Source organism: Hakea prostrata, chromosome 9 (genome assembly GCF_041222555.1).
Source record: "Hakea prostrata isolate BN-2017 chromosome 9, UWA_Hpros_2, whole genome shotgun sequence".
Classification (NCBI taxonomy): Eukaryota; Viridiplantae; Streptophyta; class Magnoliopsida; order Proteales; family Proteaceae; genus Hakea; species Hakea prostrata.
Window position 1 is genome coordinate 55,711,615 of NC_142608.1, and position 72,089 is coordinate 55,783,703.

At 40.1% G+C, this 72,089-nt stretch overlaps 1 protein-coding gene across 1 annotated transcript; it reads right to left on the reverse strand.

The window, feature by feature from the left end:
• Positions 1–10,039: 10,039 nt before the first annotated feature.
• On the reverse strand, positions 10,040–35,590 carry LOC149005624 (WPP domain-associated protein-like). The gene is made up of 6 exons (XM_089168463.1): positions 35,321–35,590; positions 32,606–34,964; positions 29,187–29,313; positions 27,068–27,169; positions 24,044–24,122; positions 10,040–11,581 (listed from the first exon to the last, which is right to left on the reverse strand). The coding sequence occupies exons 2-5, from the start codon at positions 34,858–34,860 to the stop codon at positions 24,060–24,062; spliced, it is 2,547 nt and encodes an 848-aa protein (XP_089024589.1). The 5' UTR covers positions 34,861–34,964; positions 35,321–35,590; the 3' UTR covers positions 10,040–11,581; positions 24,044–24,059.
• Between the last annotated feature and the right edge of the window lie 36,499 nt (positions 35,591–72,089).

The window sequence follows — 72,089 nt, forward strand, 5'->3', positions numbered from 1 at the left end:
TCTCCTATCTCGGCTCTCCTCTTCGCCTCTCCCTCTGGCTCCAACAACACCAACTCACCACCACCACCTAATTTGCTGCACCGACCCAAAATCCAACAGCGAAAAAATGAAAATAGAGAGCTTGAGAATGATCTTAGTTACCGTCACATGATGAATGAACACCTTAGGAGAGAGAAACATATGTAGAGCTACTCAGCTCTGTGTTCCATGCTTCCTCCTCAAACAAAAGTTTGTGATCCATCGCCTTTTTTCTCTGTGGGTTTTCTTGGAAATGTATTTTCTTTAATGGGTTTTTCACTTTTCAATTCTTATTATTGTTGTACTCCATCCGCAGCGACATCTAGGGGTGCAAGTTTGGCCCTGGTGGCCCTGACGCTCGCCCTGAGCCCGAATAGGACTTGGGCTAAAGATTTGGCCCTAAGGGCCGGTTAGGGCCAAAATATTATGGCCCTGAACTAGGGCCAAGGGCGGACCTGGGATTACTCTCTTGCCCGCCCAGCCCATCCCGGCTTGTCCATCATTTTGGCCCTGATTTTGACCTTAATTTTGGCCCTGATTTTAACCCTGATCTTTGCCCTAATTCTAACCTTGATCTTGGCCCTAATTCTGACCTTGATATTGCATTGATTCTGACCCTGATCTTGGTCCTAATTCTAGTCCTGATTTGGCCATAATCTTGGCCATGATCTAGGCCCATGATTTTAGCCCTGATTTGAGTATGGACCCTCAACCCATATGGAGAGGAATTAATTCTAATCTACATGGGTGAATACTTGACACGTGTCAAATTTTTAAAACATGATCATGTTTTGTAAAAAATTAATAAAAATAAATTATATCCTCATTACCAATGTAGTAAGCATCTATCTAATTTTGGCCCGATCCTAACCCTAATTTTGGCTCTAATCTTAATGGTAATTTGACCCTAATCATGTTCTAAATTTTTATCATAATCTTCATATTAACATTGATATAACTATAATTCTCAACTTGACCTTTAGTCATTCTGATCATATTAGACTATGAGTTTACTTTTTATATTATTTGTAAGATAATTTTTGTTTTTCGAACTGAGTCATTTTTAGTTCCCAAAAATCATTGGATTTTTTTTCTTTTTTGGGACTAAGGCGAGATAGTATATTATAAATATTAAAAGCTAGTATATAGAGAAATAATATCTAACAAATCTACACCCCAACTTCTCATCATGAATATTGAAGAAAAGAAAAGAACAAAACTTATTAAGGATAGATAGCTATGTTTTTAACTAAAATATCATTTTCTTTAACTACAAGAAAAATATCAATACAAAATTATCGTTGATTTACTTGTTAACAAAGTTTTGAATATGATTTTTTTTTTTTTTTTTTTTGGTTGAATAAGGATATCAATGGGAGAGGTTTTCAATTTCCAATCACCAAAGTAATGGGAGACGTTTTCAATTTCCATCACCAAAACAATGGGAGACTTTTAGAGCTCAATATAGAATTATGGAGTACGAATTTATTTATGTATAAAACAACACTATCAACTTATTGACTATTTTATCATTTTGTATGAACTTGAATCAATTTATATTTCTATGAATTTTATTTTTAATGTACTTGTGATACTTCTTTTTTTTTTATTATTTTTTTTTTATTTTTTTTTTATGAATTTACATTTGATATTTTAGGTCCAAGGCTATGACCAATTAAGGCTAGGGCCAAGATAGGGTCAATCAGGGCTAGGGCCAGGGCCAATTAGGGTCAAGGCTTGGCCAATGATGGTTAGGGTTAGGGACAGGGCCAATGAGGGTCAGGCCCTAGCCAATTAGGGCCAACCCATCCAGACCCGGCCCAATTAGGGTAAATTAGGGCAGGAATGGGCTTGGCTTGGCCCTTTAGAGCTTAGGGCCTAGGACAATAATCTTTGGCCCTGAACTAGGGTCAAAGCGGGAATGGGCTCAGATTATAACATATAGGGCTGGGCTTGGGATTGCAAAAGCCTAGCCCAATTGCAGCCTAAGCGACATCTTGATACAACGTATTTGGCGGAGAGAGAAGAGGAAATAGTGAAGGTTTTTAAAGAGAGGGAGATAAAATAGAACAGAAAACACTAGAAAGGATTAGACGAAATTAATGAGTGAATTCTAGATATTTCATTCATATCTATTGATGGCGTCTGACAACCCTTTTGTAGTAGTCCCCTAGATGGTTACAAAAGTAATATGCAATATTCAAAAAGGAATACACCACATTGAATAATGATTTCGCATATTAAAAGTAAGCTTCCATAAACGTCGGACGTTTTCCTCTACAAGCTGAACGTCTTGGTTCCAGTTTTCCAGCCCCGTCAGTAGACTCGTCCTGTGTGACCCACTGAGTCGTATCAGTACCGGCCGTTGGGGATAGAACCTTGTCCTCAAGGTTCAAAGCAGGGTATCGACTACATAGATCGTGAAAGTCTTCCAAGTAGCATCTTCCGGCAATAAACATTGCCAATGAACAAGAACTTGGGGGTGGGAATCGCCGCAGCGACGAATAGGGTTTGGTGGAGAATGGTGAGGGGAATAGGGTCTGGTGGTGTAACTGTTGTTGAAGAAGAGGGAGTAGAGGGCACGTCACCACTAAATGGCTTGAGGAGGGAAACATGGAATACATTTTGTATCAAGGCCTCTGAAGGAAGAAGTAGGTGGTAGGCAACCTTGCCAATATGCTCCAAGATACGAAGGGACCAAAATAGCATTTAGCGAGTTTATGATTGGGGCGAGCAGCCACCGATGTTTTGCAGTAAGGCCAGATTTTGACCCACACCCAATCTCCAACATTGTATTCTCGATCAATGCGCCATTGGTTAGCCTAAGATTTTAGGCATGCTTGGGCATGATAGAGATGGCGGCGCAGAGCAAAGAGGGCTTCACCGCGGGAAGTCAAAGCTTGGTCGACAGCATCTGCAAAAGTTGATCCAGGGATGTAATGAATCAACGTTGGTGGTGGTCTGCCATAGATGAGCTGGAAAGGGTTGCTTCTAGCAAAGGAATGAAAGGCAGTGTTATAGCAATATTCAGCCCATGGAAGTGTAGTGACCCAGCAAGATGGCATGTCATCCGTGAAGCTTCATAGGTAAGTTTCAAGGAAACGATTAAGGACCTCTATTTGCTCGTTAGTTTGGGGGTGGTAGGCGGTGCTCATGGCGAGCGTAGTGCCTTGATGCTGAAGCAATTCCAGCCTGAACATACTGAGAAAGACGAGGTCGCGGTCACTAACAATTGTCTTTGGAAGACCATGGAGTCGAACAATGTCGTGGAGGAATGTCGTAGCCACACGCAACGCTATGAAATTGGGTGCCAAAGCAGTAAAATGGGCGTATTTGCTGAGGTGAACCACAACCACCAAGATTGCGGACTTGCCGGAGCTAAGAGGGAGGCCAATAATAAAATCCATAGAGAGATCTTCCCATACCTGCATGGGCACCAGTAATGGTTGGAGAAGGCAGATGGGTTTGGACTGTAGTGATTTAATCTGCTGACATGTAGAGCAAGCAGCAACAAACTTTTGGACATCCCTGTGTAAACCTTTCCATTACACATTTGCATAAATTCTTTTGCGGGTGTGAAACCAACTGGAATGCCCCCCTCGTAGAGTATTGTGGTACTCATATAAAACTCGTTGTTGAAGAGACTTTGGGATAACCAATTGGTGGTGGTAGTAGAAGATGCATTCACGAAATGTATAATCCGCGGGAGTTGCGTCATCAGACTGAATGGCGGCAATGATAGGTTGGAGTTATAGCAACATTGTTGTTGACTCGCATAACTCCAGAAAAAAAATCCCAACTGGTTTGTGTCAGAACCATTTGTTTCATCTCCACCAAATCAGTGAGGCCCATTTGGGAAGACCTTGTGGATTTTTTGGTTTGGTTGTATGGGCCGATTAAAATGACTTAGGCTCATGGGCTGGAGAAAGGGCATCAGTGGCCATGTTTTACTTTCCAGGCTTATAGCGAATTTCAAAAATGTATCCCACCAACTTAGTTAACCATTTGGCATGATCAAGTGTTTGAATGGTTTGGGGTGTGAGTTTGCAAGGCTTCGCTAATCAGTTAGGATGAAATTTGCGACCTAATAGGTACTAACGCCAACGACCCACCATTTGAGTGATGGCATACATTTCCCACACATATGTGCAACTGAGCTACATTGTGGGTGTCTTTCTTATTGAAGTAGGCAATTGGATGTCCTCCTTGGGTAAAGACTGCCCCAACACCAAAGCCTGATGCATCCTTTTCAAGCGTAAACAGTTCAATAAAATTTGGTAGAGCCAAAATAGGGTCTTGAGTAAGGGTGCGCTGCAATTGTTGGAAGGCCTCTTGAGCTTCCTGAATCCATGCAAAGGCTCCCCTTTTTAGGAGAGAAGTAAGGGGAATGGCCAAGTGCACACAATTCTTGATGAAATGACGGTAATATCCAGTTAGGCCCAAGAATCCTCGTAGTGCCTTTAATGTTGTCGGTATGGGCCACAGGAGAACTGCCACTACTTTTGTCTGATCCACCACCAGCCCATGAGAGGAAACCACATGGCCCAAATACTCTATGCTTTGTTGCGCAAATGCACACTTAGATAATTTTGCAAATAAGTGATGTGCAACATCTCAAATGTTGTAAATGGGCCTGCCACAATGGGCTGTAAACTAAGAAATCATCAAAAAACACTAGAACAAACCGTCGAAGGTAGGGCTTGAAAATGGAGTTCCTCATAGACTGGAACGCGATGGTGCATTGGTGAGCCCAAAAGGCATCACCAAAAACTTATAGTGTTCGTCATGGGGTGCGGAAAGCTATCTTAGGAACATCTTTGACCTGCACATGAATTTGATGATAACCGGATCTGAGATCCATCTTAGAAAATATTTGTGCACCATATAACTCATCAAACAACTCGTCCACTACAGGTATGGGAACCGGTCTTTAATTGTAAAATCCAGCTTTTACCTAACCTTGACCCGACCCGGTCATTGTTATGTTTGTAGGTCCAAAGACCCGAAGTGGTGGTAGGAGGGACTTATGGGCCCTACTGGTTGATGACGTAATGTCGGGATTCCAGTTTATGGACATTGATGATGCTGCTCCTTCCTTGAGCACATTACCAGTGTTAAGTTAGAATCTGCGCACTGATGAAGAGCGAGACAGTTGAAATAGCAAACGGACTCCTGTGCATAATCCGAAGGTACTCCCTGAAACTAGACCTCTTGAGTGAACTGTAGGAGAAAACCCCATGCAATTTGACCTTGTATAGCCCTCCAAGTCCGCACCTAAAGTTGCTGAACTATTCTGTAAAATTTCTGCAGAGTTTGTTTTGGTCGATACTATTGGTCGATACCATCGACCAAAGGTATCGACCAACAAGTCTGCTGAGCCCAAATTTAAAGATTCTTAGAATATTCTTTTCTATTTATTTATTCCTCGAGACTGGAGCCCTATTCTCGCGTCTTTAACATCTGGGAACATGAGAGAGCCTCCCAAGAACTCCTCCTTGGTAGTGGTGAAGCATCTTCTTCATCAATCATTGCCAACCACTTATTCCTACCTTCTTGTTCCACTTTAAAGGTATGACTCTCTCTCCTAATCACTTTCTCACTCATCTTTTCTCTATTTTACTGTTGGGACCATGGTCAAGGTGCTGCAACCTTGCCTAAACACCTTGCCATGAACCTTCTAAACCCCATACAATGATGTTTTCACCGATAGGACTATGATTGATTCACCTCATGATCATTGACTACACATTTCCATGATTTATTGCTTACCAACTTGCTTTATTTACCAAAACTGAGATGAAGCTCATGATTTACTTAATCTATACCTTGCATATGTGCTCCATGTTACTTCTAAACGATTCCCTACCTAATCCCCCATGTTTTCCCCTAATTTGCATTGAGTTATAGCCAATGCTATGATCTACAACTCTTAACCTTAATATGTCAATTTGGGGATTTCCAAATGGACCATTGGATTATGAAAGTTTCTTGATAATTAGTGTCCCCATGTTGTGCTTAGACTATCCTCCAAGTTTCATGTCAATCCGAGACCCGGAAGACCAAATCGGGCAAGAATCCGAAAAGCCGCCCATGTCGTCCCGGAATTGATTTGGTCGATACTATTGGTCGATACTATCGACCAAATGTATCGACCAATAGAGTTCTTTTCAAGCAACTTTTGCCCGATTCGATTCGTTTGATCTCCGATTGTTCCGATCTCTTCTCTAACCTTTCATATATGCTTGTTTAGGACTTTAAGACTATTTGGGGCCTTGCTTGTGATCTTGGACCATTCTCTTCTCCGATTCAAGGTAAGGATAGTTATCGATGTAATTACCTATGATATGGAAATCTTGACTTGGTATTCCTAACCTAGTAAATATAGTTTCTATTTCATATTCTTATCATGTTAGACTTGCTACATATGTCTTTTAACAGTAGCTTTGTGTTTACATTATATTACTTCAATGTTTTATCATGTTTATCAATTTCAATATATGATGACTTATGTCAATGTCATGAATTGAATGTTTATTATGACGTTGTATCTTGTGAACTGATATGATGAACTTGGGCATGTGATTGCTTAAGTATAACTTGGGATTGAGGGGTACCCTATTGGTGCTTCTGTCCTTGGACATCGGAGGGAATAGTATGGGATGTTCTCCGAAGGTGTCCATTGACGCTTTCCGGGTTATTGAATGACATGCATAGGATTTGTCTAGATGTATGGCTAGGATGTCCCTATCATATCGGACCCGATTCGGAAGGGCATTGAGACCGAACAACCCGTGGTAGTAGTGTGAATTTGTGGGCGCTCAAGACGGTATCCACTCCGTGAGAGGACATAAATTGCATTACGGTTACCCGAAAGGGGCCATTTATTGGTAGGGTTACAAATGGCTAGACTTGGGCTCACGGGCACTCAAGACCGGTGAAATGATCCGTGAGAGGGACGTGAGAGCTTCCTGTTTACCATTTGTGGATGACCAATAGGGTTGATGAGTCCGGTGAGTAATATCCGTGACTCTAGTGTGAAGGATACCGGAAAGGATCCCGAGAGGGGAGGAATGGAAGTATCTGGAACCGGCATGATATGATTAAGTAGATGACTTGCATTGGGCTAGGCTATACCCCGACATGCGCCAATACTTAGACCAAACGGTGATGTGAGAGAGCGGTGACCGAAACCCCCAACCATGGATTTGTCCGAGAGGGATGCGGGACCCAATTCCCCCGGTGATGAGTGACTAAGACTACCTAAAGAAGTATGGTGCTATGACTTAAAGCATGTCTACCATAGATGACCAGCATACTTAGAATAAAGTCATATTGCATTATATGCCTCATATCATCTGCATCATTTTATGATTATCTTGTGGTTTATGTGTGGTGGGATAACTTCCTTGCTTGAGTTCTTTTGAACTCATTCCTTTTCTCGTTGCAATATTTTGTTAGGCTATTCTACAGGTGATTACTCCGATGGCACCCTCCCCGAGGCGGACCCAGATACCTCATACTACCATCCGGAGGTCTGGCTACGTTGAAGACTTCGGTGACCATACCGAAGAAGATTACCGGGCGTACCTGTGGTTAGCCCCGGAGTTGTATGGGAGCAGTCATGTTGGGTCTCCATGGTCCTCAACTTTGAAGAAGATATATTTATTATGGAGGAGACTTATGAGTAGTTATCCCTTCTTTTGTGACAGTTTACTTAGAAGAATTGTAATAACTTTAACTTACCTTTATAACTTGAGACATGTACTTAACTAAATTTTGACCTCACTTCCGTTTGGTGAAGGAGTGGATTCCGCCCACTGCCTTCTTAATTTATCTGATTTGATATTTATTTCCGCACTCTGATTATGTCTGACACCTTATTTCTGAATTCCATGATCATTCATTGTTAGTTTATGATTATTATCTGTTCATGATTGTATTATCGTCGATGTGGATTATGTGGTCCCTGAACTATGGATCTTCGGGGCTGTGGATCACATCCCGGGTATGCCAGATAGGGTACCGGCTGGGTGGATGTGACATTAATGGTGATAGCATTAAGGACACGGTAGTCCACACAGAAATGCCAAGTGACATCTCTCTTCTTTACCAAAAGCACTGGGGAGGAGAAGGGACTCGTACTAGGCCAAATAATGCCGGTAGAGAGCATCTGATTTACTTGGGTTTCAATCTCATTTTTTTGAAAATAGGGATATCTATAAGGTCTTGCATTCACTGGTTCGGAAAATGAATCAAGTGATCCTACACTTGAACCAGGGGTAGGCCCTTTGGCTTCTTAAAAATGGCTTCTAACTTTGCGAATAGTAGGGGAAGTTCTGGTGTAATTTGGGTAGACATGGCTTGTTCTGTTGACATTAATTCTAACTGGAACAAGACCCATCCAGACCCATTGGCTATTACCATGTGAAGGCCTTGGTATTTAATAGGTTCAGGCCCATTTGATCCAATCCCCTCCAATGTTATTGTGCAAGGCCCATGATGGAATTGGATTGTTCGTTTGGCATAATCAAACATAATTGGGCCTAAGGTAGCCATCCACTAGACTCCCAAGATGAGATCCACTAAAAGGAGGACATAGGTGTCAATTGTCATAGAAAATTCTTGAATTTGCACAGTTAAATTACATACCAGTCCTTCACATGCCAAAATTACATACCAATCCTTCACATACCAACCTATTTCCGTTGCCCACCATGATCGGAATATTTGATACAAGTTCCACTTGTATATTCAAATGTGGTAGCAAGTGGTTTTGAAGGAAATTGTGGGTGATTCCTCCGTCAAGCAGTTTTGAGCAAGCTGACTGGCTATCCTCCCTGTGAACTGAATAGTTGTCGATGAAGAAATACCAATGAGGGAGTGGTAAGACGGTTCGGTAGTTTCCCCATTGGTAACTGACTCTGCTTCAAAGGCTCCCCTGAAACCACCTGAGTCTCATTGTCAACTCCTTCATATTCAAAGAGAAACAACTGTTTAGTCTTACAACGGTGACCTGGAGAGAATAATTCATCACAGTTGTAACATAAGCCTTTCTCCGTACGTTGCTGCATTTCTGCAACTATTAACCTCTTAACAGGAATGGTGACCGGTGGTGTTGGTACCATTTTGAAGTTTCAGATCCAACGGTGTTAAGGGGTGTGGATGAGAGGTCTCGATGGTAATGGCATGAGGCGAACAAAAGGTCGTTTAGCCTCACCTAATTTCTGTTCCTGAATTCGGGCCAGCATCATAGCATCCATCAACTCCGCCGGTCGAAAGGTTTTTACCTCCTGGTGGATATATTCCTGAAATTAAAAAACTAACCAGAAATTCCGTTGGCAAGCCTTCTACTCGATTTGATAGAGCCTTGAATTGTGCTTGGTAATGCTCCACTGTTGTAGTCTGAGTTAGCTTCGCCAAAGCCTCTCTCAAATCATCATATCCTGTTGGACCAAATCACATTTCCAAAGCTCGTGTAATGGCAGTCCAGGTTGGAAAGAGCTTGGATTTGTTTACCCACAGAAGCCATTGTAATGCTAGACCTTCCATGTGGATCGATGCTAGCGTAAATCGTTGGTCGTCAGGAGTTGCTTGAAACTCAAAGAATTTCTCCACTCTGAAGATCCATCCGGTAGGATTTGCACCATCAAACTTGGGAAATTTTTGAGAAATAGGGGTTTTGAGATCATGTAGATCCAAGGACTTATTTTGTAAATTTATAAAAATATAAAAAGTTAAACCTTGAATGTAAAAATTAAAAAGTTTTATTTCCAAATACACATCGCCATTTGATTTTCAACTATTGGATCATTTTTTGATGACATGGCATAATCAGTACTGCTGGCAGCAGCCAGATAAAGCTGCTGCAAATAAAAATCCAGGGGCCCTATGTTAAAGCAGATCATCCTTAACCCAAGAGAAAAGAAGAAATTGCAAAGTTCAAAACTGAAAGATAGGAGTGGGGTGGCCGCCAGCAAGGGAAGGTGGGGCAGCTCGCCAGCTAGGGGAGGGGCGAGGTGGTTTCTAACTAGGTGTAGGTAGAAGATTGGTGAAGGGCCCACCTAAGGACTGGGTATTGGAAAATAATAAATGGGAGTAATAATGTAATTTTATGCCTAGAGGACATTTGGGTAATTTGAATTTTAAATTTTAAATAATTTAAATAAGAATAAGGACATTTAGGGTAACTTTACTAGTAATTTAACGCAAAAACTTAACTGTGGGTAACTTATAATTTTTCAAGTAGGTGCCATATAATTTACAACATAATAGCATATGGTCACTAGTTTCACCCCAATAATAATTGGTGCAATATAAAAAACTCAACAATTTTTTATCTTCAATTGCACAACATGAAATTCAAAGAAAATGCTATTTGTTCTATACATTTCCAGCTGGTCATGGAACCAGAAATAAAACAAGTTAACACCACGGATAAAGGAGATTTTGAGCACAGCACCAATCACATAGGGAATTTTCAATGAGCCAAAGCAAAGGTTTTTCATTCTAGATTATGCTCACATGTAAGGAACAACGTGAAATTAAGGTCCATGGCATGTCTTTTGGGTGATGAATTCATCGCAATAAGAGACTGTCCATGGCAGACAAATATAGAACATTTAGAGGTAAAACAAGGCAGATGAGGAACTGCAATACCTTGAGCCAACTGAGGTGAGGTATAGGTAACCCAAAGGATATTATACTGATTTAAAGGTGTGTTTTCAGAGTTCAACAGTGATCCACAAACTTGCAATCATGTGCAGGATTAGATAACCACACTATGGTGACCTCCAGATAAAAAAGATCTATACAGTGAAGCATAAGCAGTCCCAGGGGGCAAGCAGTAGGAGAAAAAAGGATTCTAGTCAGCGCACATCCAACCTCGAGTTTCCCTAGAGAACCTTCTGTAGTGTTTCAAGCAATTGGTGAAACCTCTATAATAATTAGTGATCAAGTTTGTTATAAAGCATGTAATAGGTCAAGACCCTTACCTGATTTCCAAGAGTGGAGGTAATCCCACAGCAATTTGGTTCTTCAAGTGAACCGCCAAGCCAAAAAAAGTATGATGAGAGAGCTTATCCAGTATATGGTGAAGGAATAATATGACACTACAACTAACAAAATGTACATTTTGGGCAAACTTACAAGGAATTTACAATTAACTAACATGTATGTGCTGCTTACAGATCTTTTGGGAGGCAAAACATCCATCTAAACCAATTTCCTTGGCTTAACAAAAAGAAACACGTAACTATATACTTGCACCAATAATATGCCACCAAGTGCATCTGAACAAGCTCATCCAGTTCATACCTCAGCTGGACTGTCAACTTAACTCAGTTCTGATCACCAGATCTCTGTCCGTCTCCTTTTTCTGGGTTCAAGTTACCCAACTAGTGTGAGAACTTCCAAAACTTGGACCAAGAGTGGAGAGTTGACATCATATAACAAAAAATTGTTGACTCCAGATATGGCTTTCTGTTCGTGTTCATGTTTTCAATATTCAACACTTTACATCTCTGCCATGATGAAAGCACAAAGATCCATACCACATTCTCCAACTCTGTTACACCATAAAAAAATAGAATAAACAGGAAGGCAAAGAAAAAGGGAGCCTAGTTGCATCACTCACTCCATGCAGAGCTGGGTGTTGTACTGGTCCCATCAAGCAAAATACACTGACATGCCTGAACCAGGGGTTATTTCTTGTATAATGAGACGATAATTGCAAAATGACTGCACACATACAAGACGTGAAAAATAATTATTACCCAACATGAGTACATAAATTACTTACGTTTCATCCAATATTTAGTAACAATACCTATGGTATGTGTTACTGCAAAATCCTGCTCGACTGTTCGAACAAGCTAACCTCCAAGAACATGCTCGACCAAGTTGGTCGAGTAACTTCTTTGATGAACAAGTTAGTGAAAAGCAAGGCTTATGAATAAGAAAGTAAGTTGTAGATCTCGACACTAGGAGAAATAACTCGAGAATGCTTACCTAATTATGGTGAAGGAGTAGATATTTATAGCTTAAGAAGTTACCTTAACCATGTGGTAACAGAGTCCAATTTAAGTTCTAGAATTGCTCCACAGTTATCACTTGCGCTTAGGTTGTTGAGTCTGAATAAGACTCTACCTAATACAGGTTCCTTGACTCGTTGGAGTCCCTAGTAATGAAATCTATGTACTCCGTATTCGTCCATGAATCTCTCCGAAGACGGAAGTTTGTTGGTCCCTATTGGAGCTCTTTGCTTATCATGTTGGTTATCTCGATTTGTCCATAATCCAACCAAGACTTGGTGTTGCCGTACTGAGCCTGGCCGGTCCTTACTTGTGCAGTTCAACGGAATTTGCCTGCATCACAAGTCCCCTAGTCACTTGGTTTGAGCATCATGAGTGGTCGGGCCCAAGGACTAATCGTTTTCGAACAATTCTGAATTGGTCGAGCTAATCAGGGTCTTAGCCTTTGCTTGTCTAGTCCCTTGTAAACTTTAATTATGAATGACCATTGACAGGTGAAAGGCTACGCACGTCTTCCCATCGCCTTTCGTTGATCACTACGTGGCCACATATCTGTGACATGACGTAAGGCAGTTTGAATTTTAAAGGTCTTTTAATCTCAACCATTCAAACGGCGTGTCTCTGCTCCTTAGGTTCGAAATCTTATCGAAGTCCAATTGTCCCAATTTTTGCACCATCAGATGGGGTTCTTTTCTTTATCGTTAGATGCCAATCTTTTCAAGATTGCACTTGATAAGATCTGGTTCATTAAATAAACCAGTTTTTGAGCCGTTGGATTGGGATCTCCTTGGCAGATATAAAGACGCTTAGCCTCATTGGATTAAATCCATCATTCACCCTTAGATGGGAATCTTTAAAAACGTATTAAATGACCTAATCTTGTCCCCTTTTTCACTTCACCTTCTTCGTGCATTGAAGAGACCTTGCAGCAGAGGCGATTCTAGTTTCTCTCAGTCTTCTACAAGTTATCTTCAAGCCCTCTTCGTTCGTTTAAAGACCAAAAGACAGTAAGTACCTTCTTTTCCTCCTTTTATTTGCTTCCTCCTTTATCACTGGAATATGTTTTGTGATGGTTTCGTATGTTAGCTTGTCTTCCTTTTCTTTTCTTTTCTTTTCTTTTCTTTTCTTTTCTTTTCTTTTCGTGCTCTCAATTTATTTTTTAAAAAAAAAAAATTTTAAACTTCTTGACCCCTCAAACATCCCCTATAGATAGAGAGATGGGGGTGAAATTGTAGCCTCAAGGCCTCCTAGGTCCTCTAGACAAGTAGAGTACTTTGATTCAGCTACTGCTAGTGCTAGAGTGTGTGGGCAAAGTGTGCCCTAGATCACTGTAGTGAGGATGCTCGAAATGTCGAGCACTCCTCTTTTGTTCATGATCGATGCTTTAGTGACTATGTTTCTGGAGAATCCGACCAACACCAAAGCTCTCGACCACATGTAGTCGGTGATGAAATGAAATCCCTAAGTCTTTGAGCACGTTTTAAGACAGTGGATTGACAGTCTTTCACCCACGGAACTTAAAGCCGAACGAAGAAAACCGTGTACATCCAACCATATAGATTTCGACCAAAGTACCTCTAGTATAAAATGTTATCCTTCAAAAATGACTGAGGAAGATCTAGATCTTCTTTGGACCCATTATGCTATCCCCAATGAATACCTTCTTCATATTCCTTCCAAACACGAGCGTGCACACAAACTACGCCAGCCTGAATTTGCTACTTACGAAGATGCTCTCAAGAGTGGATTCAGACTTCTCGTACACCCTGTTTTTGAGCAAATTCTAAACCATTTTGGAATGTGTTCAGGGATGTTAGCGCCAAATAGTTGGAGAAACATCATCTGCTTCTGAGGTTTTTGTCAACAGAGTGAGGTCAGTATCACCCTTACCGTTAACTTATTCCTTCACTTTTTTATGGCCAAGAAACAAGAACATGATTCTTGGTTCTATGTTTCCAAGCGTACCTCCTCTTACTCGAGTTGGGATGGTAATTTGGTTGGGGAAGGGACCCCTCCAACCAACAGCAAACGGTGGAGGCCTAGATAAATTTCTGTTCAATTTCCTTCCCATCCTACATTCTTGATCGCGTGATCTAGAGGCTTTGGCCCTTTGAAAGGGTTGAATAACTTTCTAGACTTGAGTGAGTCCTAGCATGTAGCCAAGGACCGAATCCTGCAAATCCCCACTGAAGATCAGAATTTTCGAGCAGTAAATGGATACTGTCCAGAATACCTGAGCATCCTTCATTTTTTGGGTTTTCTTACTGGTCAGCTTCTATTTTTCTCTAATAATAATAGCAGGTAGATTGTTTTTCTTTCATTGTGAATTTTTTTTCTAACCTTTCTTGTCCAATCATTGTGATGTAGTGTTGCTCGAAGAAGAAGATTTTGAAGCTATAACCATTCAGCGGGATTTCTAGAAGGTGAAGCTCCGCATCCGACTAAGCCTGATAAAGGTTGGGGGCCCCGTGCTTCTTCTTCAAGGGGGAGGCAACCCCCCCCCCCCAAACAAGTTAAGAGAAAGAGAGCCTCGTCTGACCTCCCACCCCTGCATAGTAAGAAGGCAAGAAGTTCGAGCCGTCTAAGAAAAGATCCTAAAGGAGAACAATTAGTTCAGGAGCTCCCTAGTGATGCTGGTATGGACACAGAAGTTCCGGCCACTTCTTCTATTCCGACCGAACCTTCTAGCTCTGGTCCTTCTGATGGAGACATTCTTTGACCGGATTGGTCGCTTAATTCAGCATCCTCAATTTTTACCGGCCAAGAGGGGGCAACAATGACTGGTTGGCTGGTGTCCTCCTTCCTGCTAATTAGACTTACCATTGTAGGATGAGCCGTCTTCAAGCCCATACTATTACCATGAGGTATGCTCGAATCCTTTATGCTTAATTTGGTCCTGAATTTTTATTTTCTAATGATCGGCTTCTTTGTTGTAGAATGGCCTATCCCCCTCATCTAGTCGTTGGGGGAGACTATTTATGCTGTTCTGGAAGATCATTTCTCGATACGTGGCTTGGAGTAGCGCTTGAAGGGGCAAGATGACGAGCTAGCTATCCTATGTTAGAACAATGAAGCATGGATGGCTCTAGAACCTGAACTGCTTGGAGAGATTGCAGCCCTAAAAGACCAAAATGAAGCTGCCGAGCAAGCCAAAGGCTTTCCAGATTCAGTTGGAGGAAGTCCAAGGTTTCTTGGTCAGAAAGGAGCAGGTGATTCCGACAAAGAGAAGGAGTTCTTTGGTTTACTTGAGAAACTTCAAATGTCCAACCAGGAGGTTGCTCAACTAACCTAGTTGATCAATTCTCAAGCTTCGCCTTGAAGTGATTAAGAGATGGATTAAGACGAAGAAATGTAGACAGTTCATGGCAAAGTTGCACCTAGCTACCTGTATGCTCAAAGGCAGACCTTCTCGGGCATCATTGGCAAATTTAAGGACTTGAACCTAGAGAAGTTCAAGAGTTTAATCAACATGCGAATCTTCAAGGACCTCAAGGTTCCTCATCCTAAATGGTGTGAAGGTCAGCCACGTTTTCCTAAACCTCAGGGAGTTGATGTAGTAGATTTTCTGAATTCTGACTAGGAGCCGATCCCTGAGGCCGGTGTGTCGAGCAGCTCCCAAGTCCCAACCTGCTCAGAGGGAAGCATCTTTTCAGGAAGGTGAGACCGATGAAACTGAGAAAAGAAGGTCGAACGAGGAGGGCTAGAGTGATGCTGGAGGATGAACAGGCTGCAGGTGCAAAATGACTTTCGAGCAACTAATTTTTTGTATTTATATCTCGTCTTAATTTGGTCGATCTTGTCTTTGATCGGCTTTTTGTAAACTCCTTTTATTTGTCAATAGATATCTATCTTTCGTCAAGTGAATTCCTTGCTTACATGCTCCTTTTATTCTTTTATGGTTTGTTCGATCACTAGTTTCAAAATCTGAGAGGAGTCTTATCATGCTATTGTTTCAAGTTACCATGTTCCTGTGGTCAAGAGGAGTCATGCCATTCCCCCAAGCATGGTGACTTGTAATTTGCTCGAAAAGCGAAAGTATAACTTACTTAAGTAGTGAAAGTTTAATTGCTAAAAAAGCGTACTGTTTGTGTCGCTAATTAGCGAAACAAAATTTGGGATACACCATTACAAGTAATGAATAAAAATTGCTTAAAGAAAGTACCAAAATTTAAACATACTACTGATAATATTTTCTAAGATTGTTCAAATTCCATAATCGAGGAATTTCTTGCCCGGTCTCTAAATCTCGTAGATGATACGCTCCAGAAGCAACCTGTTGGGTGAATATGCATGGTCCTTCCCAGTTCAAAGCTAACTTCCCTTGATTGGTCGGATCTGAAGCAGTTGTTTGGTGAAGAACTAGGTCTCTAGGAATATATTGCTTCATTTTTACTTTGGCGTTGTAATAAGTGGCAATTCATCACTAGTATTCTTCTACATGATATTGTGCCTTGTCTTTGACTTCTTGTCAATCAAATCTACATTGGCTTTCATGCCTCCAATGTTGGCTTCTTCATGAATTCTTCTTCTCTAAAAGAGCTGACTTGCACTTCAATTGATTCTCGAGCCTTTACTTCATACACTAGTCGAAATGGGGATTCACCTGTGATCCTCCTTGCTGTTGTTTAATACAACCAGAGAACACTTGGAAAATAATCAACCCATCTTCCTTTTAGCTGGTCAAGCCTCTTTTTCAATTGTCGAGCATGACTTGATTTGTGACTTCAACCTGTCCATTGCTCTGAGGATAAGCTACTGAAGACAAATGATGCTCGATCCATTGTCTTTACAGAATTTCAAAAGCTAAATTCTCGAATTGTTTCCTATGGTCGGATAAGATTATCTTCGGAACTCTATAAATGTATATGATATGGTGTGTGATGAATCGCTTCATCTGGTCAGTGTTTATTGATGCTAGAGGTTCTGTCTCCACCCATTTTTGTGAAGTAATTGATTGCAACCACTAGATACTCTCTTCCTCCTAAAGCTTTTGGCAATTCCCTATCAAGTTTATCCCCCATCTTGCAAAATGGGTGATAAGACTGATGTCAATGGCATGGCAGGGTTGTGGGGTACATTAGCATGGGCCTGGCACTTGTCACAGCTCCTAGCATAACTTTCAGCATCTTGCATAGTTGGCCAAAAGTATCCTTACCTCAATGCTTTATCTGCAAGCACTCAAACACCTATGTGTGCTCCACAAATTCTCTAATGTATCTCCCTCAGGACCTTAGGGGCTTCAAGAGATTCTAAGCATCAAAGCAGTGGTCGAGTTATTGATTTCTTGTATATCTAGCAGCTCTTTGTTGAATTGCTCGAGCTTCCTTTTGATCTTCTGAAAGTTGATCATGCTCTAGATAGCAAATGATTGGCTCCATCCAACCCTGCTCGACTTGTATCTCCATATGATCGATCACATATATGCTCAGACTTTTATTCTTCCAGATATACTATTGGCTTTGTAAAGCTCTGTTGTGGCTAAGCAAGATAATGCATATACCTAGTCTTTCCCTACTCTGGGTATTTGCCTAATTAGTAGATCTGCAAAGTGGTCTATATTGGTCGACCAGACTAAGATATTTATCCATCATCTTTTCTTTTGCTTCGTATACTCCATTCACTTGGTTCACCGGATAGACCAAAGCATATATGTGATAAACAAGGTATGGATCGCGGAGGTGGGAGACTCTAATAGGATAAATATCCGGTGTGGTATCTTATTCAAAGGGAAGTTGGTTAGTCTGGTTATTGGACGTGAATGGAAGTATGGTTGGAGTTTTCGTGCAGCTGTCACTAAAGCTACTGCATATTTGTCCACTTTTGTGTACCTAGTTTCAACATCAATTAATACATGACTTCTATGGTATATTAGATTTTGGACAGTACCTTCCTCTCGAATGAGCACGGCACTGATTGCAGTAGAAGATGTAGCCAAGTACAGAAGTAGCTCCTTCTTAGAGGTCAGAAGAACGAGCATAATAGGATTTGACAACTTTGCCTTCAATTCATCAAAAGCTTTTTGGCATTCTTCGTTCCAAATCTCTTGTCTTCGACTAGATACATATTTCAAGGCCTTACAAAACAGCAAACACTTTATTTATGACCGAGCAATGAATCTATTCAACGCTACAACTTGATCAATTAGACTTTAAATTTCTCTGATATTTCTTGGTGGCTTCATATCTTAAATTGCTTTTATCTTCTCTAGATTGGCTTCGATTCTCGTCTGAGACACCATGAAACCTTGGAATTTTTCAAACGACACTCCGAAAGCACACTTCTCTGGAATGAGTTTCATTCAATATGTCCGGAGTACGTCGAATACTTCGGCCATGTCGGTTAAATGGTCGGTCTTCGAGGTGCTTTTCACTAACATATCGTCTATCTAAACTTCCATATTTCTGCCAATCTGGTCAGCAATAATTTGTTCACTACTCTCAGATAGGTTGCTCCCACATTTTTTAAACCAAATCGCATCACCTCATAGTAGTAATTGTCTCCGTCAATCATTAAGGTTGTATACTTTTCATCATCTGGATGCATCGGGATCTAGTTATACCCACAGTACGCGTCCATAAAACTAAGCATCTCGTGTCCAACAATTGCATCTATGAGGAGGTCGATCCTTAAAAGTGGGTGGCAACCTTTGGGACATGCTTTGTTGAGATCGGTATAGTCCGTTCACATTCACCATTTGACATTTGCTTTCTTGACCATTACCACATTAGCCAACTAGGTCGGATGGTCAATGGATCTTATGAATCCTGATTGCTTCAGTTTTTTAACCTCTGTTCAGATTGCCTTATATTTCTCCACAGAGAAGTTTCTTCTTTTTAGGACAACCGGAATTGCTCAAGGATCAATACACAACCTGTGTTCAGCTACTTGTCTGTCATTGCCGAGCATATCATCTACCAACCAGGCAAAGATGTCCGAGTGTTCTTTAAGGAACTAGGTTAATCTAGTTTTGAAATCTGCATCTTGTTCGGCGCCAATCATTGTTGTTCGTTTGGATTAAGTCGAATTATTTTTAGCTTCTCGACTAGTTCTGCTTTTTGCATTGCTTCTTCATCTCGATCATCTTTGGCTTCTACCATCATGGTGGAACTAGTTTTTACTATTTTCTTCATATAATTGACATAACTTCGTCGACAAGACTTCTGGTCAGCACTACACTCACGAATGCCAGTTTTGCTTGAGAATTTCATCTTCATATGTAGTGTGGACACTACAGCTTGTAGGGCGAGGTTTGGTTGACCTAAGATGACATTATAAGCCGACAAGTCCTGAACAACCATAAAGTTTGATTTAACGATCTTGTCACGTGAGTGTTCGCCAATTCTAAGGTCTAACTTGATTGTCCCCTCCGCTCGAGTAGAAGATCCCATGAATCCATATAATTAAGCTCTGCAAGGAACAAACATCTTCTCGCTTAGTTTAAGCTTTCTGAAAGCCTTCAGAGATAGTATGTTAGCCGACGAACCGGTATCAACTAGAACTTCAACCCTGACCAAAATTACTTTAATCACAAGAGCATCATCATGTGGAGTCTTGACGTCCTACATGTCTTTTGGGGGAGAAGGTAATAGGTTCTGACACTACTTTTACTTCCAACCTTCTAGTTCAACATTACCTACGTATAGAGCTTTCCTTTTTGCTCGTTTGATTGAATGTTCTATTGGACCACCGAGCACTGTATAAATTGGAGACCGTTTCCTTTGACTGTCATCTGCATTCCTTCTTGGACTCCTTCTAGGGCTTTGACACCTTTCCTTGCTAGTTGACCTTGCTCTTTTCTGTCTCCAATCACTAACTAAAGAGCTTTTTACTTCATTTGAATATATTTCTTTGACTGCCCTTGGGAAACTAATTTTTCAATTTCCGCTTTTAACTGCCTACAATTGTTAGTCTAATGATCATGATCTTTATGGAATTCACATTACTTTTGTCACATTCCTCTAGTCATGACTAAGGCTTGCTCAACCATATCAGTAAGCCCTGGCTCTTGATTTACATTAAGATTTATAATCGGCTGGTATTCACGGGAGTGTATGTTGCCTTCGATTGTTTCTTAGCCTCTAGCCGACCACCTTTGCTCGGAACTTTTTTGATATTTCGGCCTGCTTATGACATCAATGGAGCAAGTCTACCTAAGTCTCAGGCATATCTAACATGAGACGCTCGAGTAGACCTTCATAGCTGAGTCATTAATAAAGTGCACGAAAGGCTATCTTCTCATCTAAATTCTCAATCTGAATGGTTAGATTGTTAAATCTCCGAAGGAAATCCCTGATTGACTCCGTACGACCTTGTTTAATCAAGAATAGAGTGTCCTCTCTCTCTTTGTACTTACACCGCTTTGGAAACGTGACAGGAAAACTCGACCAAGCAGGTCAAAATCCGTAACTGACCCACTCTTGAGTCCTAGAAACCATTTGGATGCTGCTCCGATCAATGAGGCTAGAAAGATTCTGCAGATGGCTACTTGATTGTGCTTGTACGAGGACATTACTGACTTCTAGTGCATAATATGGTGTCTCGGACACTTTGTCCCGTCAAACATAGTAAAGGTCGAGCACTTAAAATTTTTAGGCATATCGGCCTCTGAAATAGTTCGAACAAAAGGATCTTCCTTCAGTATAGAATATAGAGCATCTTTTCCTGAGTCCTTTAACTCTTTTAACTATTTTAACTTTTCAAGTTCCTCAAAGCGGCAATCATAATCTGTTCCTTTGGCTGCAACTTCATTGTTGTCACTTGTTTCTTGGTGGTCGGACGGAGGAGAACTACTCTGTAGATCATCATAGTCATCTCCTAGGGGAGGGTCCTTGGACGCTATCCCTCGTGATGTTGGGATTTTTCACCGTTTTTTCCCTTTTCCTTCTCTCGATTTCTCTTAGAAGGTCGTGGAGAATGATTGACCGGAGGAGCTTGTCCATCTTGTTGTTTTGTTGCTCTACCACCCTGTGCCCTGTTCAAATTTATGGGGTTAGCTTGTTGGCTAGTTCCTTGAAGGATTACTTGTTGATGGATGCTTGCTCTAATTAATTCGTTCATTTCCAGCAGTTGTCTCTGCAATTCGCCAAATTAATCGATGGTGGTAAACTGGTTAGATGAACATGCTAGGGCATCATATAAGGAGTCTTTCCCTTCCTTGGGGTGCATCATCTTTATTGACCTCCAATCCATCTTCATTTGAGTCATCCCCCACTACCATTCCTAATATAGTGCGCATGATGGCTTTTTGATCAATTCCCACAGACGGCGCCAATTGTTGCTACAAAATCCTGCTCAACCACACGAACAAGCATACTTGAAAGAAAGTGCTCGACCGGGTTGGTCGAGTAACGTCTCTGATGATCAAGTTAGCGAAAAGCAAGGCTTAGGAATAAGAAAACAAGTTGTAGATCTCGATGCTAGGAAAAATAACTCGAGAATGCTTACCTAATAATGGTGAAGGTGTAGATATTTATAGCTTAAGAAGTTACCTTAACCATGTGGTAACAGTTTCCGACTTAAGTTCTATAATTGCTCCACACTTATCACTTGCACTTAGGTCGTTGAGTCCGAATAAGACTCTACCTAATACAGGTTCCTTGACTCGTTGGAGTCCCTAGTACTAAAATCTATGTACTCCATATTCATCCATGAATCTCTCCAAAGACTTAGGGAGTTAATTGGTCCCTATTGGAGCTCCTTGCTTATCATGTTGGTTATCTCAATTTGCCCATAATCCAACCAAGACTTGGTCGAACCATACTGAGCTTGGTCGGTCCTTACTTGTGTGGTTCAACGGAATTTGGCTTTATCAATATGTTTTAAATATATTTTTCAAAGCCAAGATTTCACAATATCATTGTTTGAATACCAGCAATCGCAGAGAAGAGGTAGAGAAAAGAGATTGAGACTCTTGAGAAAAACCGCAGTCTCTGTTCAGCAGCCACCCACCCAACCCCCCTTCCCCCCCCCCCCAACCGAAAAAAAGAAAACTACCAATTATATTTATACTAACAGAAACAAAAAGAAAGTTACAAACGCTAGGACTTCAACCTCAGACTCCAAGCAGAAATCCCGATTCTTAGAATAAAGTTAAATAGATTCCTAAGTAAACTAGGAAATAACATTTCCACGATAGTGCTACCCTGCTGTGGGAAACTAAAACTCCTCTTAACACTGCAGTTCAACCTAGAGAATACTTGTCACTATTCCCCAGCATGGTAAAGAAAATAGCGGTATTTCACATGTGGAGTAAGAAAAATAAGGAAAAAAATAAAGGATGTAATCAATTTTTTTTTTTTTAAAGGACGGGACCATCCCCCCCCCCCCGGCCCCTATGTGGCTCTGCCTCTGTTTCCACTAATTAAAGAATAAGAAAATCCAGCTAAATCAAAATTTTGATGGAGAAAATATATAAGCCCTTTTTCCTGAAGGTTCCTTCAAATAACACAGAAAACAAGCTACATTTAGTGACTCTTCTAAAGGAGATTGAGGAGATTGCAAGAACTGCCTAATAATAATGACAGAAGAAATGTTTGGCCTTGTTACAGTAAGATAAATAAGTTCCCACCAAGGAGTTTGTATCAGTGCTTGTCGTCATAATCCTTACCACTAGGAAATTCCAATTTCTAATGCTAGTCCATGGAAGTACCAACCAATTTGGATGCAACCATACCAGTTTCAATTAGTAAGTCTAGCACATACTTCAGCTGATGTAGGTCTGTGGGCCTGTGTCTCGATGAGGAAGCCAAATAGGGCCCCAGCGGCTGCTGCCAGCAGCATTAGTAGTAGTCAGTATGTACAGATTTTTTTTTTTTTTTTTCAGCTAGAAAGGGTTAACAGTATTTTGTAAATTCTGCCAACTTCAGTATAATTCTGAATATTCTTTACTCTTTAGCTTGATTGTTTTATAAGTTTTTGGTCTTTAAAGCCTCCACAATTTAGGGGAGCTTTTTAAGCATCGAAGTCATATTTCCTAGTAGGAGTCCTCAGCCAAGTTGGTTCTTCTATTTCTTCTGGGATTCTTTAGCTCTTTTCGTACTTCAAGTTTAAGTTGCATGACTTCTATCGATAACCCCAATCGTTGGAAGAATAAAGCAGGCCGCATTCAGTTATTGATGGAGCTGCAAGGTCAGGGACCTTTTGCAGCCAAAGAGACTGCCAGGCACTGCTCATCAGAAACCTCATTAACGTCTGGACCTTTCCGCCGTCCACAGGAGCTGTAGAGAGAAGTTCAATTGGTTTACCTAGCGGATCTAGGACCTCTCACTCTTCTTGAAATTCTTGAAACCAAGGAACCACCTCTCCCCCCAAAAGAAAAAAAGGGGAAAAAGAATCAATTCAAGGTTGCAGCCCTTCACAACTTTTGAACCAGCAATCAGTTTTAGTCCAAATTTCATGCAAAGTCTCCATGCATGCCATCACCTCTGATCCAAGTCTGTCATTAAAATTCCTTAACGACAGGTTCTTGAATATTAGAATTCCCTAAAAGTCTAGATCAGCTTTCTTTTCCAACTATCCATTCCATGTGGTGGGTAGAACAGGCTAATGACCATTTGGTGTATAGGCCACCCTTGAGTTTGGTATGTACAACTTGTTGAGATGCATCTCAGCCATATGGCCCACATTACAGCCAACCCTTTCCCTTCTACTTTCATGTTTAATTTGTCAAAAGTTTACTTTTTCACCCTTTTTCAACCTTAAGGCAGCAACCATGGCAAAATCTTCCATTTTAAGACTCATAGGTTAGAAGGCATTTGTCATGAAGCTTTAATGAAACTTTTCCCCTATTAAAATGGCTAAAATGTAGTTTGACCAAGGACTTGCTACAACTAATCTGTTGTATTATAAGGAATCCAAAGACATTTCCAGAAATTGGGAGGGTGCATAAACCTTGAAAATTAAGAACACGTATAAGAGAAATAATTCTTCCAAATAAAACCAATATCAATCTGCCTATGCTGGATTATTTGAAAAAGTATATGATGAACATCTCTTACCTCATAAAGGAACTAATTAAAATGGTTGAATAGTTTCTCCACTCAATTCTCTTCCAACCAGTTTCAAGACATCCATAATCTGCAACAAGTAAAGGCTTATAGAAACTATGGCATAGAACGAACTGTATTATGAGGAGTTAAAATGCAAAATAAGACACGTAAAAAGATGTGTTTAACAAATACAAGATACTTATTTCCATTAAAAAGAATATTGGGAAACCAACAAAAACTTAAAATACTATTTCAAAGCATAAGAAGACAAGCATACTGCAAATTTTCATTTCAAAAGTCTCGTCAAGTTTTTCATGGCAACTTCATTGGAAGCAGCATAGAATTATACATAAAGAATGAGTGGAAGTAAGCTAATTACCATTTCCAAGTATCAAACAAAGTGAGCCAAGCCAGAGCGCACTTTTCTGGCATTTAAAAATACCAACTAACCCAGCTCACTGAGCTAAACAAGCTTGAGGCAAGTATTTGGAACTTCGGGTGGTCAAAGTGTCACCTGGTCAGGCATTAAATCAATATTTTTGCAATAAAATATTTCATCAGTCACACGTTTGACTCAGGAACTAGCCTCTCCACAAAGCAGACATAAGGCTGTGTACAGCATGAGCCTTCCCTGACTGCAGTGGTAGGAGCCTCATGCTCAACGGGAACACTCTTTTTATGTCAAACAGGGGGACTGCTGCTCGGTGAGAAGGTCACAAGCATGAGCTGCCGAGAGGAAGATGTGCTGCTCAAGTCTCAGAGTGGCCTTGACATAGAAACCATAAAGGTAATTAATAGTCCCAAGGGACTGTAAAAGTGGGGCTCATACCTCATTATGGGACTTCTAAGAAAATGTGACACATAATCCAAATTTATCACCCAATTTATTTTAGAATTCATCAGCTATCTTCTATAATTTTAATGAGACAGGGCTTTGGACGTTGCAGTCTCACTGGTCTTCTACCACAGGATTAGAAAAGGATCAATTTTACAAGCATGCTTCATGGATCGAGTAAGTATGGGGCCTAAAAGCACCAACGAGCTAAGCCTGCTGAAGTCTCAAGATTCTTAGACAAGTAAATGCAATAAAAACAATAACTCAGCTCTATCGCAACTATAGGGGGTTGACTACATGAATCCTTGCAAACAAAGTAAGGAAAACTGAGGACCTCAGAGGGGAAAAGGAAAGAGGAATGAAGAAATCAGATAAGAAAAATGAGAAATAGGGAATGAAATATGAAAATAAGAGTGGATAGCCCAGGAAATCAGGTAAAAGAGCCAGACTTAATGGATCCTTGCTCTTCACTAAGGTCTATATGAGATCATACTTGGTAAAAGACCCAGACCATGCACGCCATTCTTCACAACTTCATCTATGGTAATTATAAGCCTGCTCATAGCTCTTTAGCTCCTTCAATCAGAATCGGATCACTTCTCACTGGGGCATCCTTAGGCCTTTCTTAGACATTGCCAAACCACCTCAGACAAGAGTTTATTGCTGGTCGAGGCAACTCTCACTTAGTTCCTCACTTTATCCTTCACAGTTTTTCTGCACATACATCTTAAAATTCCAATTCTTAGACAAGTGAATATGATTATCAAATATTATGGAAATAGGTTTACCAATTTCTCAAAGTTTATAGGGAAATGGAAGATCGATCTATCTTTGTTCCTCCCCTTCCATAAATCTGATTACTTCCCTTAACAATGCAATTGCCTCCTTTATTTCAGATCTGATCATAGATTTGATGATTGGGCATGCTTGCATATGCAAGCCTTAATCTAGAAATTTGGGTTGCACCAAGCCACCAAGTATATCAATTCATAGTTCAAAACTCAATCAAATTTCAGATATTTTTAGATTATCTTGGGGTTGCTGAATGAAAAGCCACTCCGAAATATATATAAAAAATAATAAATAATAAATAATAAATAAATTAATTCTGTGGTTATTTTAACTGAAATGTTGAACAACTAGGAAATTTGGCTGTAATTTTGAAAATTCCAGCAATTGAATGACTCCCATTAAAGAGAAGTACCGGATGACACCTTCTCTTACCCAACCAGCCAGACGTAGATGATAGCAGCGGCATAATATGACTCATATCACAGTGAATCAGTAAGTTTCTGTACAGTTTGGTGATCCGTATATGAGGATAGGTAAATCCAATGAGTTCAAGATGCAACGTAAATGTCAATCATGGAGGACCACAAACATTTCTTATCACAAACAATGATGTAACATTTTCATGTTCTACACTCACAGAAAACTGCACACTGACTCCATCAGGCTTTTAGAGGGGTCGTTCCTAGAAAGCATAGCAGTTAATTATTAGCATTTTGCCAGTTAGAGGGGTCGTTCCTAGAAAGCGTAGCAGTATGATCAGTTAAACATGTTTATATAACACAACATGGAGTTTCCATGAATGTGCTCAATTTCAGCTTAAAATCCACTGAAACTAGGTAAAAAAATTGCAACATTTCAGCTAAAAATTTGCTGGAATTTTGATAACACCAAAAGGAAAAAAGATGTTAAACCTTGCAATATCTTATATGTCAAAACGATAAAAGGAAAAAGAAAAAAAATTGAGCATCTTAAAATCTGATATCAGGAAAAGTTTTTGGAGCATTAATGAGTTTGCAATATCTTATATGCCAAAACGATAAAAGAAAAAAGAAAAGAAAAAATTGAGCATCTTGCAATCTGATATCAGGAAAAATTTTGGACACTTGGATGTGACCTTTGATCCAAAGTATCTAGAGATCAAATGGTTAGAAGCCCACAATTAATGAAGAACATTATTCAGTGCGGGATTTTCCTAGGCATGGGAAGGATAATTAACCATTTCAAGTTTTCAGCTAGCTTAGATGTAGGGCACTTTTACATCAAAGAAAGCAAGACAATTATGAACCAAAAAACCATAGTGAAGAAAATAAGAAATCCAAGGATGAAAATAACCATTAGTACTAAGGGATAAAAGACATGTTCAAAAGAGAAATTATTAAACCAAACTTACAAGAGAAAGATCTTACCCCAGGATAATGTTGCAATATGGGTGAATAATGATCAAGAGCAATGTATATCTTTTGAAGAAGGTTTAGAAGAGCATCCACTTTATCCCCTAATAGGTCAACCTGAGGGAAAGATTAAGAGAGTATAAAGACTTAGCCTGCAAATTGAAAAGCCAAATTTTGGGCAAACAAAACCCAAATCAGGGAAACAGTGGCATCCTTTCCTTGATACATAAGAGTACCAATTGCGTATTTCAATCCATAGATAATCAACAATAATTGGTACAGGACGGGTGAATGGGAGGGCCTCTATTTTTTGAGTGGTATGTTTTATGTTAAGAGTAAGACCTTTTCCCATGCTTTTTACAGGGTTGCCTGGTAGCAACACATACACAAAATGTAATAAATGTCACTGTTTACTCCCACCTGGTAAATTAGCAGCACAAAGCCACGATCAAAGACCAATCAACACCCATTATCACCAGCTTTTCTACTACATTTTTTTTTTTTTTTGGGGGGGGGGGGGGGGAGGAGAGAGATTCCAAGGAATTGAAGACATTCATCAGTACTTGAACCTTTTGGATGTAAACTACAATCATCCATTTCTACACTGCCTAATCAGTTATTGACCTCATTTGAAGAGAGGGCCCTCAACAACTGTCAGTACCAGGTCTAGCTATAGAAAAAGCACGCTTGGTGGAGTTTAATGCAATCAGGGGTTCATCACTTATAGACCCACTCCATGGATGGAGTCCTGTAAATTGATGAAGTTCAATGTTAACAAGAGACAAATAGTGCACATATATAGGTGGAACTGTTGAAGTAGATTTATGACTATGCAGGATACTTCTGGAAAAAAAATATGCATAGTTTCAATAAAGAAAAAAGTGGAGGGAAATTTGGTTAATTAGTTAAGAGGATGTTAATATTGAGGAGGTCTTCTTCAAGCTCTTCAAAATGTACAAGGGAGATCCTTGTAAGCAGCCCACTCATAACTAGGCCCACTCAGCAGGGGAAATTAGAAGACCTTACCCTAAAATACTATCAAATCCATCCAGTATCATACCCAATGATCAAAAGAACCCTGAAACCTGTTAACATGTAAGTGTCAACCCAGATTTGATTTGTGATCCAATCTCATGAGAGGAACTAATGGGGCAGGGCATAGGGTCTGAGTGGTCATAGGAAAGCGATCTTGCACTCATTATCTGAAAGAGAACAAAAAGGAGATGAGAAGGATTTGAAGTCAACAGAGAAGCTGGTCTGGTACCAGCAGAACAGAAATGACTAGAAAATAGAAGTGCAGCACAAAGAAAAGATGTAGAAGGAATGGGGATCAAATCATGACACAGGGAAGAAGAGAACAGAGAGAGAGGGTGCTTAAGCAAAAGCTATGTATTGATCACATGCTTACTTATAAAAACCATAAAAATAAATAAATAAACACTAATTACTTCCTAGGACATAAACTAGAAAAATAGAAAGTATAACGCAAGCTGGGAATTCCCCTACATGGTTAAGCTTTCCCGAAATAAAAGATTGCTTAAAAAGAAACCTAAACATGTCAAGTGGTGTTCTCCTTATGATTATAACTAGGAGACAGAAAAGGATAGCTGATGAACATCCTAAGCACATGACATAGCTTAACTTAGACAGAAAATCCGATATAAACATAAAACCAATAAATGTAAAACATACAGATCTAACTCTTTTGTTAGTGATATTTTTAGGAGGAAAAAGCTAATGATATGGCAGAATATTTAGTTAACATGCAATTTACAAGATTGATGCTTATAGTGGTTCTCATGTGCAATTTGTAATTAAGCTGCTGTTACTCTTTCCGTCCTATCCCTCAACAATTAGTTGCTACTTTGGACACAGCATGAGGGTAGACAAATATGCCTATTTCTCATGATTGAGATCAGCTCATTATAGGGAAAATAAAATACAGCTCCTTTCAGTATACACATCAGTTTGAAGATCCCATGTGTTTCATTCATATATTAGATTAATTCAACAAACCAACAATTTAAAAAGGTCAAAATTATGTTGTGGTCCCTTCAAATCCACAAGAATGTAACAGTCAGAAAATTATTAATTCTCAGTAGGAAGATAGATTGTAGTTTTGATGTCTGAATACCTCTTCCTCGGCCTTTTGCAGATCAGAATATCTTCTCTCAAGTCTCTGTTTGTACACCAGCCCAATTCTTTTAATTACTGTAACCTTTTTGACTAGCAAGCAGCATTGGGAAGTCAACTTCACCAGCCTGAAACCAACAATGTATACATGCACATGTTTAACATATAATTAGAAGAAAAAATACACCTGGAAATAGAAGTAAATAGGAAAGGCAGCCCATGCATTCACTTTCTTGAGATAAGCACACTTAACACTAAACATTAAGTGAATAAAGTTTATGCATACCAAAAAGCTTACTTGCATGTGTATCTGTTTATGTGTTTCAAAAGGAAAGGAAGAACGGGGATTCCCATAAAATGGGACGTGCAGTTTCATGCCTGCAGATTACCAGACCTCGAAATACACATGACAATTATAAGTGATAAATCCGCCTTCCTTATCATAAATTACTAGCAAGGTTAGGGCATTCAAAAGCCTTGCTTTTATCTGACTTTATTGAGCAATAATGGCACCCCTTAGAGAGTTAGGACCATTAAAGTCCAACTGGGGTAACCCTAGACAGGACTAAGGACCAATGAAACAGGATCTCAGAAGATTCAGCTCCATTAGGGTTTTGAGGTTTCTATAAACAAATGGAGATATTAGTTCGATTTTGAACAGTGAAGGTGAAGGGTTTGCAGAGATTGCTTGAGGAATAGGATGGTTAGAATGCTTATCACTTGGGGTGAAGATATTTAAGAATTTTTATGGGATGAGATGGTTGGGGTTTTGATATGGATTCTCTCATCTAGGGTTTTGGGTGAACTGTATGGTACCAAGGCTAGGATCAAATGCATAAGGCGTGAGGGCTGACTGTGGTTTTTCTTTTTCTTTCTTTTTTTTTTTTTTTTTTTTTTTTTTTTTTTTTGGGCGGGGTGCATGGGGGGAAGGGTTTTGGGAGTCCAAATTGTCTTCCCCAATAGGGAGTCCTCCCCCGACAGCTATTGACCACTAATTACAAGGGGGCCCACAAGGTTAGGGTGATGGGGTTTATTGTTTTTAATGTTTTTATTATTTTTTACTTGTGGACCCCACATAATTTGTGGTTGTAAGGCTGTCAAGGGAGATGATCCTGGGGGGAAGGAGGGGGGTATGGGTATCAAGAACTATGGTTATTGTAGTTTGTCATGGCAGCATGTTGGAACAAGTGGGAGGCTAGGTAAACGCTTCCTGTAGTTAAAACTTGAAAGAAAAGTGATGGCTAGTGAGGGCTACAGTCAAGCTTGAAAGTTGTAGTTCTTGAACTGGATGAAATTGATGCAGGTATGGCACCAAACCGGCCAACTTCCCTTTTCAGATTGATTTAGGGTTGATGGAGATAGGTGTTGGGTCTTTGTTCAGCAGGTTTTTGTGGACACGGGCTAATTGGTCTCTAATTATGTACTGCCCAACTTAAGTTATAAGGGCAGACTGGTATTTTTATGTTTTATTTTAGTTTACATTTGATTCAGTCTAGGATATGATAAGGGGTCCTTTTAAGTTTAGTTATAAGACTCCTACTTGAATTTGGATTAGTATATTAAGTACAACTCAAGAAGTCAGTTTCTAAGTCCTAATTTCACTAGGATTTCTTGTGTAAGGCCATAAATAAGCCTTTGGAGTGTAACAGATGATAGATCTGAGAATACAAAGAGTATTGTTGCGTATGAGCAAGGTATTAGTAGAGCTTGTGATCAGTGGTAAGGGAACTCCATGTGATTTGAGTAAGCAACCTAGGGTTTTTATTCAAAGGATTCTCCGTCGGCAGTGCTTACGAGTTACAGGAAATTAATTAATTAACAAGTCAGTGCTTATTTCATTCCCCTTCCACTCTTTTAATTTTCTGTTTTGCAAACCTACCCCTTTTAAGCTCTTCTTCTTGTCTCCATAAGCCCTAGTTCCCTTGCAGCCCTAAATTCCCAAACCCTACTAAACCCTAGTTCCTTTGCCACCTTGAATTCCCAAACCCTGTCCTAAACCCAGGTTCCATAACTACCAAATTTTCTCTTCTAGAACCCTAACACCAGCCCCCCTTTACAGCCTACCCGAGAACTCTAGAAAGCCCTACAAGCCCTAATGTGTGGGCCTTATGACCTACCACTAATTTCAGCAATGAAAGGGAAAACAGTCCAGCTTTCAGGCACCTGAATTAATCACAAAACAGGGACTCTAATATCATAAATCAGACTTGATTTATAATTCAGCTTAACCCTTAACTAAGACCTTAACCAGTTTTGGCCAAAACCCTGGAAACCCTAATTTGAATCTCAAGCTAACATTGGTTTTGATAAGATCCCGGAAGAACTGTGCTCATTCACTTGAGGCTACATCAAAATTCAAGAAAGGCGCTAGATGTATGGTTTGGGGATCTGATGTGGTCGTAACTTGGATTAAATGCAAAGTTGATAGAGAGGATGATATGTATAGGCTTTGGCTTAAGTTTGGATGTATTGCAATTGTAGATATGAGCTGAGGATATGTTCTTATTCATTTAGGGTTTCCAAAAATGGAAATCCAAAGGGGAGTTTAGGGTTTGGGTTTGGAAGGTTTAGAAGTAGAATCTGAGGGATGGGGATCAATACTTGATTAAGATTGTTTAAATGGATGGGAAGCAGGATTCTCGGATTAAAATTCTTGCAATTGAATCTGAGTATGAGCCGTATGTTTATGTTCATCAAATAAATGAAGAAAGCTTTACAGAACTTCTTGTGCTTCACACTGTCAACTAATTGAGTGGTCCAACCAAGCAACCAGTTTAGATATGACTTGCTAAAATAAGGATCTCACAAAATGCAGAAGAATAAAGTAGAAGCACCTAGCCATTGCAAATGCAAGTAATTTTGAAAATTCCAGGGTGATCTAAAATGCCCATGATGGACTCTTTAAATAGGTAGGGGGCAGAATTTAGGGTTGAACCTAGTCCCAATTACAATAGGAAGCTAAAAACATAACACACTATCCTCTGAAATTTGTGGGAGGTTCAGGAGTCCTAATTACATTCTATTAAGTCAATGTAACAATTCTTGAATTGAAACAAGACCGAACCACTGGTTCAATCGAACTGAAATAAAAGGTTGAAGGAGGGGGGAAAAATTTTAAAAAATAAAAAAAGAAAGAAAGAAAGAGGATAGTGACTAATATTACTACTACTACTTGCGCTGGTCCTTCTTGGAAATTCTAGCAAATGTAGGTCTCCAAACCTGCACCACCAAGCCAGTGAGAAATTTGACTAGAGGTAAGGCATTCAATCTTTTCATGATTTAGATCAGACAATATATAGAACCTTGGTCTGCCAGTAATGAGTTATAAGTAGTCTGCTCCGTCAACTATAAAAAATAAATGAAAAATAGTCTGTTCATTTTGTTAGATAGAAGTAAAATAAGGTTTTAGTTAATAAGTACCTCAAAGTATTCTGTTCGACCTTACTTGTTATTTGAAACTCAAAATCCGCAAATGCTTTTGATAACCCTTCAATAGATGAAATAATGGTTTCCATTTCTTTCCTTTGCTCCCTTTCTTTAAATTTGAGTAATGTTATAGTACCTTCTTTCACTTCAATAGCAGCATGAAGAGCTCTTCTTTCTTCAGCAGCCAAACACAATTCCTCCATCGCTAGCTTATGCTTCTGATCTAATTTGTTAATTCCTTCCTCATATTGACCAATAAATTCTAATGCTTCCTCAAATCTATTCTTACATAAATCTAGTTCCATAAAACTCTCTGAAATTAATCTCTCTTGCTGATTCACAATGTCTTTTAGCTGGTTGAGCTCTTGGCAAACCAACTCACAACATTCCTTCTCCTTCATCAATGTAGACTCTATTTCCATTGCTAATTTTTCCTTCCCTGCCAATAATTTTAATAATGATAGTTTCTCCCGTATCAATTGTTCCTTCTCCTCAGTCTCTAACCTTAAGGCTTTCATAGTTTCAAATAAAATTGCTTCAAGGGAAACACTTTTCTCATTTTCCTTTTCATATTCTGCCTTAATTATATTGTATGCAGCCTGGGCATCCTTAAAAGCTTCTTTGTAAGTTATTCTGCAAACGTCTTGCATGATAATATATTCCACATCTGAAGTTTTGACGCCCCATTTCATTGTTTCCTCAGCATCCTTAACAGCTCCTCTGTAAACAGTCCCAAGAATATCCTGCATGACCCTAAACTGCATGTCAAAATCTTCAACATCCCATTTCTTCACTTCTTCAAACAAATCTGTCTCTGTCAAAGAATGATGGGAAATTTTGCCTGTGGCCCCAGATACCTCTGATGACAGGGACTTTACCTCTAACTCTTTGAGCTGACTGTTATCAGAGAGCACGGGATCAGGTCTATACTTCAAAATGTGAATATTCATGGAATCTTCATAACTCAAATGAAATTTATTTTTCTCCTTCAGGATGCCATCCAACTTTACAATACCATCTGATATCTTCTTCTTCAAGGATTCAAACTCTTTATCCTTTCTCACCGATAGAGTGCCTCTTTTTAGTAACTCCCTTCTAAGGCTGAAATACTCCTCAGTTTTCTCCTGCAACATAGACTCATGACTTCTCTTCATGTTAACCATTTCTGCCTTGAACAAGCTTAATAATTCATCACTTGGCATGCACTTCAGCTGTGCAGAATCCATTCTCTCGAGTGTAGAAATGATCTTAGGTTCAAATTTATCATTTTCGTCATGAAGGGACGTTGAAAGTGATACATGATTGCTAACATTTTGATTGACATTATCTTTCCATGTAGAATTCCCTTCCTCACCACTCTCATAAGATCCATGAAATGGTAGATAGCCCAGATCAAAACTGGATAAAGACCTTGAAATAGAATCCAGTTCTTGGCGTAGACTTGAAATCTCATTCATTAATTGGCAAATATTTTCACCGCTCCTAGCTTGGTATCTCAATTCCTCTTGTAAGCTCTTGATAGAATTATGAATCACCATAGCTTCAATTTCTTCCTGAAACTCCTGATCCTGCTGCCACTCACTAGTTAGTGTCTTGGACAAGTAAACCATATCGCCAACCCGGCGGAAGATTGTATCTACAGTGTTTCTCAACAAATTTAGGGTTTTATCCACCTTCTCCCATTTGTCAATTGCCTTTCCTTGAATAGGATTACTGAAACTCTTTGAACCAACAGCAGATTCTATCCTTTCTGTCATTTCAGACTCCTTAAGGTCACACATATCTTTTTGGAGCCTCTGAAACTGCTCCTCTGCCGCCCTGTTCAAATTAACAAAATAATCTTCCATTTTACCCCACTCTACATCAGCGCCAAGAAATCTCGACTGCAGCCTAGACATTGATCTGTCAGAATCAATTCCAATAAGTGATTTAACTCTACCTGCACCAGACTCATAATACTGCAATTGTTCATTCAATTTCCGCACCTCCAATTCTTTCAGAGAAAATTTCTCAGCAAACTCTTCAGTGACAGCGTTCACCATTCCCTTGATAACAGAATCATTCACCATCCTTGAGATGGTGAGGCGGTCAGTAATATCATCCAAATACGAATCTAAATCATCCAATAAATCACTTCCAAGATTCTCACTCTCCTTCAACCTAAAGTTTGGTTGCATCAACACACCTCTAAGTGAAGTAACTCCAGCAGTGCAAACCGCCGACCCATCCAAAGTCACTGAACTGTCCATAACTATTTTAATTAACTCCAGAATAACTCAAAGAAGCACGGAGACAAAAATGAAACCAGAATTTCAGTAGTCTACTTAAGCCCATCTGATAGTCGATAGCATGCCTGCATATCAGCAAACCCAAATTTCAACAACAACAAAAAAAAAATCCAAAGGAGAAGCCTAACCCATAATTTAAAATTTCTCCCCAACCAAATATGCTTGCTAATAAAAACCCAGCAACAGGAAGTTCAGAACGAAACAAAAAAAATCCAAAGGAGAAACCTAATCCCATAATTTTAAATGTCTCCGCAACCAAAGATGCTTGCTAATAAAACACCCAATAATGGGAAGTTCAGAACCAAATAAGATGGATAACCCAAAAAAATTTATTTGCTAATAACTAAATTTATAAACACTTCAGATCAGAAAGAAATAGGAAAATCAAACACAGTGATTGAACACAAGTAAACGAACTCACAGATACAAATGCAACAGTAATTGAACAGAGCAACAGCAAGCATTCGGAGTAGAACGAATAGCCGTTGAAGTGGTTGAAACCAACCAGAGAAGAACTTCGGGAACCCATGCCAATTTGAACCTCACCAAAAAATGAGCTCTTTCACCTGCAAAATCTCTAGGTTGCCTGTTCGCTTCTGACTTTTGTAGGGTTTGGACAAATCATGAAGGTTAAATTAGAGCGGCAAAATAAAGGTGGTCGGTAACGTCAGCTGAACCGGTAATAGATAAAATGAAGAAGAGTCGGAGAGTGGTTGAGCGGGAGAGCTTGTCGTGTTGACTTTTGCTCAATTTTTTATTATTTCACCTTATTTTTTATTTATTCAGATAAAATAGAAAACACTTTAGGGGTAATGGACTAATGGGGGTATGAACTGAATTTTACATACCTGACCCGGGGCAAAGAAGTCCACGACCCAAAAAAATCGGCATATTCGGATCAATCCAAAGAATTAGCTATTTTTGGTTTGATCCATTCAATTTCTCTACTCCTCGACATTACATTTTCTCATTTTATCAATCAATTTATTGAAAAAAAAACAGAACGTGACATTATATACAAGTAAGAAGTGAAGAATTGTATATAACTTGCTATTTCATATGGCAGGAAAGGAATGAAACGGTGTTCAATCATAAAGTTCCTAACCCCAACCAGGTGCTCGGGAAACTAATGTCTTGGATAAGAGCTTTAAATCCACAAGAAAGAATACTAATATTTACAGTCATAACAACTTTGGGAATAATTATAATTTGGAAGAAAACCTATGCAATAATAAACTAATAACTAACAAATGTATTTTGTTGTGTACAAGGGTTCCTAATCAACAACTAGAGATCGTAGGATGGAGCGTGGGAATATATAAAGACAAACATATACAATATGTCAATTATGGAAAGCAAAAGATGGAAGGTCTAGTGAAAGCGATGCTTGATGGACTTCAGATTGGAATGTCAACAGCTTCACAACGTGGGTTAAGTATAGATGAGATATGGACAAACAATCCAAAAATCGCTCATCTATTACCTAAGCATACAAAACTAAAGTGGCATCTAGCAAAATTAACAAGTCTTTTGGATTTAGCTAAAACCACAAAAATGGTTAAATTTGATATTTTCCCAAACAGTTCCCTCCAGATGCGTTTTGAATATTATGTTAATCTAGCATTTAATCAAGAGGATTATTGTAATAACATTATATGTAGTCCTTGTAAGTGTTTCCAGACTTATTTTAATATAGCTTCCTTTTCTTCGATCAAAAAAAAAAAGAAGTGAAGAATTGAAACACCTTTTAACTTAAAATGTATAATCTGTCCATTTAAGTTATGCCTAAACTCTAGTATGTCTACTTATGTGGCGAATATCACACATAGGAGTATAAACGGATCGGATTCGGATCAGATAGTGATTATACCATATCCACATGCTATTATATTCGAACGGATTCGAATAATATTCTATCAGTTTTCAGACGGATTTGGATGATAATCGGATATTTATTTTCTATAGTAGATTCTTCTAAATGGACATAAATACAGATAGAATACAAGTTTTCGAATACCAGTTTACATCTTTATCATTTTAATTGTAAGGGCTAAGTTTGAAATTTTAGAATTTAACAACATTAGAAGTTATTTTAGTAGACAATCTAAAAAAACGTAGTCCCATATCACAGGTAAAAAAAATTATAAAAATAAGAAAAATAAATCTAATAAATAACTTAATCAAATAATTTTATCGGACGGATAATAATTAGTAAGAATGGGTATATCATATTCGCATCCTATTAGTAATCGGACAGATTCATATACCACTAAACGGATGCAGATACGAATTTGAAAGCTAATTTCGGTTATCCATTTACAGCTCTAATTATACATGATCCACACCAGTGAATTGGAAAAATTACAAAATACCAACGTTATATTTTTGACATTTTTATTGTTAAGGTTTCAAATTCTGAAATGTGTTAGGACTTAAATGCCATTATCCTATAAAATTACATTATTATCCCTTACTCTTCCTCACCATTTAGTGGGTGAAAGAATTCTCCCTTCACCCATCTTTGCTAGGAACAACCATTTTGTAAGAATTTTTAACGAACACTTGGACTACAGCATCGTATCCATCTCTGTTGATTGTATGCTCACTGAAGGATTTGAAATTTCTGTTAACTTTGAAATTTGTGACATGCATTGATCATTGATCTTTGAATCTTTGATATGTGTTTGTGAAATTAAAAGTAACGCAAAGCGCATGGTATCGTGTAGCTAACGGGTCGATCTCAAGGAGATATGCCACTTAGAATTCAACTTCTTAATAGTAATGCGAGAGTGGAATGATTCTGATATGGAGAAATTATGATCAGACCGGGTTCATGCCTGGTTCGACCCTCGACACCGGTCAAGACAGAGGGAACCGACTTGCTCCCGAGCGAACCGGATCCAGAAGATGGCTTGCTGAGGAAGAAAACTTATTCAGCTACAAGCACGCCCTAATCCTACTTATGGATTAGGTTAATTACCCTAATGATGGCAGACTCGAATTGACGGTTGCGGCTAATCATTATCGAAGGGATAATCATCACATAACCTAAAGGTTATCTCAGGAGTCTTCTACTAGTCCAAACTAGTAGAAGTCTATTGCTCAACGGTTCTAACTGTTAAGATCCAACGACGACCTGAAGAAGGCTCAAGTGCATCCAACGAAGGAGATTCGAAGGTACACTCTATATAAACCTCACTACCATACGAGGTGAAGGGATCGAAAACACACAATCTGAGACTCAGATTCAGATACATACTGATAGACGTAAACTATCAGCGGCTTACGATCTAGATCACCTTTCCCAGTTCTTTATTCCTTAGCTCTGTGCTTCTAGCAGAGCCGTTTGTGATTAAGTTCATCAACTGACTTAGCCTTCGGAAGTGGACTCCCGACCCCCGCGGTCGAGCCACATCTGACGCTTTCGTTTTGCAGGTCATCACGAGGAGATCTAAGGGCTGAGCAGATTTTGGACGCATCATTTGGCGCCGTCTGTGGGAACCGACTTGAAAAGCCATGGTGACTAGATCAGCAGCAGCCGCAGCAGCCACTGCACAGCGCAATTCCGGTGTTCAGATCCCTGGAGCGAATAATCTAGATATTCCCCAAGGAAGCCAAAATCCTATCGAGGTAGATGGTGTCACATCCACCCAGCCGGTACCCTATCTGGCATACCCGGGATGTGATCCACAGCCCCGAAGATCCATAGTTCAGAGACCAAATCAGCCACATTGACAATAACACAATCATGAACAATCAATAAAATAGAATTCAGGGATAAGATATCATGGATAATCAGAGTGCGGAAATAAATATCAAATCAGATAAATTAAGAAGACAGTGGGCGGAATCCACTCCTTCACCAAGCGGAAGTGAGGTCAAAATTTAGTTAAGTACAAGTCTCAAGTTATGAAGGTAAGTTAAAGTTATTACAATTCTTCTAAGTTTAACTGTCACAAAAGAAGTGGTAACTACTCATAAGTCTCCTCCACAATGGATATGTCCTCCTCAAAGGTGAGGACCATGGAGATCCAACATGACTGCTCCCATACAACTCCAGGGCTAACCCTGGTACACCAGGTGATCCTCTTCGGTATGGTCACCGAAGTCTTCAGTGTAGCTAGCCTCCGGATAGTAGTATGAGGTATCCGGGTCCGCCTCAGGGAGGGTACCATCAGAGTAATCACCTGTAGAATAGCCTAACAAAATATTGCAACAGAAAAGGAATGAGTTCAAAAGAACTCAGCAAGGAAGTTATTCCATCACACATAAACCACAAGATAATCATAACATGATTTAGATGATATGAAGCATATAATGCAATATGATTTTATTCTAAGTATGCTGGTCATCTATGGTAGACATGCTTTAAGTCATAGCACCATACTTCTTTGGGTAGTCTCAGTCACTCATCACCGGGGGAAATTGGGTCCTGCATCCCTCTCGGACAAATCCATGGTTGGGGGTTTCGGTCACCACTCTCTCACATCACCGTTTGGTCTAAGAATTGGCGCATGTCAAGGTATAGCCTAGCCCAATGCAAGTCATCTACTTAATCATATAATGTCAGTTCCAGATACGTCCATTCCACCCCTCTCGGGATCCTTTCCGGTATGCTTCACACTAGAGTCACGGATATTACTCACCGGACTCATCAACCCTATTGGTCATCCACAAATGGTAAACGGGAAGCTCTCACGTCCCTCTCACGGATCATTTCACCGGTCTTGAGTGCCCATGAGCCCAAGTCTAGCCATTTGCAACCCTACCAATACATGGCCCCTTTTGGGTAACCGTAATGCAATTTATGTCCTCTCACGGAGTGGATACCGGTCTTGAGCGCCCACAAATCCACACTACTACCACGGGTTGTTCGGTCTCAATGCCCTTCCGAATCGGGTCTGATATGATAGGGACATCCTAGCCATACATATAGACAAGTCCTATGTATGTCATTCAATAACCCGGGAAGCGTCGATGGACACCTTCGGAGAACATCCCATACTATTCCCTCCGATGTCCAAGGACAGAAGCACCGGTAGGGTACCCCTCAATCCCAAGTTATACTTAAGCAATCACATGCCCAAGTTCATCATATCAGTTCACAAGATACAACATCATAATAAACATTCAATTCATGACATTGACATAAGTCATCATATATTGAAATTGATAAACATGATAAGACATTGAAATAACATGATGTAAACACAAAGCTACTGTTGAAAGACATATGTAGCAAGTCTAACATGATAAGAATATGAAATAGAAACTATATTTACTAAGTTAGGGATACCAAGTCAAAATTCCATATCTTAGGTAATTATATCGATAACTATCCTTACCTTGAATCGGAGATGAGAATGGTCCAAGATCACAAGCAAGTGGCCCAAATAGCCTTAAAGTCCTAAACAAGCATATATGAAAGGTTAGAGAAGAAATTAGAACAATTGGAGATCAAACGAATCAGAACTAGGCAAAAGTTGCTGACAGCAACTCTATTGGTCAATACATTTGGTCGATAGTATCGACCAATAGTATCGACCAAATCAATTCCAGGACAGCAAGCTAGCTTTTTGGATTCTTGCCCAGATTTGGTCTTCCGGGTCTCGGATCGACACGAAACTTGGAGGATAGTCTGAACACAATATGGGGACACTAATTATCAAGAAACATTCATAATCCAATGGTCCATTTGGAAATCCCCAAATTGACATATTAAGGTTAAGAGTTGTAGGTCATGGCATTGGCAACATCTCAATGCAAATTAGGGGAAAACATGGGGGATTAGGTAGGGACTCGTTTAGAAGTAATATGGAACACATATGCAAGGTATAGATTAGGTTACTCATGAGCTTCATCTCAGTTTTGGTAAATAAAGCAAGTTGGTAAGCAATAGATCATGGAAATGTGCAGTTAATGATCATGAGGTGAATCAATCATAGTCATATCGGTGAAAACATCATTGTATGGGGTTTAGAAGGTTCATGGCAAGGTGTATGCAAGGTTGCAGCACCTTGGCCATGGTCCCAACAGTAAAATAGAGAAAAGATGAGTGAGAAAGTGATTAGGATAGAGAGAGAGAGAGTCATACCTTTAAAGTGGAACAAGAAAGTAGGAAGGAGTGGTTGGCAATGATTGATGAAGAAGATGCTTCACCACTACCAAGGAGGAGTTCTTGGGAGGCTCTCCCACGTTCCCAGATGTTAAAAACACGAGAATAGGGCTCCAGTCTCAAGGAATAATTAATTAGCAAAGAATATTCCAAGAATCTTTAAATCTGGGTTCAACAAACTTGTTGGTCGATACATTTGGTCGATAGTATCGACCAATAGTATCGACCAAAACAGTTTCTGCAGAATTTCACAGAATAGTTCAGCAACTTTAGGTGCAGACTTGGAGGGCTATACAAGGTCAATTTGCATGAGATTTTCTTCTACAGTTCACTCAAGAGGTCTAGTTTTAGGGAGTACCTTCGGATTTTGCACCGGAGTCCGTTTGATATCTCAACTGTCTCACTCTTCATCAGTGCGCAGATTCTAACCTAACACTGGTAATGTACTCAAGGAAGGAGCAGCATCATCAATGTCCATAAACTGGAGTTCCGACATTACGTCATCAACCAATAGGGCCCACAAGCCCCTCCTACCACCACTTCGGGTCTTCGGACCTACAAACACAACAATGACCTGGTCGGGTCAAGGTTAGGTAAAAGCTGGATTTTACAGATGGTGGTCAGGGAGGACGTAATCCTCCTGATACATTCCAAGATCAATTGGATCAGGTAAAGATTAAACTTTTGGAGGTGAGCCAAGCACTCCGCATGCTCACCAGACGAGTGGTTTTACCACAAGAACCTGATCAAAACGCGATTCAGGGAGACATGCGTTGCCACGTGATCAAAGATTGGCTGAAGACCGGAATATCGGTCAGAATTTTCGTGAAGGAGACCGAGGACCTAGGAGGATTGACGATCAACCTAGGCGAGATGATCGGTTCGACAGACCGCAAGAGAGTACAACTGATTCAAATACAAGGTTGGATACAGGGGTAAGAACTCACTCACCAACTGTCAGAAGAACCGTTCGTGATGATCGAGCAGTTCGCGACGAGCGGAATGTTCGGGAAGGACGGGCTGTTCGTGATGATCGAATAGCACGGGATGATCGTGTTAATCGAGGTCGTGATCATATCCCTGAAGATCACCTGACCCAGATTGGTCAGGAATTGGCCAACATCAATGAGAAATTAGGGCAGTTGGCTAAGGGAAGGATAACTGAGGATATTTACTCAGTCATTCGGAAGACCCCCTTTGCCGAGCCAATTGCGGGATATCAGTTTCCCCATAACTTTCGTTTGCCTACCTTTTCTACATTCGATGGCTCCGGAGATCCAACAGCTCACATTGGCTATTACCAACAGACCATGGCAGTTTCAGGTAATTCTGATGAAATTTTATGTAGGGTTTTTGGTTCATCTCTAACTGGAGTAGCACAAAAGTGGTTTTCGAACCTCCCCTCTGGAAGGATCGTAAACTTTGATGAATTGGCACGCAAATTCATAGGGCGATTCCAGAGTGGAATACAGGTCAAAAAGACAAAGGAAACTTTGTTTACTGTCAGACAAGGAAAAAACGAATCAATCAGAGAGAATCTGAAAAGATTCAACAAAGTAACGATGGAGATAGAAAATTTGGATGAGCAAGTAGCCAAAACTGCTCTATTCACGGGACTCACTAATCAGAAACTCATGGAGTTATTACTACAGGATATGCCTGCGACTTATGCTGAGTTGGTACAGAGGTGCCAGAAGCAGGCTGAAGTCATGGAGATTCTAGATGCGCGCCAAGGAGATAATAAAGTCTCCAATAAAGAACAGAAGGTTCCTGAGCAGAAGCAGAAGCCAAAGAAAAATGTCCGTGATCGGGTTGGAAAATCTTAGGCTTGGGGCCAAAGGTCTCCCGGTAAAAGTGAGTACACTCCATTGAATGTTCCTTGGGCTGATATTTTAAATATCATCAAAAGAAAAAATATCTTGAAGTGGCCGCCTAAAATTCTTTTGAAACCCGGAGAGCAGCAGGATCGAGAAAAGTATTGCCGATTCCACAAGGACTATGGTCATTATACAAATGACTGTCGTCATCTGAAAGCTGATATTGAGAGATTAATATCTCAGGGACACTTGTCCAATTTTTTTAGCAGAAGGAGGGAGGAGCCACGTGAGCCACGCGCGGCTGCTCCTAAAAGGGATCATTCGGTTAGTTCAGAACGATCAAGGGAGGCTCCGAAGTCTAAGAAGGGCAAGGAGGTGATTGAAGCTACTCGGTCACCGATCCTTACCATCTTCGGGGGACCAGAGCCCGAATCACTTCGGAGTTTAAAAACAAAATCCAAATTTGTCTGAACCGGAGAGACGCGAAAAAAGATGAATGGTGAAGATTCTATCACCTTTAGCGAGGAGGACGAAAGAGGCGTTTGTTTACCTCATGATGACGCCATAGTCATCAAGGTAGAGATTGCACGTCGGGAAGTGCATAGAGTTTTGGTTGATACAGGGTCTGCAACTGACCTAATTTCTTATGAAGTGTATCAAAAATTGAAGGTGGATCAGGACTTGATGGAACCTTCATCCACACATCTATATGGTTTTGCAGGGTCATCTGCGGTGGCGGAAGGATCGGTCCAGTTGGACTTATCTATTGGAAGTTTTCCTAAGGAAACAACCGTCCGAATCAATTTTTTGGTGGTTCGGGAACTGCCAGCTTACAATATTATCCTCGGGCGACCATCTTTATCCAAGATAGGTGCTATTGTTTCGACAAAACACCTGAAGATAAAATTCCCGACTGATATGGGAATTGGTCAAGTCTCCTCGACCCAGAGGATCTCTCAGCAATGTTATGTTGCCTATTTAAAAGACAAGGAGGGCCCGAGGAAGGTAACTGCCCTACCTATAGAAGTTTGAGACGATCGGGAAGAAGCAAAGATGCAAAGACCCGAACCAGTGGAGAAGCTGGAACAAATCCAGCTGTGTACCGAGGATGAGAAAAAGATTACTTATATCGGGTGCGACATTTGGAGGAATTTAAAGATGAGTTGAAGTTATTTCTTCAACGAGAATAAAGACGTATTTGCATGGTCTGCTGAAGACATGCCAGGAATCGATCGGGCTGTCGCAGAGCATAAACTCTGGATAGATCCTAAGGTGAAACCAGTGATACTGAAAAGGAGAAATTTCTCCATTGAAAAGTATGAAGCCGTTCGTAGTGAAGTTGAAAAGCTCAAGAATTCTGGTTTCATAGAACCAATTGAATGCCCAACTTGGTTGGCCAACGTGGTAATGGTAAAAAAAACGAATGGGAAGTGGAGGATGTGTACAGACTACACAAATCTTAACAAGGCTTGCCTTAAAGATTGCTATCCGTTGCCTCGGATTGACCTCTTGATAGATGCGACTGCAGGATATGAAACTCTAAGTTTCATGGATGCCTACTCAGGGTATAATCAGATCCTTATGAATAAGGAGGATGAGAAGTTTACAGCTTTCATGACTGATCGTGAAAGCTATTATTATAAGGTCATGCCTTTTGGCCTGAAGAACGCAGGAGCAACATATCAGAGGGCCGTCAATAAGATTTTTAAAGATCTGATAGGAAAGAATGTTGAAGCTTATGTTGACGACATACTAGTGAAGAGCTTTACAAAAGCAAATCATATTGCAGATTTGACTGAGGTATTCTCAATACTGCAAAAGTATCAAATGAAGCTGAACCCAGAAAAGTGCGCCTTTGGAGTCTCCTCGGGCAAATTTTTGGGCTTCATGGTATCACAGAGAGGAATTGAGGCTAATCCTGCCAAAATACAAGCTCTGGTTGATATGGAGGCTCCCAAAACTGTTTGTGATGTGCATTGTTTAACAGGGAGACTTGCTGCGTTGAATTGATTCATCTCCAAGTCTGGAGAAAAATGTTTGCCTTTCTTCAAGGCACTCAAAGATTTGAAGGGCAGCAAGGAAGCAAAATGGACCGAAGAGTGCCAGAAAGCTTTCGAGGAGTTAAAAGAAGCACTTGGACAACCACCGATCTTGTCCAGACCAGAGAAGGGGGAAATATTACAGCTATATCTAGCGATGTCCCTTTCAGTGGTCAGTGCAGTACTTGTTCGTGAAAAAGATAAAAAACAGTGGCCGATTTACTATGTAAGCCACGTATTGCTAGATGCGGAGACAAGATATTCGCAGATTGAGAAGCAGGCTCTGGCTCTCATGATGGCCGCCAGGAAGCTAAGGCCATATTTTTAGGCTCATCCAATTGAGGTATTTACAACTTTTCCTCTTAGTAAAGTTCTTAATAAACCTGATTTATCTGGAAGGATGGTGTCCTGGTCGGTCGAACTCAGCGAGTTCCAAGTGAGCTTTAAGCCTAGAACCGCAATCAAGGCTCAGGCATTAGCCGATTTTGTAGTAGAAACTACTGCACGGTGGAATCCACCATCGAGGATCCCATTATACCAACCACTTGGGAGGTATATGTGGATGGTTCGAGTAATAAAGATGGAGCAGGAGCTGGAATTCTATTAAAAAGTCCAGCAGGATTTATTATTCGATATGCTTTAAGATTTGCATTTGAAGCAAGTAATAACGAAGCAGAATATGAGGCTCTGATAGCTGGACTTCGGTTGCCAAAAGCATTGTCTATAGCAGATGTTACTATTTATAGTGACTCTCAACTTATAGTCAACCAAGTCCAGGGGGAGTATGGTATTAAAGAACCACGCTTGCAGAAATATCAAGAGATAGTTCAGGCATTTCAAAACCAATTTCGGAATTTGAAGATATCTCAGATTTCGAGGAATGAAAATTCAGTGGCAGATGAGCTATCCCGACTAGCCAATGCCAAAGAAAAGAATCTAGACCCCTCGGTCTATATTGAAGAAATAACTTTTCCAAGTTATCATGAGAAAGAAATTTCTTATATTGAAGCAGAGCGTTGCTGGATGGATCCGATAATCAAGTATCTGAGAGATGACAAATTATCTGAGGATCCGAAAGAGGCAAAGTAGATCAAGATACGATCAGCGAGATTTGTCATTCAGAATGGGAGACTATACAAAAGATCTTATTCTGGACCCCTTATGAGATGTATAGGCCCTGAAGGAGCAAAATCAGCTTTGGCTGAGGTTCATGAAGGAATTTGTGGAGCTCACATGGGTGGACGAGCCCTGGCCCACAAAATTCTAAGACTTGGGTTATATTGGCCTAAGGTCCAAGAGGCTGCTATGGAATATGTTCGTCGGTGTGGTAACTGTCAAATTCATGCTACAGTATCGAAGCGCCCGGCTGAAACCATGACTTCAATTCTAGATCCCATTCCCTTTGCGATGTGGGGAATTGATATCATGGGCAAATTCACCAAGGCGTCAGGCGGATGGGAATATCTGATAGTAGCAATTGTTTACTTCACGAAATGGGTTGAAGCCAGTGCACTGGCAGCAATCACTGAGAAAAAAGTGGAGAAATTCGTGCTTGAGTCAATCATATATCGCTTTGGGATTCCAAAGATTATCGTCACTGACCATGGTACTCAGTTCGATTGTCCGCAATTTGAGCAATTTTGTAGAACATATATGATCGAGCATTGTATGTCCTCAGTGGCATACCCCCAGAGCATTGGATAGGTAGAGGTTACTAACCGAACGCTACTGGAAGGAATAAAGAGAAGACTCGAAGCTGACAAAGCTTCTTGGGTCGAAGAACTTCATAATGTACTGTGGGCCTATAGAACTACGGTTCGAACACCCACAGGAGAAACTCCATTCAGGTTGGCATATGGATCCGAAGCATTGGCACCAGTGGAGATAATGGCGGGGACATTACGGGATCGAGAGTTCGAGGAAAAAGCAAATGAGCAAGGACTGCTTGATAGTCTTGATCTGTTGGACGAAGTTTGGGCAAAGGCAATAGCACGAACTCAACATTATCAAAGAAGGATAGCGTCTCATTATAATACTCGAGTGAAGAATCATCGGTACTTAGCCGGAGATTTGGTGTTGAGAAACACCTTAGCTTCCGACCCACGTCACCAAAGAAAATTGGACCCTTCCTGGGAAGGACCTTATATGGTTGTAAAACCAGTTGGTTCAGGAGCTTACAGGCTGAAGAACATCAACACCCAGAAAGAGTTGGATCGGTCGTGGAATGCCAGGCATCTCAAAAAGTTTTATCCTTGATGATGATTTCAATTTTGTTCGCGATGTAAACATTTTCAACTCAATCAATGCAATTTTTGGCTTTCAACATATTATCTTTTGATTGGGGGGCATCATACACCACATTCAAGAACAAGATCCAACTATAAGGCATCGCATGAAAATCCGTGTGGGTCCTTCAACACTTATGGAATTTTTTCGGATCTTCTTAAGTCGAGGCATCGGATGAAAATCCGAGTGAGTTCCTTTTGCAAGGTGTCGGTTTGAAACCCGAGTAAGTTCCTTCAAGACTTATTGAATTTTCGAATTATCCTTAAGTAAAGGCATCGGTTTAAAACCCGAGTGAGTTCCTTCTCAGACTTATTGTATTTCTCCGAAAATCCTTAAGTAAAGGCATCGGTTTAAAACCCGAGTGAGTTCCTTCTTAGACTTATTGTATTTCTCCGGAAATCCTTAAGTAAAGGCATCGGTTTAAAACCCGAGTGAGTTCCTTCTCAGACTTATTGTATTTCTCCGGAAATCCTTAAGTAAAGGCATCGGTATAAAACTCGAGTGAGTTCCTTCTCAGACTTATTGTATTTCTCCGGAAATCTTTAAGTTAAGGCATTGTTTCAAACAACTAAGACCTAATTCAACAGCGATTCAAGTGGCTAGCAAAGTTCAAGATGAAGTTAATTTCTTATTTCTTCAAAAGATCGAAAGAGGCCAGTATCAAAACAATTACAAGAGCTGGATACAATCTTCGGTCAAAAAAGAAAGTCATCATCGGTGATTATTAAGAAGTCATACAAGATCGGCACAACTTTGCTAGAACAAACATATGAGTCAACCATTGGTGTGGATTCAAGGAAAAGAAGAGGAGAAATGAGGATTACAAAAAATATCTCAGTATGCATAAGATCCTCCACAATTTCATACTCTTTGTCCAGCTTGTCTAGGAGAAGTATGGTCCTCGACCAAACTTGCATTCAAGACGAGCTCGTCATAATTGACTCCTTCCAGGGGAGAATAAACAGGAGAATCTTTCAGATAATGCATAATATCTGGATCGGAAGGTGGAGGATCAATCTTATCTCAGGAGGAGGAATACCCAGGTCGGTAAATACTTCAGGATGGCAAACAACACTGTAGGGAGTTGTATCAAAATGAGGATCCTTCCTTAATATTGATTCCCATACTTCGTTCTCACCATCCCGGTACGCCTGCAAGTTATAAGCATTCAGCATATCAACAAAGCACTTACTGTGTAAATACTTGAAGACGCAGGCTCTGCGAACATCAGTTGGAAGGGATTTGGGCAAAGGAACGACAGCTTGCCTTTGGGGTAACGTTTCAGATCCTTTGGCTCCTGACTTTCCAACTGCTCGCTCCAGTTGCCGGATCTTCTCCCTTGCATCATCCAAGTCAGACTGAAGATGACCGATCATCGAATTCTTTTCTCCTACAACCTCCCAAGCTAGTTTCCTAAGGCGAGCAATCTCAGCATCTTTAGCTTCAGAGATTTCCCGAAGCCTGGAAACTTCATTGCTCAACCTATTGAGCCTAGAGGCTGCTTCCACTTGATTGTCGAAGTTACCAGTAAGACTCCTGCAAATAACTTCCGAGTTAAAAAGGAGCAGAAGAGTAATTTTTCAGAATCAAAAGATAATGAAGAAAGACTTACATCACCAGTGACTTCATAAAGACTTCATCTGGGAGTTTGGAAAGCACTGCGCTCTCAGAAGTCATTCGAGCAGCAGTGCACCATTCCAATGCTCTGTCAAACTCTTTTGACACTAATTCGGGCGAAGGATGAGAAGGATGAGCTACATCAAGATAAGGATGAGCTGCATCACCTGTCACCCGACGGCACTTCCTGGTGGCAAAATCCTCCAACTCCAAAGGAGAGGAGTAGGATGCCAAACAAGCACTAGAATTGGAAATAGGAGCAGCACCTGCTGGGACCACACCTTCATCAGATGCCAACATAGTTGCCTCAGATGCCCGAAGAGTCTCCTTCGGGGGTGCACCAACGGTCTCTGCACCAGGGGTGTTAGCAGCGCCATCAACAACGGAGTGATCAAGATCTTCCTGGGAAAGACGAGCGATCACTTCGGGCAAAAGAGGCATAGGGGTGGCATCAATAGAAACTGTGGAAATCTGACTTGAAGATTCACCAACAGCAGTCGCCTTACGCTTGGAGGATTCACTAGCTGAAACCACCTCATTGGCCCCAACCACCGCCGACGGAATGATTTTCTTACAAGATTTCGCTCTGATAAAGTTCGGGTTGATCTTGGGAGCCACTATATAAACAGAGAAGCCGTATCAGTACAGATATCCAACGACGACAAAAAAAAGGGAAAACCCTAGTTCTCTATCACTTATGAAAATCCGATTAACTAAACCCCAAGTACTACTACTGTGCAGTTTACTCAGGGGGAAGTGGGGAAAGGGATGAGTAATCAAAAAACTCATTTGTTCAGAAGTTGATAGAGCTATTGTTGGAGTACGAGGAATACAGAAGCAGGCAGAAGGACGGAATGTCGCTTTAGCACTTTAGCAAATCTAACTTGCAGATAGCAGGATAGATGGATAGTACCCACGAAGGCTTTAAATAGCCTCAGGTATTAAGACGACGATTGAAAGCTAAGGACAACCAATGGCCTAGATCGAAATGACGCTTCGAAACCCGCAGAAAGCAAGATCAACGGTCGGAGGGATGCCACATGGAAACATGTGGAGGCGAGCACCCGATGCAGAGATACCTCCAATCGTCGCACCGCCATTGTAATAATGGGTGTATTTCCGATTCATTGGAAACAATGAATGGTATACCAAAGCAAGAAAATTTTGGACTTCGCAAATACGAGAAGGGAAATGTGTGGACTTTGCAGTAAATGAAGTAGTGGGGAAGATTAATGCATCTTTCCGAAATGCATCTTCACAATATCTCTACAAGATTATTATTCGTCGAAGAATGTGAAGTTAAGTGATAAGTTTTATCATTTATACTTTGATATTCAAGACAAGAGTTCAGCAGGGAAATGGAAAGGCCAACATGAAAAAGAAGTGTCTATTCATTAGCAAGGAGGTCAATCTTTATAAAAAATAAATAAAAAAATAAAAAAAAAGATAACTCCCTAAGCCTCTTCTTCATTGTTGCCCGAGGGACCCTGGTCGGGAGGACTTTTCTCAGGATCTTGAGAAGAGTCTTCCTCAAGAATGACATTGTCAAAGTCCTCTTTAGCAGCAGCTTGAGACTCGGCTTGTGACTTCTCCTCTGGAAGCGCCGGCTCGTCAACCAGGTATGCCTCATATTGAGGGTCAGCTGGAAAAGGATCATTTTCTTCCCGAGCCCAATCTGGGAGATCCATGCCTAATTTCCCAAAGACCTCTTTATGGCACACCTCACGAAAGGGAGCAGTATCGAAGGAAGGGATTGATGCGAGAATTCGCTCCCAAACGTCATTCTGCCCCAAGCGATAAGCTTGAATGTTGTAGGCACCTAGCAGCTCGGAGAAAGGTACGCTGTTCAGGTATTTCCGAACACACTCCTTGTGACATCCAGCCCAAACCTAGCCCGGGATACCCGATTTGTTTTGGGATAAAGAAAGACTTGTTTAATGTTAGACCTTGAAGGTGGACCTTGATTTCAATGTTGTTATCCTTGAAAGCCTTAGGAGGCCATATCCGACCTTATCCTTACCCTGACCCGGCCCGGAATTTGTATTGTCTGTTGATCCAATGACCCGAAGTGGTGGGAAAAGTCCTTGTATACCCTTTTGGTTGACGATTTGATGTCAGAGCCCAAGCCCATGGACATTGACGATGATGCCCCTCACTTGAGAGCGTTGTCAGTGTTAGTTTTGAATCTGCGCACCGAAGAGGGGTGAATTAGTTGGTAGACCTAATGAACACCTGTGCACAATCCAAAAGTATTTCCCGAAACTAGACTTCTTGATGGACTTGTAGGAGAAAACCCCACCCAATTTGACCCCATATAGCCCTCCAAATCCCTGTCCGAAGTTGCTGAACTATGTCTGGCAAATCCTGCTTGCGCATCGAAGAAGGTGAGCTTAGTTGGTAGACCTAATGAACTCCCATGCTTGATCCAAAGGTATTTCTGGAAACTAGACTTCTTTATTGACTTGTAGGAGAAAACCTCACTCAATTTGACCTTGTATAGCCTTCCGAATCCCTGTTCGAAGTTGCTGAACTATTCCTGAGAATTCTGTTGAAACTGCTGTTGGTCGATACTATCAACCAAAGGTATCGACCAAAACAAGCCCAGAATCGTGAAAAAGATGCTGTTTGGATATTCCTTTGTCCTTTTAAGTGAAACCTCGAACCTAAATCATTATTTCACTCATTTCAACATCTGAGAACGTGGGAAAGCTCCTCTAAGCCTCCTCCTTGGCTTGGGTGATGATCTTCTACAAGAATCATTGTTTCTCTTCTCTAATCTCTTCTCCAAGGTATGTAATCTCTCACTCTCTCTCTAATCTACTTCTACCTCATCTTGTTCTTGCTACTGAGTTCGTGGAGAAGGTGCTGCAACCTTGCAACCACCTCTTCTACAAGCTCTCTTGGGTTGATTAAACCTCTCTTCATTCTTTCCATGCTATGATTCTCATACATGATGTTCTTGCTTATTTTGATTTTCCTCTTCTTTACAACATGAATTCATCTCTTAATCTGATTTTCTCTTTCAATTAGGTCTGATTATATGTTAGTAATTGTTTATATTCTGCTGCTCATCATTCTATTGATTAAATTCCTAAGTTCTCTTGCAATTTCAGTTGATTCCATTGAAGAACATGATTCTTGCAAGTTTAAACCTAGGACCTCAATTTGGGGGTTTTCAATTTGACCATTGGATCATGTTAATTCTTGCTACATAGCCTCTTGCTACTGTTCCTAGCATCCCCTCCAAGTTTCGTATCGATCCAAGACCCGGAAGACCAATTTTGAGCCAAAACCCAAAGAAATAGCCAATGCCATGATTAACAACTCTTGAACTTGATATGCCAATTTGGGGGTTTTCAATCCGACCATTGGATCATGTTAATTCTTTCTACGTAGTCTCCTGCTACTGTTCTTAAGCATCCCTCCAAGTTTCATATCGATCCGAGACCCGGAAGACCCATTTTGAGCCAAAACCCAAAAATCCCATTTTGCTGTCCAAGACTCTGTTGGTCGATACTATTGGTCGATACCATCAACCCAATGTATCAACCAACAAGGTTGCTGTCAGAAACTTTTGCCCAGTTTTGATCCGTTCGATCTCCGATTGTTTTGATTTCTTCTCTAATCCTTCATATATGTTTGTTTAGGGTTTTAAGACTATAATTGGACCATTCTCTTGTGACTTCGGATCATCTTCTTCACAATTTGAGGTAAGGATGGTTATTGCCATATAACATAGACTGTATGACTTTTACACTGCTGTTGGTAACTTAGTAGACTTAACTTATTAATTGATTTTAGACATCATATGACTACTGTAGTTACCTTATGACAAGTAACACCATGCTTAATTACTTGATTTATCATGTTTACTTATTCTTGTCATTTATTTATATCTTTGTATTATGAGATGTTATGACATGTTTTCAATATGATAATGTATTGTTGATATGTAATGGATGGAAATAAGCATGTGATTGCTTAGGTATGATTTGGGATTGGGGAGTGCCCTACTGGTACTTCTGTCCTTGGACATCGGAGGGAATAGTATGGGATGTTCTCCGAAGATGCCCATCGACGCTTTCTGGATCATTGGATGACATACATAGGACTTGTCTAGATGTATGGCTAGGATGCCCTGTCATATCAGACCCGAATCGGAAGGGCATTGAGACCGAACGACCCGTGGTAGTAGTGTGGATTTGTGGGCGCTCAAGACCGGTAACCACTCCGTGAGAGGACATAAATTGCATTGCGGATACCGGAAGGGGCCATTTATTGGTAGGGTTGCAAATGGCTAGACTTGGGCTCACGGGCACTCAAGACCGGTGAAATGATCCGTGAGGGGATGTGAGAGCTTCCCGTTTACCATTTGTGGATGACCAATAGGGTTGATGAGTCCGGTGAGTAATATCCGTGACTCTAGTGTGAAGGATACCGGAAAGGATCCCGAGAGGGGAGGAATGGACGTATCTGGAACTCGACATGATATGACTAAGTAGATGACTTGCATTGGGCTAGGCTTTACTTTGATATGCGCCAATACTTAGACCAAATGGTGATGTGAGAGAGTGGTGACCGAAACCCCCAACCATGGATTTGTCCGAGAGGGATGCAGGACCCAACTTCCCCCCGGTGATGAGTGACTGAGACTACCTAAAGAAGTATGGTGCTATGACTTAAAGCATGTCTACCATAGAGACCAGCATACTTAGAGTTAGAATCATATTTGCATCTTATGTCTCATATCATCTGCATCGGTTCATGATTGATATCATATGGCTTATGTATTATGGAATAACTTTCCTTCTTTGAGTTCTTTTGAACTCACTCCTTTTTGCAACATATTTTGTTAGACTTTTCTGCAGGTACTCCTACTGTTGACTGTGACGGTCAACACTTTGAGGACTAAGTTGGTGACTCATACCACTTTGGCTACGGTGACTACATCGGTGAAGGCTATCAGTTCAAGACTCATATTTGTCAGGAGTAGATCCGGCATGGCTTAGTTTCTTATGATTATGTTATTGAGGAGACATTGTATAAGTTAGAAGAAACTGTAACTTAGTTGCTTACCTTTTTTTTTTCCTTCTTTGGAGATTTGGTTGTAACCTTTACCTTATTTCGATCTACCTTCCGCACAGTTGTCTTTTGATTTGGTACTTGTTATTCCGCACTCTGATGTTTGTTGTGATCCTTCTGTGATCATTTCTTAACTTTTATTATTAGATTACTTGAATACTATAAATTGTTCTTGCTTTTGATTATATTATTGTGATAAGTGGATATGATCGTTCCTAAACTGGATCTGTTGGGCTGTGGATCACTCCCAAGTAACCCAGATAGGGTACCTCCTGGGTGGATTTAGGGCGGGATGTGACACTCCTTCCGAAGCTCTGGCTTGATATGCTCGGGCTTGCTAGGGACCGCCCACTTCAGATATTCTTCGTTCTCCATACATTTAGTTTCAAGCCTGTCACCGAACAACGTGGCAGCTTCTTTTTGCTTCCTGGCCTCGCTCTCGGCAGCAGCAGCACGAGCCTTCAAAGCAACCAGGGCATCCTTGAGGGAGATCACTTCTTCCTCATGCTTTCTCTGCAGCTCCTCACAGTAGCTGCAGTCAGCCGGTCTATCTCAGAATTGGACTTGGCCAAATTCTCTTCACAGGTTTGCAGCAAGGAGCTGTTGCGGCCAACCCGGGTCAATGCTTCCATGTGTTGATAGAAGCTCAACACAACATTCCTGGGAAGGCGGAAAATATCAGAAGAAGTCATAAGAAATTATGAAAAAATAAGTAAGCAAGAAGACCGGTACCTTGTGGATTGACTAACAAGGGCAACGTCATCCAGGTTTTCAAATTCCTGGCGATCAGAAGGAACAAGACTGAGGGAGCTCCACTTTGCAGCTTTCTCAGGGTCCTTGTGAAATCCAGCCCAAACCTAGCCAGGACACCCTATCTATTTTGGGTGAAGAAAGGTTAGTTTAATGTTACATCTTGAAGTTGGACCTTGATTTCAGTGTTCTGTCTCCTTCTTCTCTCTTTTCTTCTTCTTATTGTTCTATCTTGATGTTTTGATTGTGGGAAGGTGTTACACTACTGTAACTACCTATTCTCTAATCTCCTTATGTCTTAGAGTGAACCCCCAATCACTCTATGCATTCCTTGAAACCACATGGTGAATCTCCTCAATTCTTCACTGATTTTGATTGAGTTTTGGACAGCATGATCATTCTACTGTAGCTTCTTTTGTAATTAATGTTTAACATGTTTGATCTTAGCCTTTACTACTGTTCCAATGTGTTTCATCTCCTTGAATCAATTCCCCTTTCTTTCTAGCCATTTTAGCCTTCTATGTTGACCATTGATATAAGCATTCTAGTAAGTTTCTATTTTTGATTCCTCTCATTCTAGGATTAGTATTCTTTTGATTTTCTATTTAGTTATTCTTGCCTCTGATATGTTCTTGATATTCCATTAGAGTGAAGCCTTAATCTCTCTAATTCTTCCCTTGAATCCATGGTGAGTTTGCTATGAGAACCATGTTGTTTCCAATTTAGAAACTCATGTTCCCAATTTATAAAGTACTGATTTTTGGACCATGGATGATGTCAAATTCATGCTAGATAGTCTTAGTATGTTTGTGTGAAGTTCCCTTTCGAATTTCGGATCAATCGGACTTCAAACGAAGAAGTTATGACCAAAACAGTGCAATATGTACCTTGCTGTCTCCATTGGTCGACTGATTGGTCGATTGGAGCCAGTAGACCAATCCAATCGACCAATGAGATCTTTTTTCCAGATTTAGGTCTTTGTTGCTCTATTTAAGTCCAATCTCGGGATTAGTTCGTCTCCTCTGCCTCCTAAGCCTCTGGAACGAGTTAGAACTCCATTCTAATCAATTTCCTTGCATCCTTGGTTGATCCCTCGCAAGAACTCAAGTAATCTTCTTTGTCTTGCAATAAAGGTATGTCTACACTCTCTTCTTCTTCTCCATTTCTGTTTTTCTTTCCTTTTTGGGCTGACATAGTAGAGAAGATGCTGCATTCTCTGTTGCAAACATCTCTCTACTCATCCCTCATGATCTTCCTAAGGATTAATGGCTAATGCAATGATCTTAATCATGATCAATGCAAGCTTTTGAAGGAATCATGATCTAAATCATGATCTTGTCTTTGTTCATCTTTTGATTCAAATTCTGATCTTCTTAGATTTGTTTTATTGATCATATTAATAGTTAATCGCTGTGTTTTCTTTACAAGAGTTGTAACCTATCAATCTCTAGTTCTTTTTTCTTGATCATACCATGCTTTCTCCAAGAACCATGACTAATACATTTATGATAAGTTTTGTTCCTTATTTAGATCCATGTTCTTCAGTCTTAGATCTATTTTTCTTGAGGATCTATGCATGCTTTTCATGATTTCTTTATCACAATCAATGATCCATCATCCTATTGTTCTTGTCCATGATTTCTACTATGAATTCTTCAAGAACCATGATTGATCTAATTATGGTAACTTTTGTTTCCTAATTTGTAACTTGAAGACTTGATTTGATTAGTGTTTTGAAGTCCTCTATACACTAGGATACTGTCATAGTAGTTTCCCCCTTGTTTGGTACCCTTTTGAACCACCAAATTCTGTTCTTTATTCTTAAAACTCTGATTTTGTAGGCCACTGTCTCTGTTGGTCGACTGAGACAGTAGACCAATCCAATCGACCAATGAGGACAGTAACCTCATATTTGGTCTGTTTTGGATGTTTTGATCTCTTACCTTCTAGGTTTCTTTCCTAATATGATATATATACTTGTTTAGGACCTTCTTGCCAAGTTTAGGAAGATTCTCCTTGATCCTTGGAGATTCTCTTCAAGTTATATAAGGTAAGGATGGTTACTTCTATAATAGCATAGATTGTGTGATTTTAGTTTCTATATTAGAATCTTTCGGATTTGTTACCATAATTAGATTCTTTTATGAATATATTACTGCTGTATTTACTTCAATTACAGTAGCATTATTTACTTGCTTTCTTTAGTTTATGAAAGTCTTTATTTGTCAACTGTATATGAGATGAATCTTATTATGGTATATTTTCTATATACTGTAAATGTGTATGATATGATTGATTTGTGATTGTGACTGATTAAGTATGGTTCGGGAGGTGTCCTTTTGACACTTCTGTCCTTGGACATTGAAGGGAATAGTATGGGATGTTCTCCGAAGATGCCCATTGACACCTTCTTGAATTATTGGTTTTCATACCTAGGGCTGTCTAGTAGTGTTTGGCTAGGAATACCCCGTTATATCAGACCCGATTCGGAAGGGTATTGAGACCGAACGACCCGTGGTAGCAATGGGGATTCATGGGCGCCCAAGACCGGTAACCAATCCATGAGAGGACAGGAATCACATTGTGGGGACCATTTATCGGTAGGGTTGCATATGGATGGACTTGGGCTCACGGGCGCTCAAGACCGGTAACCAACTCGTGAGAGGACGTGAGAGCTTCCCGTTTACCATATGTGGATGACCTATAGGGTTGATGAGTCCGTAGTCAGGGACTATGAGGACTCTAGTGTGAAGGATACCGGAAAGGATCGCCAGGGGCGAGGAATGGACGTATCTGGATCTGACTTGATGTAACTAAGTAGAAGACTTGCATTTGGCTAGGCTTTACCCTGACATGCACCAGTACTTAGACCAAACGGTGATGTGAGAGAGCGGTGACCTATACCCCCAGCCATGGAATATCCTGAGGGATGAAGGACCCATTACCAACTGATGATGAGTGAATAAGACTTTCCTAAAAAAGTACGGTGCTATGACTTAAAGCATGTCTGCCAATAGAGACCAGCATACATAGAGTTAGATTCATACATTCATTGTTTGTCTCATACCATATTGCATTTATGTTTGCTTTGTAATCCTGCCATTTATGTTATTATGGATTTAACTGCCTTACTGGGTTTCTTTCGAAACTCACTCCTTTTGTACCATATCTTTTGTTAGACTTCTCTGCAGGTTTGAAATATGATGACGGTCCATATAAGGAAGGGCAAGGTGAAGAAGACGAAGACTGAAGATGAAGAAGAGCAGACTGAAGATGTGGATTAGATTTCTCTTGTTTCTTCTAGACTTATCTTTTACTTTACTTGTATTAGCTTAGAGCTTTACTTAGATTTCGATCTACCTTCCGCATATGTTTGTGGAGTATATTTCCGCTATACTCTACAGTTGTCTTTTGATTTGGTATCATGTTTTCGCACTCTGATATTCTTAGTGATTCTTTTGAGATCCTTTCTTAACTTTTATTATAAATTACTTGAACATTATGATTTGTTCTTGCTTTTGATTATGTTATTGTGCTAAATGGATATGATCGTTCCTAAACTTGATCTTTTGGGCTGTGGATCACACTCTCGGGTATGCCAGTTAGGGTACCGGCTGGGAGGATGTGACAGTCCTGAGTCACCCTGTCGGTCAACTTCAGGGTCCACTGGGGGGTGAAGACCTCCTCACAATCCGTTGAAGTTTTGGATTTTTTATGGGAGGAAGCATCAATTGTATCATGCCTCCTTTTGGTTCGGGAGGAGGAGGAGACATTAGACCTCTCCACAGTTGGCTTCTTCCCTTTACCCAAAGCATCAGCCACGGGCCTGATATTCCTGATACCCCTATAAGAGGGGTCAGGAGAGGGAACAGAAGCCTCTTGATCTACGGTCAAGGCTATGGGTGATCGCTGCTCGGCTGTCGCAACGGCCCTATCGGCCTTCACTCGCAGGTCCTCGGGGTTCATTCTTGGAGGCACTGCAAAGAAGAGCAAGAGTCAAAATTAAAGACATATCACTTCAGTAAAATTAAAGGATGATGGTTAGAAGCTCACAATGAGCCAAGCCCCAGTACTGAAGAATGGAGTTATACTCCACCTCAAGTCCATGTATCTCTTGATACCATGGAATGGATTTGATCTTCCTGATGGCCGCCTCGTCTTCTTTGGATAAGGGAAAGCCTCGGTTATTCTCGGAAGAAGAAGTACACCGCCTCCAGGCGGTTGGGAAGTTAAGATCCGATGGAGGTGCTCAACAGAAAAAGTATCGTTCGCGCCATCTTTTGTGGTTAGAAGGGCAAGTTCCTTTGGCAAGGATGCTGCCCCTCCAATCAAGTTCAGCCTTATTGCGTTTGGACAGAAAAACCCATCCGAGAGGATGGGAGATAGAAAGAACATGAAAATGTACAAAGAGAGAAAGAGATGGCGTAATGCCAAGTTCAAAACACAAACCCAAGAAGCCGACGATGAGACACCAGCTATTGGGAAGGAGCATTCCGGGACAAATGTCCCAATGATTCAGAACTGCGGAGAACAAAGGATTAAAAAAGGGAAAGCGAACCCCGCTTTCCAGTGCATCTATGTACAGAGAAAATTCACCCGAAAGGGTTGAATCAACCCTCTCATCAGGATGGGGAGCCCTAACCTAATAAGAGGAAGGAAAATCAAAATCTTGGATGGCTGAAAGAAGGGTTTCCTCCTTGTAAATGGAGGGAACAGAGCAAGGTCCACCATCGGACCTGGAAGTTTGAGGCTGCCTAGAAGACTCGGCGATCTTGGAAGATCCAGACTCGAGGAGGACAGAAGGAGTTTCGGTTTTTCTCTCTAAACCTTTTTGAGAAACTTCAGCAAACTCGCGCCAGAGGACAGTTAGGGTTTTGTTATCACTATCCGACTGTTCGGAAGGAGGAGAAGCAAAAGCTTCATTACCACTACTATTACCAACACCGGGTACCGGAAGAAGCCCTATTATCCGCCATTACTTGTTTCAGTAAACTACAAAAAGAAAAAGACCAGTAAACTTACTGATTCAGTGAGGCAAAAGCCTGAGAGCAAGAAGGCGTGAAGCAGACAACAAAGGTTCAAATTCAAGACAGGAAGAATGAAACCTACGAAGACAACGAACCGCTTTTAAAACACCCGCACGAGTGTTCGGGAATCTGAACGATCGAGATTGATTCAAAATCGACGATCGAGATTGAAAGACGTTTTGAAAGTTTGAACTCACGAATCTGAAACAGGCATTCGGAAACCGTCGCTTGGATTACGTGAGCCACGACAGATCGACTGCAAGGAAACATGGGGCCTTACCCTCACAACGCTCCAGGAAAAGTGACCACCGCATTAAATGTGATATGACATTTAATGGAGCACGCAGAGACTATCGCCTGACGAAGAACCCAGTTAAAAACCAAGCCCTCGGGATCGACCGAACGCTTGGTGCGGGGGGGCTTGTGATATGGAGAAATTATGATCGGACCGGGTTCATGCCTGGTTCGACCCTCGACCCGGTCGAGACGGAGGAACCGACTCGCTCCCGAGCGAACCGGATCAGTAAGATGGCTTGCCGAGGAAGAAAACTTATTCAGCTACAAGCACGCCCTAATCCTACTTATGGATTAGGTTAATTACCCTAATGATGGCAGACTCGAATTGACGACTGCGGCTAATCATTATCGAAGGGATAATCATCACATAACCTAAAGGTTATCTCAGGAGTCCTCTACTAGTCCAAACTAGTAGAAGTCTATTGCTCAACGGATCTAACTGTTAAGATCCAACGACTACCCGAAGAAGGCTCAAGTGCATCCAACGAAGGAGATTCGAAGGTACACTCTATATAAACCTCACTACCATACGAGGTGAGGGGATCGAAAACACACAATCTGAGACTCAGATTTAGATACATACTGATAGACGTAAACTATCAGCGGCTTACTATCTAGATCACCTTTCCCAATTCTTTATTCCTTAGCTCTATGCTTCTAGCAGAGCCGTTTGTGTCTAAGTTCATCAACTGACTTAGCCTTCGGAAGTGGACTCCCGACCCCCGCGGTCGGGCCACATTTGTCGCTTTCGTTTTGCAGGTCATCACGAGGAGATCTAAAGGCTGAGCAGATTTTGGACGCATCAGATTCAATTTTTGTTAACTAATTGACTAAACTAAACGATCCTAATCTATACATCTAATGTAATCAAATTGAAACGAAAAATAAATTAAACACAATCAATCCAAAAATAAAAGACAGGAAAAAAAATGCGAACAATAAAAATAAAAGGAAAAGGGAAGTGATCCGAGTGTCAGCTCTGGATCGAGGGAAGGGGAGTATAATAATAATGACTTTGACCGTGGACCCTTTGCCGTAGCTTACAGTCCACCGATCGGGGGAACAGATAATAAAGAGAGAAAAAACAGTGCAGAAAGTAAATAACAAAGCAATAAACAAAGCAATAAAAGGAAAAGGAAGCCTTAACCAAAGAGAGGCACGGCTATAGGCATCTCTGATTTAGGATCCAAGGGATGGGAGAACAATAAATAAATGCTGAAAGTAAATCCTAAATTAAGAATATGGAGGGGTAGATAGAAGCGGGAATGGAGGGAGGAGAGAAGATTAATAAAGAAGGTTACTTACTTGCGAATTGAACAAACGATTCGAATCTCAACCAACCCTAACAACTAGATCTAGATCTAAAATGATCTAAATCTGCAATTGTTAGACCCAGAGAAAAACGAATCTAAAAACTTGAAACTTGAACTTGAATTGCATTACATAAAAAGAATTAAACCTAAACAATCAATCTAGAAATTTAAATCTCACAAAATGCAAGCAAAGAAAACTAGAGAAAGCTAAATAAACTGAAGAGAGAAGAAAGAATGCTTCTACTAATGTCACATCCTCCCAGCCGATACCCTAACTGGCATACCCGAGAGTGTGATCCACAGCCCCGAAGATCAAGTATCGAGGAAATCATCCTCCCACATATACATTAACATAATCATAAACAGGAATTAATCAAGGTTTAATATTATAAACAAGGTTCAAAACAAAAATGAATAATTAGTATAATCAGAGTGCGGAAAAGATACCGGATATCCAATGATATCAAAAAGGAGTAAAGTGAGGCGGAAACTCACTTCACCAAAATAGCGGAACGTAGTATGAAAGTCAAAAGGAATTACAACTGAAACAAATGTACTAAGAAATAAACTAAGATCAAGCGTCTTCTAATTTATAGATAACGTCTTCATAAGTATGGACTTCGTCAATCCAATGAATCCGTTCTAACTCTATGCTGTTTTCAAAAGTAGTACGCAGTTTGATCCGCCGGGGGATCATCAGAGTAATCTTGATCGTCGCCAGCACCTTGCGTGTAATACGCTTCATTGGCTTGCACTTCACTGTACTGCTCGTCATAATAATTTGTACCTGCAGGATAATCTAAACAAAGAATATACAAAAAGGATTGAGTTTCGAAGAAACTCAGTAAGGTAGTTAATCCATAACATCATAGATAACATGTGGCAAAACATAACATGATGCAATGCAGTATGAAACAGATAAAGTGTGAATGCATCTAACTCTATGTATGCTGGTCTCTATGGTAGACATGCATTAAGTCATAGCACCGTACTTCTTAGGGAAAGTCCGCTCACACCCTCAACCATATAAGATATCTTGGGTTCCCTCAACCATTTAAGGTATCTTGGGCAGCCGGTTGGTAATGGGTCCTGCATCCCTCTCGGACAAACCATGGTAGGGGGTTAAGTCAACACACTCTCTCACAACCATTTGGCATAAGTACTGGCGCATGTCAGGGAAAAGCCTAGCCCAATGCAAGTCATCTAGTCAGTTACATCAACTCAGGTCCAGATACTTCCATTCCTCGTCCCTGACGATCCTTTCCGGTATCCTTTCCACTAGAGTCCTAATAGTCCCTGACTACGGACTCATCAACCCTATTGGTTATCCACATATGGTAAACGGGAAGCTCTCATGTCCACTCAGGGATCATTTCACCGGTCTTGAGCGCCCATGAGCCCAAGTCTAGCCATATGCAACCCTCCAATAAATGGCCCCCACAATGTGATTCCCGTCCTCTCACGGGTTGGTTACCGTTCTTGAGCGCCCGTGAAACCCCATTGCTACCACGGGTCGTTCGGTCTCAATACCCTTCCGAATTGGGTCTGATATAACAGGGGTATATCCTAGCCAAACACTGCTAGACATCCCTAGGTATGACAACCATTGATTCGAGAAAGTGTCGATGGGCAACCCACGGAAACATCCCATACTATTTCCGATAATGTCCAAGGACAGAAGTGTCAAAAGGACACCTCCCAATCCCAAACCAAACTTAATCAAACACATTCTCAGATCAGTCATGACATACACAACCAGTAGTTCATCATATAAAAGAGAATGTAAAAGAAAAATCAGATTAAGCAGTAATAAGTAATTCATATAACATGAATAATGAAAAAGATGATATAAACAAGTGCTACTGTTCCCACAGTAGGAGATCAGAATTAAAATACAACAACAGTAGGTAATCTCATAGTTTCATAAAGTAGAAACCAGAGAACAAGCAATCTATGTAGTTAAGGAATTAACTATCCTTACCTTCTAACTTGGATGGGATCTTAAAGAATCAAGTATGATCTTGACTAAACCTGAGAAGACAGTCCTAAACAAGTGCACACAACATGTTAGGAAAGATGCATAAAGGAAAAGATCATAAATCAATCGAAACAGACCAAGATTGAGGTTGCTGTACTCATTGGTCGATTGATTGGTCTGTTGGACCAGTCGACCAATGAGTCGACCAATGCAGACAGTGGCCTGCAAGAATCCGAATTTTGAGAATCCAGAACCGAATTCGATGGTTCAAAAGGGTACAAATCAGAGGGGAATTATTATGATAGTATTCTAGGGTATAGATGATATCAAATCATAAATCAAATCAAGTTCCCAAATTATAACCTAGGAACACAAAGGTTAACCTACTAGGTTAAACATAGATTATGAGAGAAAAATATTATAATCAAAGATTCAAGAATTAGGATATGAGGATTACAGATATAGTAAAGAAAACACGTTGATTGGGTTACCATGATCAAACTAGAGGTTCTTGATCTCACCCAAGAATTAGGGTTTTACCCTTTTTGGTTCCCTTGGAAAATAATTGAGAGCTCTAGATGAAGGGAGATAAATTGTTAGCCAAAAATAACAAGAAGGGTCATTCAATGATGAAGTTTAGGTTAACACAATATTACCCAAGAAGATTTTCCTTCACAAGGGAGGTTACCAAAAGCTCTCCAGACGATCTCACAGGTTAGGGTTTCAAAGGATTAGGGTTAGGGTTTCAAAGATTCCACTGGCTGAGGTTAAGATCATGATGAGATCGTGGAATAGATGGTTGCAAGAGTACATCATCTTCTTCCTGATCTCAACGAAGAACAGAATTAAAGAAAGAAAATCAGAGGTAGAAGAGAGAGTGAGTGAAATCATACCTTTGCTGTAGGGTGATGAAGAATTCTTCAAGTCTTTGCGAGAGATCACCAAAGAATGCAAGGGAATGGGTTAGATTAGGGTTCTAACTCGTTCCGAGGCTTAGGAGGCAAGAGGAGGCGGAGTATTCCCGAGATTAGACTTAAATAGAAGAGACAGGATTCAAATTTAAAAAACAGAATCAATTGGTCGATTGATTGGTCGATTGGTCCAATCGACCAATGAGTCGACCAATCAAGACAGCAACTTCAAAACAGGGATTTGAAGGTTCAGATCAAGTCCAAACATCAAGGGGTTTTGCACACACCTAGAGTGACATACCTAGGAGTTAGAAATGCCTTTGAATCAATACAGAGACCACTCCAAGACCATCAACTAATCCAATCTTCATCCGGGTGCAGTTTCCACAGTTTGGACACTGGCATCAACACTCATGGATTCCAATCCAGCCATCAAATCTTCAACAGAAATGGCCCAAAGATGACTTCTTGCCTTACTTCGGGTCACTGGTCCTACAAATAACAAAGTTTTCGGATTAGGGTCAGGGCTGGGTTTCACAACTAAGCTCTAAAACATCTTCCCTTTTGATGGAGTATGCTCTCCTTTTATAGAGTTTACATGAGATATGAAGCACGACTGAATTTGAATAAAACTCAAGGTTTCTATCTGACTCAGCCAATTAGGGTTTTGACGTACTAATCGCGCCGACTTAGAGAGAATAGATGCATAATTCCACCGTTGGATTTGAGGTTTAAGTAGTCGTGAAGCTCACCTCCAAAGCACGATCAGACATCGGATGACCGTTCGATGAAGGGTTTGATCGAAACTGGACTGAGAGGCATTCAAAAATGGGATTTTTCCTCTTTTTCTTTCTTTAATTAAATCCAAGATAGGAAATAAGATATTGAGGTATGCAAGGACTCTTTTCCATTTGGACTCTCTCAATAATATCTCTGTAGATTTGATTTAAAATCTCAGCCGTAGATCAAATTTGCCTTCTTTATCTCTTCAATATTTCGGAGTTGGCCCATAATCACACATCTCTAGCCCATCATGCTCCAGATCAGGCCCATTTTCGCATTTGAGAATTTGAATGGACTTCTTGACGTGTAAAATAGCATGATTCAAGCCCAAAACTCCAAATATTGCTTAAATCTTGAAAAGTCCTAAAATCTGCAAAAACAATATAAAACCCAAGGTAACTCCACTCTAAGTGTATAAAATGCATGCTTTATGCCCTAAGATTTCACACATAAATGTGCTCATCAATATGCATTGGTCTTGAAGATGATCAGAGAGGCGTTTGGGTTAATGATGGTAGTGGTGGCTGCGTTTATAGGCTGAATTTCACAAAGGGCTCAGCAAAATAAGGTTGAGACAGGGTATGGATAGAAACCCAGTAAACATTTGAGAAAGAGAGACAATAGCCACAGGCAGTTTGAAATGGTGGTGGGTATTTTTCCGACCTAGGAGTGTGTTTGTAAACACCAGTCTCAGAGAGAAAGAGAACAAATCAGAGCTCAAAAGCTCGGGTGAATCAGTGAACCCAAGGACGTTGTAAATTTAAGAAAACTATGTGAGGTTTTTATAAAAACTCTTATATTTCTTTTCAATCCATGAACAGAATGGTTATTTAAATTTCAAAGTTAACAGAAAACTAACATTATAATTTTTTGTAAATTTTCGGATTCACTAGCGTGGGCTACATGTAATATTTCAATTTACATGGCGAGTTTAGGCGTAACTTAAGTTGATAGCATGAAAAAAAACTCGAATTTCTATCATTGTAAGCATGGTTGGTTGGTAAAACCACCACTTCTCAATTGAAAGTTTGCAAATTCAACCCTGTCTGATAGTAACTCCATTCCCAATGTATAAAAATCATTTGTTTTCAAAAATTAATAAATAAAATAATTTAATTGAGATTTATTATTATTTTTTTAAATAAACAATGCAAATGATATAAGCTATAAGCTCATAGTTTTACCTCAATGGAACTAAAGCAATTCAATTGGTCCTTAACAATCATTCTCTCAATGTGAATTTGATTTTCAACATGAAGATTTTGAGAAAGAGGGAGGATGGGACCATGATTCATTGTGTCGATATATCGCCGACACGGGGCGATATATCGTCGTGTCGTTGGGGGGCGACACGACTCCCCCCAGCGACGCGATATTTACCATATATCGGTGACATATCGCCCTGTGTCGGCGATATATCGCTACATTTGCCATATATAACAGCCTTTCGTTTGTTTTTCGTCGATTTTTCTTTTGCTTTTTGCCAAAGTGACATAGGCCTCTAAAAGCTCCGGGGGCGCTGCCCCCACACCCCCGCCGGGGCAGTCTCCCCGGACCCCCGTCTACTCACCGAGGAGCGGGACCCCGTGTCCATCGGCAACAATATGTGAAGCATGAGCCATACTCAACATAATTGTATAATTAATTGTAAACTTTAGTACATCTCTTTACTAATTGTGTATTTGTGTTCTCTTTGCATATTTACATTAGTTTATATGAATTTTCCAAACTTCAAGTTTTTCCCGCATATAGCCGGACATGTGCCAATTATAAACTTTAGGTTAGGTGATGTTTTAGGTCAAAATAAAACTCTCAATGTGTTTATTGACCTCAAATTAGGTTACACGTCAAATTTCAGGTCAGAATGACCTGAAATACCCTTCGAAATAGGGGTTCAATTTTTCATCGAACCCTTGCTAAAAGTCGGCCGACTTTTGGCGACATGTTGCCCGAGTCCGACATGGCGACACGGACCGACATGTCAATCCTTGGATGGGACACGGGGGTGGATTGAGTTGCAACACGTTACAACGGATAATTGGCAAGGGGGTCATGTGGAAAACAAGAAAAGAGATAACAGTAAAAGGTAAAGTATGTCTCTCTATTCTTTTGTGTTTCTATATTACTTACCCTCTTTCGAGGCATAAAACGGTAAAGTCAATGAATACTAAAATCACAATTTATGAAAACGTTACATACGTTGAATGCTATTAACCGTTATAGTTTGAAGAGAACACAAAGTCCATTAGTTAATCCAACAACCAACGCCAAATTATCTACAGATAAATAGTTGCAGGTATGGACAAGTGGCATTTATTCATAATTCTAAACATTAAATCAAATTATAATAAACTTTTCAGTTTACAAACTAGGGTAATTTTCATCTGACTCCTAGGTTTGGTCTGTGACATTTTTAGTCTAAAAAAATTAAGACTTTGCATCTGCCTCTCCTGTGCTATAAAAAAAAGTTAATTTAAGAACAAATTATTATTTTTATAATCAAATTGTCTTTTTTTTTTTGTCTATGTTATTTTTAGTCTAAAAGAACTGAAATTTTGCATCTACCTCTCCCATACTATAGAAAAAATCAATTGAAGGACATATTATCACTTTTTATGACTAATTTTCCCTTATTCCTTCTTTTTTTTTTTAATTTAATTTTTTTACATACGCACCCCCATCTACCATGAAACTCGTGACTTTCCTTTTAGTCCAAAAATTCAAGAAAAGTCTGAGAATTCAATAAATTTTAAAATATGATCAAAATACCCTTATAAGAGTATAAATTAAGGAATACTTTAGTCATTTTAACATATAAGGGTAGAAAGTGGGATATGATGATCAAACAAATTTTCAGAATGTGATTTCATTTCTAACTCCTGTGAATATAAATTTTCCTTTTTACCGAACCACATATAATGGCAAGAAAATAATTTGACACTCTATAGTCTCTCCCAACCATATGCTATTCTTTCTGTGCTACTTTTGAATTGCTTTAGTTTTGCGCATTAAGCGAATTGCTATACGTTTGTTTGCTGGAATAAAGGTGGGGTGGGAAAATTCTTGAAAAAAATGTAGATTTCTTACTTTTCCCTTAAATCCCAAAATGGTAGATTGTTTGGTTGCTTGGGGTGAGAAAGTGAGGGACAAGTTTGATGATGTGGCAGCCCAACTTTTTCACCCTAAGCCATTTTAAAACCCTACATATTTGGTGGGACTTTGTGGGAAAGTTGGGAAAAGTAAAAAGTGGGACCCACCACTATCACTTTTCCATAAAACTCTTTCCTTTACTTTCCTTCTCCCTCACCCCATTACACATGGGACCCACATTTTTTTTCCCACCCATTTTTTCCCACCCCACCTTTGCAAACAAACGCAGCCTAAAGTCTTGTGCATTAAGTATTCAGCCAGCGGTCGAGATCAAAACCTTTTTGAAATTTTGATTTTGATTGCTCGATTCTTTAAACCACTTAAGTGCAATGAGCGGTTGAGATCAAAATTTCATCTAGATTTCAATCTCGACCATGTTGGATAGTAGAATGTAGCAAGGTCCATACCACTTTGTTCCTCTTTTGGTTTTCTCCTCCTTTGTGAATATTCTCCTCTAGATTCAATAATTCCCCAGCATGACTCAAACCCAAAAGCAGCATGACTCAAGCGAGATGAACCCACAAGCATAAGTACACCAATACCCCATTTTGATTTTGAGACATTGATTTGGATATTTGTGAAAGATCATGAGTTAGACATTAGATGTTGTTACAGAAAGTACACTATATATATTACCTGATCTAGGAAGCCATCATGGAATGAAAATTGAATAGAGAAAACATATTTCTTCTGAGGCCTAACAGAACAATATTTTTAGGTAAATGTCAGATATTACGCAGGAGAGAGTTTCTGTACAACAAAGGTAATTTTGGCAATTGATTGGTGAACAAGAGCTAAATTCAGCTATGGCAACTCCTGATTCCTGTATCCTACCATTTCTTCAAATCCATGATTGGAAAATCAATAGTGTGAACACCAATTATGTTACCATATGATTAAGCACCATAGATTCTAACATTTTCTGAAATCTAATTTTGTCAAACCTGGTAGTGTTTCAAAGCTGGTTAAATTTTGAAATCTAATTTTGAAACACTTCATGAAATGTTGAATAACTTGCATTGTTGACCACTAATGCGTACCCATGCCAGTATTGCTAGGGGGTGAAGGAAGCTCTCCAAGAAAAGCAATGCATCCAAAGAAATTTAGATTCTTATTTTGGCATTTCAAGAAACTTGATAATCTTGTGTTGTTCCATTGGCCTAAAATGAAGGTGTTGTCATTGTTGGCAACTTAAGTGGGTTTTGATATGGTACAGCAACACACAAAAAGGTTCCGAGAGAAAGAATCCAATTCAAATAAAGAAAACTCAAGAATCCCGTTTTTGAGGGTCTCTGTCCAGTTTTGATCAACCTCTTCATCGGATGGTCATCCAGTGTCCGATTGAGCCGATTTTTGGAGGAGAACTTCACGACTTCTTGATCTTCAAATCCAACGGTGGGATTGTTCATTGGAGATCTCGAAGTTAGTCCGATTTGTACGTTAAAACACTCCTTGTTTAAGTCAGATAGGAACTCTGAGTTTGATTCAAACTCTGAGTTAAATTAATCTATAAAAAGGAGAGCAAACTCCAGCAGAAGATGAGGACGTTTTGAGGAGCTTGGGAATAGCGTGGAGGTCAAACCAGAAGACGTTGGTTGGCTATGGAGATCTGAAGCTTGGGAATAAGAAGTCTTTTGTTTTGCTGAACAAGAAAGAAAGTGAAAGAGAAGAAAAAAGAAGCAGCAGAAGAAAAGAAGGGAATATGGTTGTATGGCTTTTTAAAAGAGAGAAAACTGAAAAAGATTGAAAAGAGAAAAAAAAAGGAGTTGGAGAAAAAGAGAAACAAGTATTGTTACCATGCATCTTACACAAGTTGAGGTAACCCGTATTCACAAGTGATTGTCTATTATTTTCTAGGTTATGTTTAGTGATGAAGAATCTAGCTCATGAATGTAATTTGGGGAACTTGAATTATTGGTTTACATTGTGACCTAGCAAGTTGGAGCTTGTCTAGGGGGTTGGGGTTGGTGCCCTTGTCTAAATTGCATTTTAGACTATAGCAGGGATTGGTGTTCCTGGACTGTTGTAGCAGTCAAAATATCTAAGAGTGTATTGAATAATATACGAAACCCTAGGTAGGGTATTATTCCGTGGATGTAGGCAATTTGGCCGAATCACGTAAACTCTGGTGCATTTCGTTTTTGTTTATTTTTCTTTGTTGCACATATTGAAGTGCCTTGATTGCAGAGTGGTGGTACACTGTCTGGTAGACCCAGCCACATTGTGATGAATTTTTGAAGACACTGATTCACCCCCCCTCTCAGTGTCAATCTGGGAATAACATCTTGTTTAGGCTGGGCAAGCATTGGTTTTTTCATTTGGCTTGGACTTTTGACTGATACACCGAAGTTGGGCTTTGGTTCTCCCAGAGCTAGCTCAGCCTCGCCAACCACCCATTCCTAGTTAAAATGACTCATCCAAGGATGAAAATTTCCTCTATATTAAAATAAATAGAAAAAGAAGAAATAGGGGAACTCATAATTTTAGGTTTATGTTTATCTGACTAGATCTTCTGTTTTAGGTTTTATTTACTGCCCAGTTTCTAGCATACAACTGTTAACATTTTATCACTTTGTAATAATCTTTCATGATTAAGTTTTGTTATTTCTTTTTAGAATTAATTTATGACTTATATAGGCAGCACTTTTGAAACATTAGTACGTCTGACATTTTCATCACCTGCTGCCACACTTCTAGAGTTGATGTTTCACCAACGACAAGGGTACGATTTTTTTTTTTTTTTGGGTAATTCAAGTTCATTCAACCAAATAAGCACAAACATCCGAGTTACAAAGCTTGGATAACCAAGAAGTGGACTTTGGCCAGTGAACTCTGTTCGGCACAGAGGCAGCCATCCTAGCCAGGAAGTCAGCACAGCTGTTAGTCTCCCTTGGAGAAAAAAACAAACAAACAATCTAAGAATTTAGAGGCCAAGAAATTGATGTCCTTAACCACATTGTGAATGGATATAGGAACCTCCGCTATACCATTGACGAAGTTGGCTAAGGGTTGGCAATCCACCTCCGCTTTCACCCACCAAAAGCCTTCACCTAGACATTGAAGAAGTCTTTCTCTTAATGCCATGGTCTCACCTTCAATCACCTCAGAAAAATCATATGTTTTTACTAAACCTTTATACTATAAATCATATGTTTTTACTAAACCTTTATACTATAAATCATCTTATGTTACAGGTTTGATTGTTGGTTCATTGATTGATTGCATGAGTATTTTTGTTCCTTTTCGCTTTTAATTCAAGTGATCATTTTAGCGGAAACAAAAAATTATCCTCCAACACATGATTGTGAGAAATGTAAGAATTTGTTAAAACCAAGATAGAGAATCATCCCTTAGATTGGTCACATGTACTGGTCCAACTCAACCATGTGTCCACCTTGCGTTAGATTTTCTTTTATAGTTTGAGTTAATCAACTATCTTGCCTGTAATCCTGATTTTTTAGATATTTTCTGAACCATGATTTTCTTTCACCGCAAATTACTTGGTTGAACATTTAATAGGTGTGGACAAACCTAGTTTTGCCCCAAATTTAAGTACTAAGTAAGTTGCCCCAAGAAGAATCTCCACAACCCCCTTCTCATTAGTGCCATCAAACTGCATTAGGGAGGGATGATAACCCCCTTCTTAATTTTTTTTGCCATTTATTGTATCAAATGTTCAAAAGTTTGAAATTGAGTAGTAGACTTAAATATACAATAAATGAGCAGAACAATGCAGAGTGATAGTTGTTTGAAGTTTATTGCTTTTCAGACAAAAGGATAAAACTCTGATCCAAGAGAATGCGTCATGCTAGCACTAATCCAAACCCTTTTATAATGATAATACCCTATTCCAATGTGGTAGTAAAGCTAATCAAAAGATCACAAAGCTAATTGCAAAGCCACATTGGCTCAAAAAGAGGAAAGGAGGAAGAAAAAGACAGAAGCCACTAACCACTCTTTTGTGGTGTTTTTGCTCCTCTAGGCTCCTTGAGGCATAGTTCTATTGTTCCTTAGCCTTTCTTTGT

Bases quoted from the DNA above. Each gene is read 5' to 3' on its own strand.
- LOC149005624 (XM_089168463.1), bottom strand. From the start codon at position 34,860: ATGGACAGTTCAGTGACTTTGGATGGGTCGGCGGTTTGCACTGCTGGA. The intron at 29,314-32,605 runs GTACTTATTAAC...TGTTGGTTTCAG, and splicing joins GTCGAACAGAATACTTTGAG to GCTGGTGAAGTTGACTTCCC. The intron at 24,123-27,067 runs GTAAGATCTTTC...TACTTGTTGCAG, and splicing joins TATTGCAACATTATCCTGGG to ATTATGGATGTCTTGAAACT.